The sequence below is a fragment of the Quercus robur genome, chromosome 2 (assembly GCF_932294415.1).
Source record: "Quercus robur chromosome 2, dhQueRobu3.1, whole genome shotgun sequence".
Classification (NCBI taxonomy): Eukaryota; Viridiplantae; Streptophyta; class Magnoliopsida; order Fagales; family Fagaceae; genus Quercus; species Quercus robur.
The window spans coordinates 90822031-90894119 of NC_065535.1; the positions used below are offsets into that span (position 1 = coordinate 90822031).

The following is a 72089-nucleotide window of genomic DNA, read 5'->3' on the forward strand; positions in this document are numbered from 1 at the left end:
ATATTTATATTTGGGAAAGTGGTCTCTCTCTCTCTCTCTCTCTCTCTCTCTCTCTCTCTCTCTCTCTCTCCAATGACAATCAGCCATTATTACTAAGGCTGTCCAAGCAACCAGGAGACCCGGCCAAACCGACCACACTGACTGGAACCGACTCGTCACGGCCAAATCCGACACCTCCGACGATCGGTGACGGGTCTTAATCTCTGAAACCCGACTCTAGCGAGTCAAGTGGCGGGTTTCGGTCTCTAAAACTCGAGCCACCCACTCCGACCAACAAATGCTAAAAAAATGCCAAAATTACCTAGATCCGACGACGTTCTGGTGTTCCTCAACTCCGATCCAACCACCCTTGGTCTTCCTTCACTAAGATCCGGTGCTATTTACTCAGATTCACTAAAATCCGACCAAGATCTACTCTCCTCCTTCATCAGATTTGCTCAAATCCGGCGATATTTGGTTAAATCTGAATTTAGATCTACTGGCCATTCTTAGTTAGATTAGGCTCCAATCTACTCAACTCCGGCAATATTCCGTTAGATTTGACGCCTTCAACTCAGATCTATGAAGATAAAACTTCTCCTCCGCCCGCTATCGCTCATCATCGGACTCAACCGAACCGACTGTTCGCTCCCCTTAGCTTGGCCGACTCGACTCGTGGTGGTCAGTAGTCGATTGCAGGTCTGTTTTTGTTACACCCGACCTGAGCGGTCGAGTCTAAGTTAAGGCCAAAACTAACCCAGACCAACCCATGGACAATCCAAATTATTACACTACTTTTTTTCTCTATTATCCTTGGCTTTATTCTCAAGGGTTGCTAGAGAAATAAGTTTACTTACTTTATGAGCAAGACTTAGGTACAGTACTTAGGTGTTGTTCCTTAGATTCCCTTTTTAAGATTCTGCCATGTGCATTTTTTTCTCATGGAATGGAAGTGTATTTTTTTAGTTAAGTAGTCACATGGCTGAATCTTAAAAGGTTGAGGCCAAAACTAACCCAGACCAACCCATGGACAATCCTAATTATTACACTACTCTTTTTCTCTATTATCCTTGGCTTTATTCTCAAGGGTTGCTAGAGAAATAAGTTTACTTACTTTATGAGCAAGACTTAGGTACAGTACTTAGGTGTTGTTCCTTAGATTCCCTTTTTAAGATTCTGCCATGTGCGTTTTTTTCTCATGGAATGGAAGTGTATTTTTTTAGTTCAGTAGTCACATGGCTGAATCTTAAAAGGGGAATCTAAGGAACAATACCTAAGATACTGTACCTAAGTTTTGTCCTTACTTTATATACTATTTTTTTTTTGAGAGAGAGAGTTTCAACCTGTGGCATCTACTTTTAATGATAGCTCTTTATCATCAGACCAAGACACCAATCAGTTTTTGGTGTAGGCGGGGATTGAACCTCAGATCTCTTATTCAACCATCAGAGACTTTACCACTTGAGCTAGTTGGAACCCACTACATACTATATTTTATATATGTACAATAAATACGAAAATTGTATTATTAGTCTAACTTTAGTTAATCTACTATTGCATGTGAAGATTAAGGTTATTGATGTTTTTATTTTTAAGTGAAACAGGAATAGTGAATTTGATAAATCATGTTATATCAAAGCATTGGAATTTATTTTACTCTATCAAATTATTATTTATATTGTAAATAGTATTTGTTTGTTTTTTTTTTTTTTGGAAAATATTTTTAACTATAAATGCGACTAGAAATAGTTAATATGGATGTGAAATATTGGAAAAAGGAAAATAAAATTTTAAAAAACAAATAGAATCTCTTGAAAATTTTGTTACTAGCAATAAACAAAAAAAAAAAAAAAAAAAATCTAATAAACATATTGATGATTTAGATTTTTTTTTTTACAAAAAATTTTAAGAATATTTTTTATAAATTTAAGAAGATACTATAATTGGCAAACTAAATTATTAAAAAAATTTGATTGTGTTTCAAATACGTGTATTGCATATAGATTTTTTTTTTTTTATTAACAACACATGCTACAGTTGTTTCTATTAAAATATACTTTCAATTAAAATTGATAAAATTCTACCTAATTTCTCATGCAATAAAAAAATTAAGTGAATTAATCATATTATCAATTAAAAAGAATATGTTAACAAAAATAATACAACAATGTGAGGAGAATATGTTAAAATTACACTTGCTAACAATTTTGCATCTTATGAAGAGAGAAGTATTTTTTTTAAATAGATAAATTCATAATATATATATATATATTAAATATATTTCTTAATTAAATATAAGGTGAAAAAAAAACCTCTTTAAAAATGTCACCTTAAAATTCAGATCCTAGAGTTTATGAAGGTGAAAATACCATTTGTCTCTACATTTTAGGGTCACTACTAATTTGGCTCATACAGTTTGTGTTAGGACATATGTGATTCAATGTTAGGAACATATGTCACTATTTTATGTAATTGGCTAATCCTTTGACAAAATGCACTTTACTTGTATTTGGGTAGATTTAGGATGTGTTTAATGCTTCAAGAAACAAGGTTTCAAGTTCAAGTGATAAAGCCATGCAAATCTGTCCAAGAATCAAGTGAAGAAGTGTTGTTCATTAAAACTCAACAGCTAGCATCTATCAAGGTTTAAGAGAGCTGTTTTAGCCCTAGGCTCGACAACTGCTTAATAGATAGGGTATCTGTCGAGATTTATGAAGCTCAATTTTTCAGAGCTGTTTTTATCCAATCCGTTAATGTATGTTTGGGCTTTCTTTTCTCACAACCCTAAACATATATAAGTATTATTTTAAGAGCCGTAAAAGGTTACACGCAAAGTTGCACAAGAGCACAATTCCTCAAGTGAAGAAAAGTGTGATCGAAAACCTAGTTTGTCCTAGTTCTTCTTTCTCTTGAAGAAGCCACTGTGTTTGTACACCATAGGATTTTGTGACCAAACAACTTCATGATCTTTATCGTGTAATGAACTGAATAACTTTGCAGCCAACATTCTTCTCAAGTTGGTGACTAAGTCACGTACTGGGATCCGTGCAATTGGTTAGTCACGTACTGGAAGCCGTGCATTGAAAATGAGAGATTGTCACTACAAAACAAGTCCAATTGGATATTGGAGTAAGGATTTAACTGTTGGTTGGTATAAGGTACTAGGATTCCTTTACTTGTAACCGCTTGTTTTGATAATAGTGAATTTTCGGGAGTGGTGACCTTAAAATCACCCGGTGGGGTTTTTGCCGTATAGGTTTTCCCCATTCGTAAACAAATCACCGTGTCTATTTAATTTCCGCTACATACTTAGTTTAATTGGTGATTTGTTTATGCTACCACGCATATTGTATGTTAATCTAATTAATTAATCAACTTGGCTAATTAATTGGTTAACTCATCACAAAGGGTCAATACATTCTTGACCTATCAGTTTGGTACTTTGGTAATAATCAATTTGGTCCATATTATTTTCAACTTGTAATAATTTGGTTTCTATCATCAACTCACTAACAAAAATTAATTGTAAGTTGAAAATAACATTAACCAAATTAATTACTACCAGATTTTCAATACCCAAAATGTAAGAATTTCGCCTTTTTGGAATTTGTTTTTTAAGGCATGCAAATCACGTTTATCATTACAAAAAAAGTCAAAAGCACTCCAAAAGAAATGTTCCAAATGAAAGAGATAGCTTCATCAAAATAAAAATAAAAACGAAAGAGATAGATAGTGACCAAGAGACAGCAAATAATAGCGATTGAGAAAGGAGAAGGAATTATGGTACCACTATAACTACCAAGAATGAGACTTGCCATTGTCTCGTGGAATAGTAAAATAAAAATTTACAAAATAAATTTTACCATTTTTTATAAATGTTTTTATATATATGATGACTAACATTATTAATTTTTTATTATACATCAACAACAATATATTATCCTAATAATTGTAAGAAAAATACAAAATGATTTGTAATTAGACCTATCAATTGACAACACCCATCAAGATTGAATTTTGTTCCGTGTATTCTAAGATAATGATTTATGAGAAAATGGTATATTTTTATTTTTTTGTTGTGATTCAAAAATATTATTTTAGTGTTCAATTGTATTGAAAATTCTCCATAATTCTCCGTATTTTAGTGTTCAATTGTGTTTAATTGCATGTTACCCTTGATAATAATTATTTCATTTATACGAAATTTATATAATTTTTATAGTAAAATATAAAATTTATGCACATAATACATTCTCTTGGTGACCATAATAATCTCTGGAGGCCAAGAAAACGAGGTTCTTGTCCCATTGTTCAGAAATTCCAATTCTGTAGTTAAGATGTGTGCAACACATATATTACACTGAATTCAACACATACTAATTTAAAGACACAAAAAACTAATTTTACTATTTCTTTATCTTTAATCAAAGGATTTACTGTTTTACTTTAGGTGATTAAAATTAGAAATTATAAGCTAAATTCAGTTGTTTATACAAAAATTTGTTTATGAAAAAGAAAAAAAAAACATTGGATAAAGAAGAGGTTTTAAGATTTTGCAAGGTAAATGAAAGGCTATTTTATTTTGTTTATTTTTTATTTGATTAAAAGTATTGCTTCCTTTTTTTTTCTTTTTCGTTTCTTCCATTTCCTTACATATTTTGAAGCCTAAAAAACATTTTTAAAATAGTAAATACTTCCTTTTTATTTTCTTTTTTGCTTACAACAAGTGAGAGTAGTCAAAGAACCTGATAGTGTTATTAAACCACCAGACTTTTTGACAATTTTCTTTCAAATGTCTTAATGAAATTTGAGTATTTGACGCATAAAACAGATGATAGTCGATTACTTATGTTGTAAAATATATTAACAAGAGATATAAATAAGGTAAAATTAATACAGTATAAAAATAAACAGAATAAAGAAATCAAATAAAATCATTGCTAAGAAATAAGAAGACTTAAACAAGATATAAAATAAGAAATCAACTTTTAGCACTGGAGGTAAAATTCTTCTCTCTTTTGCCCAAGAACGCGGAAGCTTTAATTTGCACTTGAAGTTGGTTATATGGGTTTGAGGATAATATTTAATACATTTATAGAAGAGATGGGTTCAAGTTACACCTAGTGTAACTCCTACACCTTTTTTGTACCATAGATTTCTAATAAATCCAATAGTTGAAAAAATAGCATTAAATGATTATTGCTCTTCACTTTATTTTCCTAATTAATAATAGTTTTTCTCTATCCTCATTTATTACTTTCCATAGACCTCATTGAATGTTTTTTAACTGTGTCCCTTCTTCCTAAAATTGCTGGATATATATGAATCTAGGCAAAAAACAAAGACTGAAAAAGTTTAAATTTTTCTTCTCTCAAAATCCTTGGGTGCCGGCCTACTGCATATGAGGTTCTCAGCAATGAAGAAAAACGAACGAGATATGATAGAGGAGAAGACGTTGAAGACATGGGAGGACAAGATATGGATTTGGTGGAGGATTTCCAAGTGGGTATGAATTCCACTTTAGATTTCAGTGAAGAATGGACTCCTCTTCCCCTCAGGTTCACAAAGAAAAAGTGTGGTTATATTGATGAGGAGCCCAAAACACCAATGTGACTAATTACTGACTGGTACATGGCAGTAAATATTTAGGCAACCCAGAGAGGCTTGTTACGTGAAAAGTGTATCCCTTGAGAAAGATTTAAAGATATATAATTTGTGATTTTATAAGTACACTATGTCTACAGAACTGCCCCTAAACAATTCACAGAATGACTGAATGAGCAAGAGCCTTGTGGTTTCCAGTTTCAACACATTATAGCAAAAACACATGACAAAACTCAAATCTATTGAAGAGAGGGCGAATCTGAGATCAAAAAATAAAATAACAAAGGGAGCAGGACAAGAAGAGTGTTCATGTAAAGAAAGCATCAGATTTTGTGGAGTGTAAGTCAATGAGAGAAGGTGGCAGAATGTCAAAACTGTGTTCTATAATAAAAATAATTTTCGTTACTAAGCTTGCAAAAGTTTTTTTTTTTTTTTTAAGGAAGAAAGGGACACAGTTAAACAACATCCAATGAGGTCTATGGAAAGTAATAAATGAGGATAGAGAAAATCAGTTATTAATTAGGTAAATAAGGTGGAAATCCTTAATCATTAAATGCTTTTGTTTCAACTGTTGGATCTATTAAAAATCTACGGTACAAAAAAGGTGTAACTTTTAAGGAGTTACACCAGGTGTAACTTGAACCCATCTCTTTATAGAATAGTCAGTGTTATAAAATTTTAGTTCTTTATTGACTTCTTTCCATTGTATGATAAAGTTATCTTAAAATTTTGTATTGTACATAAAAGTACTAAAATTACTTGCCAACTTGAGATGTAATCTCAAGTATGAATATTTCACTCTAGGATCTACTATTAACATTAAGTTGATTGAGGTGTAAGTGTAATGCATGTTAAATATCTACTTATTTACCTAATGTGTTATGCTTTATTCTTAGAGCTTTATCTGTTTAGATATCTTTCTAAATAATTTAACATTATTATTATTTTATATGCAACAAGCCTAAAAAGTTGATAACTTGGTATAGTCCACATCATCTCTCTTTTTTCTTTTTTTCTTTTTTCTTTTTTTTTTTTTTTTTGCGGTGATTATAAAATTTGTGAACTTTGGATTGTATAAAGTTAAGAACAGATTCTATCACATAAGTATTGCAAATTGATATGTCATCAATAATAAAATAATAATTCAAAAATTCATTATAAGTTGTTAAAGTTCATTAATTGCATTTATTGTCACACCACTCATATTCATTGTTATATCACTTTATAAGTTTTTTTTTTTTTTTTTTGAGAAGAATATCACTTTATAAGTTTCATAATTTATATAGTAAAACTTGTTGTATTTTTACCATTTTTCAATTTAATAATACATTTTTTTGAAAAAAAGAAAAAGAACACCGATTTAATAATACCTATAACATTTTTCACATAATTATTAGTTTTAGTCTTTTAGAGAGGCCAGGGTTGGGTGGGTACGAGTACTGTCTCGTTGTCCAGTGCGTAAAAGACATGGAAACACAAACATCAATTTTTTTCTCTATTTTTTGAGGAACACAAACATCATTTTCTCAAACTAAAGGACACAATAATTTTGGAGACATATACCATTCAACCATACGAGGTCCTGGTTGAAACCGTACAAAACAAAGGGGACAAGAACATGTGAGACCAATATGTTTCTGTGGCACTGGATAACTTAATCAAAATGCAAAGATATTTTGGAACAATCCTTCTCATTTTGGTTTTGGCCGAGCCATGCATGTGAACAACATTTTTTTTCTTTGTTGATTAATTTTGATTCATATACTGACCAACTTTTTATCTCATTTTTAGTGAATCAGACCTCAATTAAGAGATTGTAACTTACCACTTGGTCATAAAATATATTGATATATTCAATTAAAAATTTAGTCTACTGTTTTTGCTAAATAATTTTTACCTTTTGTACCTTTCTTTATTAAATACTAGTTTTTTTTTTTTTTTTTAAAGAGAGACAAATAAATGGAATCTAGTTTTCTAAATCTTTTTAAGAAATGAATAATATATATATCTTGTAAATATATTAATGCCAATCCTTGTATATGACAAATTGCGAGTTCCCTACAACGTATTACATAGAAGTGATACTCTGACTCTGTACATGTATATGAAATATTTCTTCCTTTTTAGCCAGAAAAAAGAAATGTTTCTTCCTAATAAGAAGTAAATTGTGCATCTTCATAAAAGTATAATAAATTCTAATTTTAGTCCTTTCTATTGTTAGAGTAATGCTACAGTTATAAACTATTTTACAACATTTTTACAAAATGTTGATGTGGTCAACCTCTTATTGGTTTTTATTTAGACCCACAATTAATATCACTTTTTCATTTACCAATAACCACTTACCACATCAGCAGTTTGTAAAAAATTTTGTAAAATAGTTTATATCTCTAGCATTATTCCTATTTTTAATGTGTTAGATACATGAATTTACATGTAGAAGCACCTAACACAAAATCAAAGTATAATTAAAACAATTGTCAGAAAATCATAGTGCATTTAGAATTTAAAGTCAATCAAGTGTGTAGTTAGAAAGACACTTAACAAAAAATTAAAAGGCAATTAAAATCATATTTGGATTCTTGATTGAACTTCCTCTTTCCATTATATTAATCTCCGAACAATGCTATTTTAAAGCAACTCTGTTACAATTGTCCACAAATTTGAATTTTATTTATCCATTCACATTGAGAAAGCCTCTGTTTATTTATATATTTATGGAGTAATTCGAGAGCTTTATTTAGGGGTGTATATGGGTCGGGTTAAGGGGATTTTTTGACCCAACCCACCATAATAGGTTAAAAAAAATTCGACCCAACCCAACCCAACCCACATGGGTTGGGTTGGGTTGGGTTGAACCCATGGGTTGAAATTTTTTATTTATTTCTATTATTATTAAATTAAGTAAAAAAAATAAATAAATAAATATATATATTTTAAAAACAAACCCAAAGATTAGTATCAATGTAACTCCTTAAAGGTAAACAACACTAATGACTAAACAATAATAGTAAAAACAATAGGAAGACTGGGAAAGGGCTAGACAGAGACAAACCTGCAAAGCAAGATAGAGAGAAAGGGACACAGCAAGTTGGCAAGAGAAAATATTGTAGAGTAAGAAATAGACCTATAAGCTGAGACAAAACAAAAACATTTACAAATCAGCCAAAAGAAAACTAAGAAATCAGCAAAACAAAAGTTAAACATTGATCCACCATGGCAAGAGAGATAAGCAGATAGAGCAAGAGAGAGTAGAGAGAGAAGCCAGAAAAGGAGAAATAGAGCAAGAGAAAGAAACTCAAGTACATGCACTGGAAGAGAGAGCTACCACTGGAAAGATAGAATTGCCACCAAGGCAGTGATGATAGCTGATGGACAGCAGTGGCTCAATAGAGGGAGAGAGGGTTAGGGTTCAAAAGAGAGTGAAGTGGGAGAGGGGAGTGAGAGGCGGCACATTAAGAGAAAAGGTTTTAGGATTTGTGTGAACTAATTGGCTTTTATATAGGATAGGAAGAGCTGGTTATTTAAAAAATTTATTAATTATATAATATATTTTAAATATATATTAAATATATGGATGGGTCAGATCGGGTCAGGGTTGGAATTTTATGACTTGAACCCAACCCGACACGTTATCAAAAAAAAAATTTGTAACACAACCCAATCCACCAAGTGTAACACCCACCTCACTTAAATTTTATTTTATTACTTCTAAAGTGAAATTGATGAATTATTTAATTTTGAAGGTGATATTATTTTATATCATGATATGTACAAAGAAAATAAATAAAAGATGTAATGTGAGAGTTATTTTGTGGTTTATTCTTATTAAACTTTTAGTCTCCTTATTAGTTAAGGAAAAGGATGAGAAATTAAAACCTATTTAGATTAGGAGTTTAAGTGTTATTAGAATTCTTTTGAGTTTTTGCCTATCTAAACAACCTTGATTTTTGAGTTCAATTGGAGTGGGATTTATCTTCCTAGACTGAATTGGAGTGTTATTTTAGAGGTATATGAAGGGGTAAAAAATAGTATGACGTTAGACCTGACGGATCCGAGCCCATGGGCCGACAATAAGGGAGAGCCCAGGGCCTGGCATAACTTAAAATACTTGTGGCGCACGTTTGAAATCCGAATGAATCCTAAAGGAAATCAGAATACTAGTGCAAGGGTAATTCTAGAAGATATGCGCTTAATGAAAAACCACTCTACAAGGAAATGTTTGCCCATCACGTTTGGGATTGCTCAAGTAGAGTTCTACAAGGAAAAGACTTCTAGGTCAAGGAAGAGAGGCCAACCTCCTACTACTATAAAAGCCCCAATACCCTCACAAATCAAGGTACACATGATTTATCCTCTCTAGCACTCTAGAGTTGAGAACAATTCTAACCTGACTGTTGGAAGGTATTTGGCCGACACCACACCGGTGCCCTCGGTGAGATCACTTCTTCTTCTTGTAGGTTGTTAGTTTAAGCGAGCGTGGATCGTGTAGCTCACTGGTGATTTTATGGCATCATCAGTATACATACTGGATATTTTTAAGTCAGCCACATGAAAGGAATTTTTCTTTTATTTATTTTGAGAGTGGCGGCTTGCTATTTCCCTAATCGCTGAGCTTCACGAGGACGATATTGTAGAGGTAATCCTTTATACGTTGAGCTTGATCATTCAGTCTATTATAGCATGTTAAAATGGATAGATAATATACTTAATCGGCTAAGGTGGATGATTGTTAGGGAATATCATAATGGGTCCATGTCCCATAGAATTAATTCGATTGAATAGTACATTGAACTTTCCTTGGGTTTCTATATACATGTTTAGCTAAGGGTTGTATCATATTGGTCACCTGTTGGATTTGCAGACCTTTGGTCTAACAAGGGTTGATATATATATATATATATATATTAGATTAAATTTCTAATAGTCAGTACATGCTATAGATTGCTATACATGTAGAGATTTTTATGGATGCTATACATATATTTGGATCTGATAGAGTATTTCATGGTGGTGTTGAAGTGTTATATGAAATCCTAAAGAAAATATGAATCTGACACTTAAACTAGACAATGGTTGTATTGATATTAACCTATTAGGACTTGATGAAAATCTTGGTGAACCGCCAACATGCATATTCTCATTAGATGATATCCTTATGTGTGGTAATACCTCTATTAGCCTCAAAGACACAATAGTAGTAAGGAAAAGTAATATATAAAATGGAGGATTGTAGTGGTGTTTAAAGACTAGTAAATTATTAGGAATTATCCCTTACATCCTTATGGTATACGTCAAGGTGGATTAATTATATAATTGTGTTACTCCTTTACTTTTAGGTGTGGAGGAAGAGCCCATTTGATTTTGGATTTAAACTACAAGTATTAGCAACTAAAGGTAAGTGGACTTCATAACATGACATCTCTCAAGACGTGTATATTTTTATATATTTTGGTAAAAATATATTTATATATACATAATTACAAAAGTGAAGTTTCAAAAACTTATACCATTGTCAATGCTTTACACATACTTGAATTTTATTATTTCTTGTATATTACTTTGAAGCTATATATGTTAAGAATAACTCAAAACTATATTTTTGAGAAAGTATTTGTTATATGATATATGATTGGTATTGATAATATTGTAATAAAGTAAGAATGTTTTTAAACAATCAGCTAGACAGTCTGCAACATTTGCCAACACAGGGTTAAGTGTTGGTCTTCGGCCGATGTAGTGTTATTCTGGTGTGATGCAGTGTTATCGTTTGCTCTTCGGAGCCAATGTTATTGTTTACTCTTTAGAGCCAGTGTTGTCTCTTTGAGGTTAGTGTTATTGTTCCCTATGGGAATCACCCACCAAGTGTTTAGCAGCTTATGTCTTTGTCTGACTAATGTTTAATGTTTTCCATATCGAACTATGTTTTATTGTTATTAACCTTTATAAGTGGAAAAATTTTTTATTACTATAATATATTGTTTCTACCTATTTAGTGTATTTCGGCTAATAAAAGCGGTTACTATTTTATTTACTGATTATGGTGTTATAGTAAATGTTTTCTTCCTGACAGTTTTATAGAATATATTATATTATTGCTAAAACTATTTGTTAAAGTTTTGTAAATATTATTTTTTGTCAATGATACTATTATTTTGTTTTGAAAGACATCCTCATGTTGTGTAGTCTCTTATTGAGCTTCTAGCTCCCCCCCCCCCCCCCCCCCCCCCTTTTTCCACCCTTTCAGATTAGAGCAGTCTAATATCTTTTAGTGGTAGATCATTGGAGACATAGATTGAAGACTTCTTTTGGAGCTATGTTAGTTGATGGACTGTTTTAGTATATTTTCTTAGGATAGTGAGTTTGGTATTTATGGAACTCTTTGAGATTGTATTTGGAAACTTTATTGTTAAAGTTTTTGTTTTATGGATTTCATAGGAAAGATTTTGATGGTTTGAAGTATATTTTTGGATATTTAATTACGCTCTATTCCATTATATTATTGTTGATTATTTATAAGACAGGTCGTGCATCTAAATCTGGTATGGGTTTGGGGTGTTACACCAAGCTCTAAAAACCGACCCAACCCGCGTGGGTTGGGTTGGGTCGGGTCTGTTTTGGTGGGTTGGCTAACTTTATTGCACAAAAAAGTATGGAAGCAAGAATTTAATCTGAGTTTAATTACTTGCTTATAATTACAATTAATTTCTATTATGGGCTCAATATAATGCACAATGGGAAATTTAAATAAGAACTAAACAACTCTCTGCTCTTAAAATGGTGTCAAGAATTTTATTCATATATTTTTGCTATTACATTCCTCAGTATGTGTTTCACTCCTCTCTTTTTTTTCTCTTTTTGCTCTTTGAATACCTTTCAAAAAACCACCTGCTTATTTATCTATCTCTTTCCTTCCCTTCTCCTCCTTCTTCCTTTCCAGCATGTGCTATAGCAGGTGCTATCCTAATATAGTTGGGCAAGTTTCTGTCCCATCAGACTCTTCTTTTCCTAAGGTTATAATGAACAAGGACTTTTGAGGCTTCTTGTCTTATTCTAATCAGTTACCTATTGCATTAAATGCAACCATGTCAAATGGGTTGTTGTGGATTTATCAAGAAGATCCAAAAAGCATCTTTGGATACTCATGCATACCTCGGTAATATTCTTTGGTAGCTTGGTACGTAGATTGACATGGGCAGTATGGTCAATATGACTCATCTTGGATGACTTTTGTGGTTATTCATGATTGGATCTAAAGTGGTGGGTTATGTTGGGTCAGAGTTCGAGGTTAAGGGACCTTGGAGAGGTTTCTGCTGATTTATCATTTACCTTTGGTCCGTATTCTAAGGTATGTGTCCATAAAAGGGCTTTTTACCTCGGAAGGATACATTCTAGGCCCGTTTTAATCCAAAGCCCAATGCTTATTTGGGCTTTATGAGCCACCTCCCTACAATTGCCCCCCAGGATCTCATGCCCATCTACTTCGTGGGATGAGATCATGGTGGGAATCTTTAGGGATCAATTCAAAATTTATTAGCTAACATGGATGGGAGCATGATTATTAGTTTATTAACTAAAATTTGGCGTGACTCTTCGATTTCTGAACCGTTATGACATTTGTCAATATTTGAGTGTGAGATGTTAAATGGTGGCGCGAGAGGGGAGGAACCCTAGGTGATGGGGTTTTCTTTTCCCACCCAAGCCTTTGATATTTAAGGTGAAATTTTCACCTCTTTCCTCATTTTTGCTCCATTTCATTATTTTTCTTGAAGTTCTTCATCTCTCTGAAGCTTTCCTCTTAGTGTTTCGTTCTTCATCTACCTGTAAGTTTTCTTATTTTTGTTTAGCTCTCTTCTTTTATTTTACCTTTTCTTCTTTTGTTCATCTAGCTATCAGGCACCATGAGCAAACTTTCCCATTTAGTTAGTTTTGATGATTGTATGGTCGCTTTTAAGGCCAAATAAAGCATTCCTCGAGATGTAGAGGTCAAACCTTGTACAAATGGTGAAGTAGCTGAGAATAGGGGTTATGGTAGAGTAGTTATCCCATTAATAGCTTTTGTAGAAGGGGGGAGTTCGAATACTCAAGAGTGATTTACTTGTTAGATTTCTTAGGCATTTTAAATTGTGTCCAGACCAGTACGCTCCAAATGTTTTTAGGATAGTTAGTTGTATAGATCAATTAAATAAAAGGTTAGGTTTGTAATTGAGAGATAATAACCATAGATTTAGAGTGAATAATGTTAAGGAAATAATATTTTCACAACTTTTTTTACACTTATTGATAGGAGCCACCGCATACGTTTACTTTTGAATTGATTCATGAGATTTGCGATCGCTCATTCCCCCACCTCGCTGGTCCTCAAAATTTCCTTGAGTATTTAAAGAAAATTTTTCTGATCATTCTATTGTGATTGAAGTAATATCAATTCCACTCGAATCTAACATCTTAGGGTTACTCTTAAGCGATTCCTTTCTGTAATAACCTTTGTGTGTGGAATCAAAGTATATACACAAAGGAATAATCAGATACTCAAAGAGGTATGGATATTCTCGTTTCTTAAAATAAATAAATTAATAAATAATTTGAGACTATCCATGTGCGGTTTTAGTTAAATAAATTTTTTAATGAGTCATATAACTTATTTAAATAATACATATATATATATATATATATATATATATAGAGAGAGAGAGAGAGAGAGAGAGAGAGAGAGAGAGAGAGAGAGAGAGAGAGAGATGGGTTCAAGTTACACCTGGTGTAACTTGACAAGAGTTACACCATTTGTAGACCGTAGATTTGCAATTGATTTAATGATTAAAAAAAATAGCATTAAATGCTAATTGACTTACACCTCATTCACTTAATTAATAGCAATTTTGTTTATAGATGGTTTTATAAATCGTCACGTAAATGTGTTTAGAGCATTCATAACAAGATTGCTAAAAAATATAGCTTTTAGTAACTCAAAATATTACTTTATTTATTTTAACAACACACTTTATAATACACCCAACATCAAATGTTTTATTTTAACATTCAACACATTAAAATAATATAAAAAACACAATAAAATAATATATCCAACATAATAAATAACAATCACAACCCTCAACAAATTAAATACTTTTTTTTAACACCACACATGAAAAAATTAGTTTTTATTTTGAGTTTCAAGCTACAGTGAGCTACTATCTCTAGCAGCTCATGGAGCTCAGAACATCTGCAATAAGGTTGCTAAATTGACTAAAAAGTCAATTTATCAACCAATACCCTCAAAAAGTGCTCTATAGCAAAGAAGGGAAACTCAAAATCATTTGAATATAAGTTACTAGAGATAGCAGCTCACTGTAGCTTAAAACTCAAAACAAAACAAAACAAAAAAATTCAAAAATGTGTGGTGTTAAAAAAAATAGTATTTTAATGTGTTGATAGTTGTAATTGTTATTTATTGTGTTGTGTTAGGACATATGTGTTATTGTTAGAAACATATGTGATGTAAATTGGCTAATCCTTTGATAAAACACACTTTACTTGTAATTAGGTAGATCTAGGATGGGTTTAATACTTTAAGAAACAAGTGTTCAAGTTTAGTATTGAAATCATGCAAGTCTAAATGAAAAACAAGTGAAGAAGTGATGTTTATTAAATCTCGACAGAATAATATCTATCAAGGATTAATGTTGAAGCTCGACAGAAGTTGTATCTGTCGAGAATTACAAAATTAGAATTTCCAAAACTGATTTCACGCATATCCATGAGTATTTGTGTAGGGTTTCTTTTCTCACAACTCTAAACATATATACGAATTATTTTAAGGGTCGTCACAAGAGATGCAACTTGATGCAAAGTGATTATATATGCATATTGTGACCAGAGACAATTCGCTCTAGTTCATCATATTCTCTCTAGAAACTACTGCGTCTTTGCGCAAAGGGTTTTGTAACTAAGGAGTTTCTTTATCTTCATTGTTGGATGAATTGAAGAACTTTGCAGCCAATATCTTCCTCAAGTTAGTGTGTTAGTCACGTACTGGGATCCGTGCATCATTAGTTAGTCATGTATAGTGATTCGTGCATTGAAATGAGAGATTGTCACTACATCACAAGTCCAATTGGGTATTGGGGTAAGGTTTCAACTGTAGGTTGGTATTAGATATTATGATTCATTTTATTTGTAACCGCTTGTTTTGATAATAGTGGATTCTTGAGAGTGGTGACCTTAAATTCACTCGGTGGGGTTTTGCCTCAATGATTTTCCCCCATTCGTAAACAAATCACCTGTTTTAAATTTATTTTCCGCTGCATTTAAATTAGTTGGTGATTTATTTGTGCTACCACATTTATTACATGTAATTGAATTTAATTAATTCACTTGGATAATTAATTTACCAAAAGAGGTCAATACATTCTTAGCTTATCATGTTGGATATATTATTTTATTGTATTGTTTATATTATTTTAATATATTGAATATTAAAATAAAACTTTTGATATTAAATATATTATAAAATGATTTGTTAAAATAAATAAAATAATATTTTGAGTGACTAGAAGTTATATTTTTTAACTTTTTTTTTTTTTTTTTTTTTTTTTTTTTGGTAAACATATTTTTTAACATTCTTGTTACGAGCTCCTTCTCAAATTTTTGGAAGTTTCCTTTATTTGCAGTAGAACCCATTTTTTGGTTACCAAAAAGAGTACAAGACAAACGGGTCAGGGGACAACGTGTCTCGTAATCAAGCATGTGATACACATGGTTCATGTCATGTCTCCCAAGCCCAATAAAACCTTCTTTTACAAGAGGCCCCATCTGATTTGTACCTATTTGAATGCCACGTGGAAGATACTGTGAACCGCGAGCCCACGGTTTTCAAGATTCGTACTCCTTCCTAGCGTGCAACACATTTTTTTCTCCTAGTGCTTTTAATCTAGGAAAAATCTATTCTAATCAATATTTTACAACTTTCTTATCACAATTACGATGCAATAAGAGATGATTGATAAAAAAATAAAAATGGCAACAGAAGGCTTGACTCAACTAGTAAGGTTCGATCGCTTTATCTAACTAACCTAGGATCGAATCTTGCTGTCAATAGGAGTTCGTTGGTAGGCATCCTTAGTGGGAGTTGACCCTCCCACACAGATTGGCTTGCAAGGACGAGCCTTGGAGTTCACCTAGCGCCCTGCCCAAGGGGAGTAACCTATCTAACCCCATTTTCTTTAACCAAAATAAAAAAATAAAAAATAAAAAAGGTCACTTTTTTTTTATCAGATAATTAGGAATCTCATGTGTGACTCTAAAAAAAGAGGCTATCAAATATAATAAAAAATTTAACCTTAACTAATGTAATAAGATATTCATTAATTAGACTCTTAATTTATTTAGTAGTGCAATAAAACTTTCATTATGTAGATTATATGGGTTTTAGTTAGTTCAATTGGTAAAATATTTGATATTTGAATAAGAGATTTGGAGTTCAATCCCCGCCTACGCCAAAAGTTAATTGATGTTTTGGTATGATGATAAAAAATGCAATTATCATTAGCAAATATCATACGTTGAAACTCTATATAACAAAAAAATTAAATAAAAAAAAAATCAAACCCTTAATTTATTAGCAAAAAATCTGGATGCACATAGGAAAAACACCAAGTGTGCGTTTGGCGTTTGAACAATGGGGCGAACTGCACTGTGCACGTTTCAACCATTCACGTAGTTTGTCCATCCTAACTGGGACCCACATGTACTTTTTGTGGTATTAATACCACGTTTCAGCCACTGTACACTGTGCATGTCTCAACATTTATTTGCGTAACAGTTTGTCCATCCTTGCTAGGACGCACGTTTGCACTATTTAGTCTAGTTTTAAAATTATTTACTACAGTATTTTCAATTTTCAATTTTCAGCAAAATAAGCGATATCTAAACATACCCTAAATGTCTCTTTTATTGTTGTCTTATGGTGGCCGGGATCTAAATTATAACATGTTGAAATTATTGGCCGTGAGGCGTGAGTAGTCAGCACTTTTTAGTTTTTAGTCAAACTTTAACGTGAACTTTTTTTTTTTTTCTATAATTTACAATCGGCCAATTTTATGATGTGAAATTGATGTAAAATTAGACATCAATTAGACATTCTTAATATCAATATAGAACGAACTTGATGCTGATGTACTTGGACATTTACTTACTAACCCATCCTCTCTCTCAATCTCATGTTAGAACCTCTTTTGAATCTCTTTTGGATGATTGCAGAACCTGATCAAAGCCTTCCCCAACTGCACAGTGACTCACATATTTAGGGAAGCTAATAGATGTACTGATAAGTTAGCTAACTTGGGAGCACTTCAAACTTCTGATTTCCCTTTGTTGTATGAACCACTGCCTGTGGTGAATAATTTGTTAGCTTTTGATAAAATTGAACTTTTTTGTAATAGATTGTTTGTTGCTTAGTTTATGCTATCTGCTTGGTTAACCAAAAAAAAGAAATTGATGTAAAATTCAGTTTGTCAGTAATATGGTTGTAATTATAAAGGAAATTGAACTTTCGGTGGCTTTTTTTTGTCTGTCTTTCAAAGGTCTTTTGATACGTATTATCACAACAGGTCGTATAATAATTAATTAAGAGAAATGTAGTGTTAAATCACAACAATCATACCATCACTTGAGAAATATTATTGTGAAATATGTTATTATAGCAGCCGAGTAGAGATTGGCAAACCTTGACTTTGAAGAACCCTGACTGGCCTTTGAATTCTTTTCTTTCTTTTTTTTTGTTTTCGTAAATAAAATAACCTTTAATCCAACGAAACCAAATGTCTCTGGGAAGCGAAATAACATCAGGCTAAATATTATCAACCAATATCTAAGATATAAATAAATAAATAAATAAAATTGATTGCGTTAAAGAAGCATAAAATGCCATTTAGGGATTTTAGTTTAGTCATACGACTGAATTTTAAAAGAGAAATCTAAGTAACAGCATTTAAAGGCATGTGCCTAAGTTTTGCCCAAATAAGAAAATCACATAACACTAATAATATTACTATTTCTTCTCTCTTTCTTTTTTTCCAAATTTTTAACATATAGGAAAGAATAATTTGTTCACACCTACAAGTATTCTCACCTTTTTTTCTTTTTCTTTTTCTTTTTTTATAATTCTTTAGTCACAATGAGGGTGAGGGATTTGAACTCTAGATGTCTCATTTGCAACCAATTGAGCTACAAAGCACACATTTAAAAGAAGGAAAAGAAGAGTTGGACACTTCCACCCACTTTGTAATAAATTATTTTTTTTAATCTAATGGAAGGTAGAGTAGAGAGAAGATTGTAATTTAATACCCACCTACTCTAATTTCATGATAAATTATCTCTTATTCTAAAATTGTTAAACTAATGGAAAATATTGAATTTAATCATTTGATAATTATTCTAACTACTTAGTATTTCCACCAAATCATAGCTTCCTACCAACATTTGATTTTCGTTACACTACAAGTTACAATCTTAGTTTTAAAAACCGAACTGGCCTGGCCGATTCAACCGAGAACTTGTACAAATCCAGTTCGGTAAAATCGCCCAAAACAGGTTAAAAACCGAATGTAAAAATGGTTCATTAACCGGTTCAATTTTTAAAACCACAGTTACAATGCTCTAATGGAGTGTTACGATATTATTTACAGAATATATATATATATATATATAATTATTTATTTATTTAAAGGTCTTGTACAAATATTTAAAACTATTCCTCCAAATACATTCCTCCAATTTAAAATTAGTACAAATGTTTAAGGTCTACTGCGAATGTTCAAATTTCATTTTTCTTTCCTCTAAAATTTCTGTAACAGATTTCTCCACCAGCTATTGCCTATCGTTAGCCCCGAGCTCCAAGTATAAACATCTTAATCGACTATCATAACTAATACTCAAACTTTGGTGCCTATTAAAGACCGTAGCATCAGCAGATTCAAGAATACAATATGTATGTATCATGAGAGGAAGCCAGAATAATCTCAATGGAAGGGGAGTAAGAACAATAGACAGTTACGACGCCTGAAGTTTAACCGTGTCAGCTTCAAGTAGATGCAAATGCATGTGGTGATTTGCTAATTGAGGTGTAAATTTTCTCCTGCCAATAAAATGGCATTTGATTGAACTACTAAATTAACAAGTCTTAAAATCACGACAGAATGAACCAGTTAGCATCAATTGGTTAAATGGCAGAAATCACTGATGTCCATAGGTATGCAAAACATACAACAAACCACCAATCCAGAGAAGCTTAATTACATAAACCAAAGAATTACAATAAGTAATTTAGGGGACCTTAAAAGGAGTGTGATAAAGGAAGTAGTGTACGGAAATAAGTCAAATAAAGTCACTGTGCATCCCAGCCAACATAGAAATTACCACATCACAATTAGAAAGAAAATTTTGAAAATTGCCCCAGAAGCAGAAAGCAATCAGAGAAAAAATGTAAGCGATTAACATAGAAAATACAGAGAAGTGACACAACAAATAATAAGAGCCAAGTTGTCATATATCTATGATGATAAATTTTACATGTATACTAGTCGTTTACTCCCAAATTAATCAGAAAAGTTCAAGTGACATAACTGCACCGATAAAATCTCTACCATGAAGTCGTTACGAATTGAATGCTGTCACCCCTTCTTAGTTCTGTTCTGGTCATGCAGCAGCAAGCTTCTAATTCTTTTCTGGAACTGAGAGAGTTAGCCACCTCCAGACTTGAGCGTGTTACTCAACCTACATCAAGAAGTTATTTATTTTCACTAAGCTTTCACAGAAATTTAAAATTTTTAATCATATATTTCACAAGTGTTGCAGCTTGTGCTACTCTGGATTTAATTAGAGACTGCCATAGAGTAGAGATGAAACAAAAAACAAACTTCATTGAAAGATTTTCGGGGGAAATAAACACTATAAAAACAAACAAAAAAGAAGCATTGGAAAAGAAAGAAAGAATTGCAGGACCAACTACAATGAGTATCAAGTTGACTTCAACCTTAAAGCTTTTACAATAAGTGGGAGATGGGGGGCTTTGAACCTAGGCTCTCCTCATTGGGAGAATCGGGAAATGTCATTGAGCTAAAACGCTCTTGGCAAGTTGACTTTAACCTTAAAAGTTCGAGTCAAAAATATTATAAAGTGGAAAAGATCAAGAGTTTTTGGCGATGAAATATGCTCTTAAAAAACTAATTGTATAACGGGACATTCAATAATCATAGTGACTCTATCTTTCATTAAGTAATGAGATTTCTCTCAATCCAAACCACCATCAGACATAATAGTGCACTTTTCCAAGCCAGAAGTCTCACCAAAGCTCCCAAATCCATCTTTTATTGGATGCAGGACTAAATTCTTCTATCCTGAACAGAAGATTGGGATGGCACAAAAGCTATCTAAACATTGAAGAACAAAGGGACAAGTGATCCACATTATAAATAGTTTTGTTTGCAATTTTTAATTCAGTCCCATCATTTGTTATAAGGAAAATTTTGGAGGAGTGCCATACCTTGCATAATAAGGATGGCAATGTATACATTTTGTTAGAACGAAACTCTTTTGGGCCTTCAAATATTAACAGCCAGAAAAAGGAACCAGTATCATACACATATAAATGAATGTGTTCCACCACCCCCCCCCCCCCCCCCCCCCCCCCCCCACCCCCCCAACCCTCAGAAGAATGATGGCATTGTCCCCAATCTTACAAAAGTCAAAATGCCTCCCATACTCTTTCTTTCCACATAATATGAAGTGGGTGCCACTGATAATTAGATCTCCTCATCCCAGCCCTTGTACCAGATTAATGTGAGAATTTCCCTTGCTCTCGATGACTGCCTTCATAATCTACCCAAGCCAACACTTTTCACCAATAATCTCCATCACCATCACAGCAAACCACAATTTAAAATCATCTTTGCCTCCACTTACCTCTAGCCACCTACCACTGTCACTGCCAACCTTGTCCTAACTTCAGTCATCACCATTGATGACTCAATAAGCCAATAGAAATTGTAAACACATCACCAACAAGCTCACCAAACCATGCACAAAAGCAAAACTGAAACAAAGAAAAAGCCAATGATCGGAACCTACCCCCACCTTTTGAACTTGATTACTCATCAATATACAGCTCCATATCTTAAAAAATCAAATCAGGAAAGCAAAGAAAGCCCGAACAGGTTCTGTCTCATAATTTCTGACAGTATTTTGTTGGCACTTTTACCATCTGATTGAATGAGCTTATTTTCATGGGTTTATTTGTTTAAAAAATAAGTTGCATAAAAGCACAGCTATATCTTAAAAAATGAGGCTTTAAAAAGTTGTACCTAGCCAAATAAACAAAATAAGCAAAAACAAAAGAGACCCTTGAATTGCAAAACAACCCTGAAATAGTGCTTTTTACATAATTCCCAAATTGGTGCCTATGTGCAAAGCACTGTTGTCTAATGAGGCCCAAAAGTGATTTTGGGAAAAGGTTATCAAATGCATGCCTGCACTGGCAGGTCTGTGCACTTAAGTGCGCTTCACACTTCTACCAACACTGGGATGAAGGTGGAAAGAGTAGCAAGCCAAGCGACTATGATAGGGGGATAAGGTGGAAAAAGAAACGAGTCAAGAAAGGTAGTAAGAACTACTATATTTTCCTAAACCAACTTTTTTACTTCCCTTTTTTTTTTGGATAGGTAACCTTTTTGCTCCCCTTCTGTCCTTCACCTTAACAAATTTAAAATTAAATCAGAAAAAGCGGGGAGAGATTGTTGGTCGCCGGGGGGGTGGGGGGGGGGGGGGGGGGGGGGAGAGGATAGGACCGCTTCCTTTTCCTTCTCTTCTATCCTTTCCTTTCACCCTCTTTCAGTTTGCACTAACAAAACAGAGTGTAAACATAGCAATTTTAGATCTCATTGCAACTTGGGGTACTTCAATTTGCAGGATATACTACAAACTACAACAAAGACTAGCAAACAGTAGGAAGGTAAAAACAATGAACACAACTACTTTCATTCTTGTTCTTGTCAAAGCAAATTTACTAATTGCACTAAGCTTTCTATCTAAATTGTTCACCCAACTTTGAATAGCCCACCTAATCTGATTAGTTCTGGCCTTCCAATTATCATAGTTGGAGATGAAATTCAGACTAAGACATCACAAATTCAGGTGGACAACCAGCACAGCACTATAAAGGTCACGCATTTTATAACTTTATTATAGCCCAATCACCTCCATTTAAGCATGGATTTAATGAAATATTCCTTTCAACTGTAAATCTTTAAGGACATTTCATCACTAAAAGTACCTATCCTTCAAACCGATAGAAAACTAATAATACTGTCAATATCATATAACCTAGGGTCAGACTCATTGGAGGGATTTTAGGCAACTTATCTGATTCCCACTCATATTAGTCTCTGAAATGCATTCCTACTCATATCAAAACAAGTGCACTAAACATGGACTGAAGTAAAAGAAAATGAAGTAATTAATTTGTTCCCAGTTATAAGAGCCACAGAGGACTACTGCAGGCCTAGTATGATGCAAATATGTGAAAATTTGAAGTCTGACGAAGGAAGCAATAATTTGTGGTAACTTCTAGCCCAAAACCGAAATACCACTTGACCATTACTAAACTTACCAGTCCAAGCCCTCAAAGAGACCTTCACCCTTTATAGCAGAAGTTTTAAAAATAGCCCATTGGCGGTTTTTTATCTTGTGCAACTCTAAAGCCTCAGTAACAGCAGCATCATCAAGTGCACCAGGAAGATCCTGCAAAAACCAAGATACATCAAACAAAACAAAAAGGAAAGAGAAAGAACATAGAATTTAATTTGTTTTTATTTTTATTTTTTAAAATTTATAATAAAAAAAATGCATATAGAGACAAAGATGTAATAAAGGGATCTTAATTCCTTGACCAACATATTTTAAAAAAAATCCCCCACCCTTTTTTAAAACAAGCAATAATGGCTTATAAGTTATACTAGGGCTGTCCACACCCACCAGTGACCTGCAAAACCCGTCCGACCCAGAGCTACCCGAACCGAAACCGTCCGACCCGAGGAGAGAGGTGGTCGGTGGCGGGTCTCAGAGGTTCAAAACCGATGCCGACGGGTCGGATGGCGGATCTCCTTCTCCAAAAACCGAGCCACCCGATCCGACCGGCTAAAGGCCAAATCTACCTCCAATCCGGCGAAAACATACTGATTTTCGCTCAGATCTCCTCATTTTTGCTCATATCCAGCTATGGTTTACTGGGTTTTGCTCAAATACAACACAAATCTGGTGCGTTTTTCTCAAATCCAACGAAAATCTGGTAATTTTTTGCTAAGATCCGGTGGGTTTTCCTCAAATCCGGCGAAGATATGGTGTTATTTTGCTCAGATCGAGTGGTTTTGCTCAAATCCGGTGAAGATCCGGCTAAAAAACAAGTAGTTGCCGCCGATTTGAACCTCTGGCAGCATATTTTCAACTTCGACCGACCCGACCGCCGACCAACCGGGTCCGATCCGACTTGATCCGTGGGTTTTCGGGGTCGGCGGCGGGTCTTCTCGTCGGAAACCCGATGTCATCGGGTCGGTCGCGGGTTGGGCATAAACCCGACCCGGACCGACCCGTGGACACCCCTAAGTTATAGAATAAGTTAAGGTTATAACACCTGTCAGCTTTCATCTTTATTTACAAACTCAATTAAATGTGAAATCTTTTATTGTACAGACATATCTTAAGGAATAAATAATATGGCAGTAGTACTAACCTGCTTGTTTGCAAAAATGAGAACAACAGCACCTCTTAATTCTTCTTCCTGCCAAAAAGGTTAAAAATGGAGATTAGATTATAACATGTCCAATATATGCATGAAAAATGCTTCACTAAGCAAGCCAACCAACAAAGAAAAGGAAGGGGAGATATATATTCATTACAAAACCATTTGAATTCCCCAAAAAAAAAAATCTCTTAGAAAACACAATCAAGGGGAGGGGGGGAATTCTTCAGGTACAGTATCACTACCTTCTAATGTCAAATTTCAAGGTTAAAAGACTTAGAAAATCTCACAGTACATAACATGTGACAAGCTTATGATGAAACTATAGAACTGCCAAAAAAAATCCTTTTTTTTTAATTTTTCAATGTCACTGAGATTACTTGTGTTAGGAATCCGTTAGTGTGCTGACTTGTAACAGTTTGTTTGAGGATATTAAGGTTGCATGCATGTGTGCATAGAGATTAGACATGCTTGTAACAGATTAGATATCAGCCATGTGTATGCCCGACCTGGGTGCCTCGAGAAATCTTTGGTTCAACTCCTAGCCAAGGCATTTCGAGATTTACCCGATGCCTGCTCAATGAGGGTGTGTAGGCATCCGGGGTTTGCCCCTCAGGGTGGTCCCACTGGTCCATACCTTGAGGGGGATCCTTGTCACAAAAAAAATAATAACAATAATAATTTTAAAAAAAGAAAGATATCAGTCACGTGTAATTGATAAGGCATGTGACTAATTAGTAGAAGGCTGTTGGGCTGTTAGAGTTGTTAAGTGCCATATGGCAAGTTTAGTTAGAGAGTTAAGCCAATCTTAGCCTTTGTACTTGAGCAGCCTTATACCTTAGTAATAGGCTGCCACTCATTGTATACAATTCATTCAGAAACCTAATGCTAATACAGTCTCTTTTAAGTCTTAAACCTCTCAATTATCACTAATTTCTCCCTCTCTTTCTGATGGAGGCCTAGCTTCCTCAAATTAGCCATTTCAAGAACCAACCTATGCAAAAAAGAACCTTGACAACTTGACTAACAGTTGTTCAACATGAGATATATATATGTGTATGTATATAATATAAATAAGCAAAGCATGAACTATATAAATGGTAGGGTGGTCATAGAGCACTAAAAAGTTTCCCCCATTAACTTTTTCAGTCCAATAGTCTAGTATGTAAAGTGTACCTCCAAAATTGCATGAAACTCATCTTTGGCTATGACCAGCCTATCAGTGTCACTTGAATCAACAACATAAATTATGGCTTGAGTATTTGGAAAATAGCATCTCCAATATGGCCTGAGGCATAAAAACATGTAAACAGTTGGTGAGCATGTAACATTAATGTCACTTGAATCAAAGACATAAATTATGGCTTAAGTATTTGGAACATAGCATCTCCAATATGGAGGCATGAAAACATATAAACAATTGCTGACCATGTAGCCAAGAGCCATGTACCTCAACTGGTTGGCACCTCTTGGTGTTTCTAACAAAGACATCTAGGGTTCAAATCCCCTCACCCCCAGATATTGATGTATAAAAAAAAAACTAAATAAATAAACAATTACTGAGCATGTAACATTAATGAGAAATTAATGATTTGACAATCAATCAGAGGAATATTATACATGTCACAAGTACCAAATGGCAGAAAGTGAAACTTAAAGTCTAGAGGAAAAGAAAAATCCCTGCATTTTTTTTCCCAAACTGCAAACAGATGAACAAGCATTAAGTTAAGGACAATGTATGGCACAGATATATTACATATTCCAGCCAATCCCCTGAAATTTGGGCAGGAGATGCATTCAAAAGTTTAAGTCCCATTGAAACAAGCATAAATTCAATTATATTTTTCAATCGACCATACAAGTCATCAATCTTTCAAACAAGGTATAAAAGTGACTGTCATTTTATTTATCATGCATCAATTGAACATACTGTCCATGTAAATGCATCACAAATATTTGAACACCACTTTATCTTAACATCAACAAAAATATTTCATCTACTTTCCTTCACCATTCGGATTTCCATTTTTTTTCCTATAGGGTAATGCATTACATTACACCCAGTTTCTTATACTTGCAAAACTTCCAAATTTATGACAAAATGATTTTACTTCCCTTGAGAACAGGAAAATATACTAATTTCAAGTTCATTGTTGTATTCCTATTCTTATTGTAATTTTTTACTATTTTTTTAATGGGGTCATAACTGAACCTCTGACCTATATCCCAAAATTAATTGAAAACAATTATCAACACTATTCTCAATTTGTTAGAAATTAAGATATTTAACTGCAATACTACTCCAAATTTAATTAACCATAACCTTTCAATTTTGATACATTAATCTCATGTCAGTCGTGAAAATTGAAGATCAGTCAAGTTACGAGAAAATACATATTGGCCTATGAGGGCGGAAAATTTTGTTGACAGAGTGAAGGTTTGGTGGGCATCTTATTTGTTCCAAGGAACACCTAGTTTTATACTATGATGCACGGACGCGGCAAAATGGGCGCCGCACCCACATCCGACGCAGCAACACGTGAGCGATGCCGCTGCCCATGCGTCGGTGCTGCATCTGATTTTTTTTTTTTTTTTTTACGGATTCGCGCCGACTCGGCTCCGATTTGCGCCAACTCAGCTTCGATTCGCACCGATTCGGGCCGATTCCCGCCAATTCGGCCAAAATCAGGTCGTATCGGCTGAATCAGACCGTATCAGCCGGTGGCCAAAACTGACCAAAACAGGCCAAAATCGGCCTTGAATCATGCCGGAACAGCCAAAATCGGCTTTGAATGAGGCCCAAACATCCTAAATTTGTCCTTCCTTAATTTTATTTTGAATATTTGTTACTTCTTTTGTATTTTCTTTTTTGTTTTGTGTTTTATTTTGTGTTTCTTGCCTTCTTCTTTCTTTGTTTTGTGAACCAAGGACATATAATGTGTTTTTTAAGAATATTTTAATAGTAAAAATATATAAATAATATAAATAAAAAAAATTTTAATAATTTTTTAATCACCGCACCCGCACCCTACTTTTTCAAAAATTGCCGAGTCCTGCACCTGCACTCGAATTCAAAAACGCACCCGTACTTCATAGGTTTTATATTGGCTAAGAAGTTGGCAGCTTTGAAGTTGGATCTTAAAAAGTGGAATGGAACGGAGTTTGGCAATGTTACTCTTAAGAAACAACAGCTTTGTAGTAGTTTGAATGCTTTGGATGCTAGAGAGGAGACTCATCCTTTAACAGCTGAGGAGAAATTAGAACAAGTTAAACTCCGTACAGAGATTGAGAAGTTGGCTTTATTAGAAGAGATTAATTGGAGACAAAAGTCTAGGGTGTTGCACTTGAGGGAGGGGGATTCTAATACTAGACTTTTTCACAGGATGGCTAATTCTAACAGAAGAAAAAACGGTATTGAGAGCCTTATGGTTAATGGTAGTTTGTCTTCTAATGAGGGTATGATTGCATATTGTATTACTCAATTTTTCATGAATTTATACTCTGAGCAGCAAGTAGATCGACCATTTCTAGATGTGTTGGATTTTCCAATGATATCCGGCAATAACGCGGATTGGTTAGAGAGACCCTTTGAGGAGGCAGAGATATACGACGTCCTTTAGACTTTTAATGGTGATAAATCTCTTGGACCAGATGGTTTTCCAATGGCATTTTTCCAAGCTTGCTGGGGGATTCTCAAACCTGATCTTATGGTTGTGTTTCATCATTTTTTTGCTAAAGGTCAGTTTGAGAAAAGTTTGAATGCAACCTTCATTACTCTCATACCCAAAAAAAAAAAATGCAGCAAATGAAGTCAGGGATTTTCACCCCATCAATCTTGTTGGGGGGTTTATAAAATTATTGCTAAAGTCTTGGCCACTCGACTACGCACGGTCATTGAAGAGATAATTTCAACTTCACAGAATGCTTTTGTGAGGAACAGGCAGATCCTCGACCCTGTTCTAATTGCCAATGAATGCCTTGACAGTAGGTTGAAGACTGGTTCGCCAGGGTTACTTTGCAAACTAGATGTTTAGAAGGCTTTTGATCATGTAAATTGGGGATTTCTTATGCAGTTGCTAGAACGGAGTGGGTTCTCTGCTAAAAGGAGGCGATGGCCAATGGATTTTCTTTTGTCTATCTACAGTTTGGTTTTTTGAAAGTTCCAGAGGGTTGAGACAAGGTGATCCTCTATCTCCTTTGTTGTTTGTCTTGGTCATGGAAGCCCTTGGAAGGATGTTAGATAAAGCTGTCCATGAAGGTCGCATGTCAGGCTTTCATATGGCAAATTTAGAGGGAAGATCCTTGGTGGTGTCTCATCTCCTCTTTGCGGATGACACCTTGATTTTTTGTGATGCAGATCGAGATCAGATTTTGATTCTCCGTATGGTGCTTATTTGGTTTGAGGCGGTTTCTGGTCTAAAAATAAGTTTGGGCAAGTCAAAATTGGTTCCTGTTAGGGGGGTGTAGAATATTGAGTTATTGCTGAATGTCCTTGGCTCTAAGCAAGGTACTTTTCCAATGAAATATTTGGGTCTTCCTTTGGGTACTAAATTCAAGGGTAAGACAATATGGAACCCGATTTTGGAGAAGATGGAGAGGAGATTAGCAGGATGGAAACATTTGTACTTATCCAAGGGAGGTAGAGTCACTTTAATCAAAAGCACTCTTTCTAATTTACCAACTTATTTTCTATCCTTATTTCCTATACCTGCTGCTGTGGTTAATCGTATCGAGAAACTTCAATGGAATTTCCTATGGGGTGGGCTAGGTGATGAGCCCAAATTTCACCTGGTTAGATGGGCTACTATTTGTACTCCTTCGTTGGGTGGCTTGGGGATAAGGAAGGTAAGACTTTTTAATGATGCTTTGCTTGAGAAGTGGCTATGGAGATTTGGGATTGAGAGGGATGCCCTTTGGAGGCGAGTGATAGAGGTGAAATATGGATGTGAATGGGGTGGCTAGTGTACCAAATCTATTTATGGTCCATATGGTGTTGGTTTGTAGAAAAATATTAGTAGGGGATGGCCTTCTTTTTCACGTTATATTTTGAATGATATTGGCAATGGGTCAAGGGTGAAGTTTGGCAAGACCGTTGGTGTGGGGAGACATCTCTTGCAGTCACCTACCCTGAATTGTTTAAATTTCACCGAAATAAGGAAGCAAGTGTGGCGGAGCTTATGAAGTCCACTAATGGAGTCCTTTTCTAGGATGTAAGTTTCTTTAGGGGTGTTCATGTTCAGGAATTAGAGGCTGTATCAAGCTTCATGGATACCATATATGGTGCTACAGTAAAGGAGTTTGGTGAGGATAAGATGTGTTGGAAACCAGATAGAAATAAGGGATTCATGGTTAATAATTATTAGTCTTCTAGTGGGCTCTAATGATTGTTGTTTTTCATGGGAAAGTATTTGGAAGCAGAAGATTCCTCGTCAAGTGGCATTCTTTGTTTGGATTGTTGCTTTTGGGAAATGCTTAACGATTGACAATTTACGTAAAAGGAAGGTTTGGATATTGGATTGGTGTTATATGTGCAAGTGTAACAGTGAATCAGTTGACCATCTATTTCTTCACTGTCCAGTTGTTATGGATTTGTGGTCAATGGTTTTGGGTTTATTTGGAGTAAGCTCGGTTATGCCGCAATCTGTTGTGGGGCTTTTAGCTTGCTGGCAAGGCAAATTTGGTCGTCATAGAAATGGTCATATATGGTTAATTGTTCCCCATTGCTTGATGTGGTGTCTTTGGAGGAAAAGGAATAGTAGGTGTTTTGAAGATAATGAGAGATCCATACCAGACCTCAAGCTTTTTTTCTTTAGGACTTTATTAGATTGGTTGGCTACTTTGCAAAACCAATTATTCTCTTCCTTTCTTGATTTTCTTGATTCTTGTAATTTTTGTTGACCCCTTGTACGCTCCCTGTGTACTAGGGTGTCCCCTTTTTTATATCAATAAAATTTATTACTTATCAAAAAAGAATTTACCATGCAAATAGCCAAATAATCAATGAAGACTGTGAAATGATAGCAAGAATGAGATGCAGAAGGATTACGCGGAAGAAAATGAATAAACTCCAATAAGAAGGGTCTAGCTATTCCTTTAAGCTTACATAAACCCAAGTACCATAGAGGAGAAGCAGTCCAAACAAGACAAACCAACCCGAGAGCACCTCAAAGTTGAAAAAGGTGATACACAACACCCCAAATAAAGAATATAACAAAAACCAAAGTTCCCAGGCCTCTAGGACGATGCAATAAGTAGTGATTCAAGCCACCAGGACAATGCAATAGTAGGGTGATTCAAAGACTTTTCTCATTGTTTGCAAAATCAACACCAGTTGAAAGAATGTGCTTGTGTGACCCCAGGGGGGTTGGGGGCAAAAAAAAATAAGGTTGTATAGGAGGGAAGACCAAGAGCATCAAATTACTTTCCAAAGAGAAAACCCAACTAAATTTGATTAGGAAAAACAGGTAAATATAATCAAACTTCAAATTTTCAACAATCAATTTACAAGAATAACCTCAAAGAAAATCTAAAGATTTAACAGTAAATCTATAGTATTTGAATAATTCTAACAAAGCAATCCTCCACAAGTCTTGGTGCATATTACATTGTCTATTGAGCTATAGATATTATTTTTGTATAATTGGCTCAGGGCAAGGCTTAAGTGAGGTTAAACTCTTACACTGTTGAATTACCTGCTAATAAAGTTTAAGGCCAAACAAGCCCAATAAATTTGGAGAGAGGGGGGGGGGGGGGGGGGGGGGGGGGGGGGGGGAAGGGAAGAGAAACAATAGATAGGTCAAGCTGTGAGTGTCATGTTTATGAGGTATCATAAATGTTCTCTTCATGGAACTGATGTTGAAAGAATGTTTGAGAAAATTGGAGAAAGCTTATACGTGCTTGAATCAGAGAAAACAAAAAAAAAAAAAAAAAAAAAAAAAAAGCCTATCAAATTACAATAATAGTAACTCTTTTTAGAAAATGTATATACTTTACAACATCATGTAGTCAATATTTTGACACACTTGACTTGAATTGAGTTCAGAAATTACATTGTGAGCTAGAATTCTCTTAATTCCCACAACCAGCCATGTTTTGAATTTATTGTATCATTTATCAAGTACAATTGCAATATACAGCAGAAATGTGAGCATGTTATTGTTAAAATTGTTTTTCACAAGAGTCACAGAACCTCTCCAAAGTCCCAACTACTCTATAAGCTAAATTTAATAATTTACCAGAGCCTAATCATTTTCTTGCAAATCATATTTCATTTTAATAATTAAGAATAAACAATAAAAGCAACTGTACCTGATACTTGTCTGTCCACCTGTATAAACAAAGAGCAGAAATGGCATCAGAACAAGCAATTCAAATGACCTATAATTCGTAAAAAATTCAATAATAAAATCCTACTTTTTGGTGCTAACTACTAAACCATAAAACTTAACGCAATGCATATACACATAATACTTCAAACACAAAGTTTTTAAATTAGGCATCCAAATGATAAGGCTCCAGAAAGCTCAAATCAGCTGCTCCTTTACATATAATGCCATGAACACAACAATTTCACAACCTTTTTCACAACTACAGAAATGAAATATTGTGAATGTAACAACTTCACTTTCACCTGGATCCACACCTAACACAAATTTTATTATGCATGAATCACGGCAAGCCATATCAACTGTTGTGAAAAATGTTGTGTCCCTAGACTTAATATCAACAATTCAATTCATGATCCCATCACCTCATCCACCAAAAACTTAAAACCTATCGTTTAAAAGAGAGAGAGAGAGAGAGAGAGAGATCAATATGGCTAGAAGTCAAGTCACAAGTTCATCTATATTCAATGTTGGTCAAAGAAAGAGCCGTTGCTTCAAACTCATACTGTTTTTTTTTTTTAATTGGTAAACTCATACTGTTTTTTATAATGTTAAGCAATCAAAATTTAGTAAACCTCACTTGTCAGTCCTAGTATAGACAAATGTGATATGATGACTATAAAATTGAAGATGCAGATCAAAGAGAATAGATTGGCATACCCAGATCCCATACTTGGAATTTGATGTTATTATACTGGACCGTCTCCACATTAAATCCAATTGCTGCACCCAAAAAACAACAAGAAGATTTAAGTTTGGAAACACTCTAGCATACTTAAAAACAGTATCAATAATGAGTAAACTCAAAATTTAAGAAACGGGAAAGAACACCAACTTGGAATAGTGGACACAACCTCTCCCATCTGAAGCCGATCTGCACAAAACACAAATGCAAAAACCATCGAATTATCGAAATTGGACAAAGACCCATTACTCAAAATTGAAAACAAGAAATGGGTAAGCGTGAAATGAGAGAAACTCACAGAGGATGGTTGTCTTTCCGGCATTGTCGAGGCCGAGAACGAGGATCCGAGCTTCTCTGTTTCCGAAGAGAGTAGAGAACATTTTCGTAAACACGATACCCATCTTGAGAGATTGACTCTCAGTGCATGAAAATTCAGAACAGATCAGAAAGGTTTTTGATTTGATTTTGGTTTGGTTCTTCTTTGAGATTTAAGATCTCAAAGCAGAACCCTGTTCCTAATGGAAAAGGGTCTGTGCTTGGGAATAGTTTAGAGAATATGGGCACTGTGAATGAGAAGCACAGTTGTTCTCTCTCTTTTTCTTTCTTTCTTTCTTTCCTTTGAGTTTCTCTCAGAAACGGAATCGCAATGGAAGATGCAGAGCATGGATGAGGGAACCTGAGGTGACCACTCTCTCCGGTGCTATAGATACAGTAGCCGCTTCTTTTTCTTTTTCTTTTTCTTTTTTGTTTGATGCCTGTGGGCCCTACCTGTTTGCTAATTAGTCCGATTCAATTTATGGATTTCGATTTTACCTAATAACTTTGAAAAAATGCTAGGAATACAACTTTGCTACGACTTATTCCATGACAAGTTGTAAATGATGGAATATAAGTAATGAGTACATAACTCCACCACTCACTACTTGGATATTTTGCAAAATAACACTATTTTAGGAACAATTTTGTTAGTTAGCAAGTTTTCAAAACATATTAACAAACTAACATCTCAAGTCTCTTAGAATCGATTTCATTGTAGTAACTCCAGTTCAAAAGACTCGAGTTCTATGACTTAACTCGAGGTTAACACACTCAATTTCATTTTCTTGTTCACAACCCCAAGAACAAGCCCATAAAGACCCACAACAGAAGAAGAAGAACCACGACAAAAGAAGGAGAAGAAGACCCACCTTAGGAACAAACCCATAAACACCCATGGCAGAAACCACATTAGGAACAAACCCACAAATCACAAAAATGGTTTTGGTTCGGATTCAAAGAGAAGAGCTTGAGAACGGACCACTGCCGATGGTCGCAATGATGGTCAGAGGAAAAGCCAAGGAGGATCAGCTGTGTATGTTCAAAGAACAAAGGCGATGATGCTTCATTGCTTCGTTGTTGCGATGATGGTCGGAGAGATGAGCTTCAAATCGGACCACCGCAGATAGTGGCGATGATGGTTGGAGGAAGAGGCGATGATGCTTCGTTGTTGCTTCTTTGGGTTTGTTGGTTCGTTAGCTGCTTCGTTGCTTTTTTATTTTTGCTAATTTTTAGACCAAAATCGAGTGTCTTAGACTTGAGATGTTAGTTTCCTAAATAGTTTGGAAACGTTGCTAACTAACGAAATTGTTTGCAGCATGGTGTTATTTTCCAAAAAAAAATCCCTCACTACTTGCCATGAGTAGTGAAGTAAAAGTTGTGGGTTCACAACTCCACCACTTATGACTTGCCAAGTGAGCAAGTTGTGGCAAAATTTGTGGTCCTAACATTACTTATTAACTTTCAGTTATTTTGATGCTCTATTTGTTTTAAAGTAAAATATTTTAAAACTATGTAAACTATTTTTAGTATAATATTTTTAGGTATCTAGTAAGACATGTAAAAATTTTTCAAGCAAATCACAAAGACTGATGGCTCAATACCAAAGCCGCTGGTGCTGGAGGTCCGGTGATCAAACCGCTAGAACCGACAGTTAGAGCGGTGGCTCCAATGACCAGACTACCAATGATCACAGTAAAAAACGGTATCTCTGATGACCAGACCGCCAACACCAATTGATAAAACGACATTTTGGTTACTAGACCTCTAGTACCAATTGCGGTGTAGCATCTTTGGCCACCAATTGTCGGTGTGGTGTCTCCGACCATTTAGTTGACATCACCTATCGCCTATGAGGTGTATCCTGCCATCGAACCACCGACACTAGTCATAGAGCGAAGTCACCGACCATCGGACCGACGACACCAGTTGACGAAGTAAAGTCTCAGGCTACTAGACTGCCATCACCAGTTGTTGGCCACAAGATTGGTGACCAAATGACTAGATGGGGGATGGTAACCCACGGTGTTTTTTTGGAAAATGTTTTACCAAACTTTCAAAGGAAAAACATTTCACAACTTTTTATAAAGGATTTTATGGTCAACAGAAAATATTTTACAAGTTTAACACTATATTCTTTACAAATAAACACTTAAAAATGGAAAAACATTTTTCAAAAAATATTTTATATAGAAGCAAACAGAGCGAAAGACCACAACATTTTTTGTGTCAAATGGTTGAATGTGTTGGATTTTCATAAGGGTATTCAAAAGATGTAGAACAAAAGCACTTTGAGTCAGGGCCAGTCCTGGGCCTAGGCCATTTAGGCCATGGCCTAAGGCCCCTGACATAAAAAGGCCCCAAATATTGGGCGGTAAGTTTTTTTTTTTTTTTAATTAAATAAAAAGTGTGAGTTAGGGGTATATTTTATCCCAATCTTAAGAAGGCCTTAAATATCAGAGTTATGCTAGTATATTACAAGTTTTATTACATAGGTCCTACAAATTGATATGTCACTACCGATGAAGTAATCCAATACTCATTTATTATTTTGTTGAAGTGCCACCTCATAGTCATATTAGTTTGTAAACTTTTTGTAGTAAAATTTATAATAAGTTTAGCATTTTCTCCACACAAAAAAAAAAAAACTGTGTATGAAAAATGCTAAAAGCCAATACAAATTTTAGGAAAAAAAAATTACAAACTGATATGACAGGAATATGATCGGTGTTACTTAAATAATATAATAAAATGAATGTTTGAATAACTTTTCTTTTATTGGTGATATGCCAGTTTGTAAAACCTATATAGTAATTATCATTAGCTCACTTTGGGTGAATTAGTCATATTAATAAGTAAGAATTAATAATGGATTTGAAATTAAATAAAAATAAATAAATATTATTTAAGTGATATTTAGATGTAAAAAGGCCCTTATAAAATTCTCGCCTTAGGCCTCAAACAATCTTGGGCCGGCCCTGCTTTGAGTCTTTGAGTTTTTAAAAGACATTGGCAAAGGAAAGGACCATGGGAGCCATAAGACATTGCTAGAGGACACATCATGATGAGATGCATGAGTGAGTTAATGGTCTTTGGAGAACCACACAAGGGCTTGAGTCTAATATCATGTTGTAATTATTATTGATGTTAGGGGAGAGATTAAGTGGAAGTAAAATTAATGTGGTTTCGCATGATGATCTACATTCACAATGAATACTGAATAGCATTTAATAGCTACATCTAGGGCTAGTCAAGGCCACTTTAGCCATTGCCTAGGGCACTCTATTAGGAAGAAGGCCCTAAAATTTAGATTAACATTTAGTTTGACTGCAATAAAAAGAAATGGGTTGCATGCTCTCTTCCCCACACTAATAAGGTCTCAAAATGGTAAGCCAATAGAAATCTAATCTAATTGAAATATAAGTGTAACAAATCATTGTTCATGATCAATTTTTCATAAAACTTGAGACATCAATTTTTGTAAGTAAATTACATGCATGGTAGATTGTCAATTTTAGTAGTCTCCCATATGGTCATGCGCCAAATACTCTCTCTCTCTCTCAACACAAAAATCAAAATTGGAAGTCAATTCATTAGAAGAAAGGAATAATTTTGCATCTCAAAAAGCAACAAAAATGAATGGCTTTTAAATATTTCAAAAAAAAAAAAAAAGTCCCACTTAAGATTGGTGCCTTAATATCGAACTGAACTTGGTTACATCTATTGTATATTATAATGAACCAAATTTGAGGTATATATAGGAAGATAGTAGACCTATATAATCCTAAACCATGGTAACTCGTTATATCGCAAATCCATGATTTACTTATTTATGGCATAGCTTATTGCATATTCTAACATTGAGCCTTGAAGATAGAAGTCGATCGAGTAAATTACCATTGCCTCTCTGCACTAATTTCTTTCTTTCATCTAACTTTGACAGAAGAAGAAGAGACTCTGCAGTAACTTCTTGCTTTCTTTAATTTATCCAACTTTGACAACAGAAGAAGAAGACTTCCAATTCTAATGATCCGAACGTATAGATGTAAAGTTCCGATGAAACCCTCGACCGGTTAGAATGCTCGACTTTCTTTGCTGTAATACAGAATTATAGATATCTATCAGTCTCTTCTGCATCATGTTACTTCTTTACATAAGGTACTTCGAAGCATTAAAGCTAATACAGAGTAAAGGCAAATACAAATGCCTTTCTTTCATATCTAGATTCTGCTGATTTCTACAATTTCTCACTTTCCTGACTGAAACAATAAGCAGGTGCTTGTGACAATGAGTCTTGCAGTACTGCGCCAACCTCAAATGTAATCACGTGTGTAGATATTCCTACAGAATGGTGACAATAAAAATTAGTGTCAAATAGTTTGAAGAAGCATGCAAGTTTTTTTAGGGCAACTATATATATTTATATATTATTCATTCACCAGCACAAAAAATTTTCCTCTCATATAGTTTGGGAAACTGTGGTTTCCCAATAGATCTCTCTTTTATGAATTTGAAGAGCCCCATAAAAAAATAAAATTTGAGTTTGAACAAGAGAGAGAGAGAAGAATTTGTTTCACAATCACCTTCGGGGCCTTTTGTCCTTTTATTCCTTAATCTTGTAGGACTCATATTAGTCACCACATACAACGAAGTGATCATAATCATATTCACAGTTCTATATATGGTTTTGCGGGGTCATACTTATTTAGTATAATTTTCTCTTTTATTTTTGTAGGATTATATTATCAAGTATAGCCATTTCTTATATTATCAGTTTATTTTTGTACTCCATGCTGATTTAGTCGGCTTATCTAAGTAAAAACTTCAATGTCTTTCTTTGCAAATTTTTTTTTTTCTCATCTTCAAAATTAATAAATATATATTGGTTCCTAATTATATTTGTAAAAAACCTCGTGAGCTGATCCCAGAATACTTGAAGATAATCATATTCAATTCAATAACAATCCTAATAGATGAATTTCAAAAATAAATAGGTTTTCTTAATGTGGGTTAGGGATCTTTATCATTTTTATAACAACAACATGACCCAAGAAAACATGAGAAAAATGTAATCAGTAGTCATTCATAAATTACTAAATGTAGTAATACTTTAATTACCAAGAAAAACAACATAAACAATATATAATTAGCCAAACATTCACATTTCATTATCAAAGTAGAAAAGTTTGAAACAAAATTTAACCACATACCATCATAGAAATCCCACCGAACTGGCCTCCTAGTTTGGACATCTTCATAGTACCAAATGAAATCTACCTTTTCCCACACGTTGCAATAAAACCCATCCGTGACCGTAGTTCCAAGGTAATTGGCATCATCAAGAAAATCAGGCCTAGGAATACCCACCTCAAACTCTGTAACCCTACATGTCCCTTGTGCCCCAAGTGTATAATAAAACGAAGTGCCATTGTTCCACTCAATATCATATAAAAGCTCACCTAGTTGCTTCTGAAATATGTTCACGTTTCTGCCTCTTGGCCAGTCATACCATAGGTCACTCATTTGGAGACGAGATGAGCTCAAATTCATGTAAAGAAGTGCATGGAATTGCTCTGGCCATGGTAATGGAGTTGGGGTTGAAGTTGAACCAACCCATTCAATTGAAGGACTCACAAAAAGCAGGATTAGAGAGGCTAAGGAGAGTAGATTGAGTTTCATATTTGTGTTCTTGTTTTTTGAGATTTTTGTTTTTTCTTTATAGAAGGGGATAACGTGCATATATGCCTCATTTGAGTGGCTAAAAACAAATGGAGTAAATGTGACTTTTATCTTGATGAAGTACTTGCTTTTTTCTTTTTTGTTTTTCTTTTTGGCTTAAGGACTAAAGAACTTTCATGTGCATACGTCCAGGTCTGAAGTGAACCGGCCAGCAATGAATGTTGTTTATCATGTTGTTAATAAATCACACCATTTTATATTTGAAAAGAAGAAAAGATCAGCAAGGCAAGGCAGTGAGGACTAGGGAGTGCTTTTTCTATTGATCTCTTTTGGATTTTCATTTTCTATAGAAGAAACTATGTTTCAATTTAGATTATGTTTGGTGGGGTAAACAAGTGAGATGATAGGCCAGAATAAAATGAAAGGTCATCAATTCACACACACACACATATACATATAGGGTTGGGTTCAAATTATACATGATATAACTCTAAGCAATATTACACCATCTAATAACAATAACTTGTTATAGAATTTATATTTTGAAAATCTTACTATTGAATTACATGTTCTATATGTGCTTAACATTCATGCCAATTTTCATGTCAATTGGATGTTATATACTTATTTACCATTCAATCCATAAACTCCTATTTTATACATTATTTTAAACCACAAATACTTGAATTTAAAACAATAGATTGATGACATTGCTATTAATCTTTAATTATCTTAAAATTTTGCAAGCATGGAAAATATATGAAGATAATGTAATTTAATGGTGGATTTGTCAAAATTCGCATCCAATTACAAAAATACTGAGTGGTATAATATTATTTAGAATTACACTAGGTGTAACTTAAACTCAACCCATATATATATAAAATTAGATATGATCAAGAGCAGAGGAAGAAATTTTTGTTTGGGAAGCCAAGGTAAAACTATCCTATTGGTCTGTGATTCAAGAAAAACGCAAACCACGACATACTATATAAATACATACATGTCTACATGCACTAGTTTTAAAATAATAATAATAATAATCTTTAATCCAAAGTATAAGTCATAACTCATATATAATACTGCAATATTATTATATCAAAATTTTTTAGTAGTGTTATTTTTACTAACACTCAAAATTAATAACAAGCTAAACACCCCATTGAGCATCTAAAGGTCATTTTTTATCTTGCGTTTTTCTTTTTCTTTTATGAAAAATCATAAGTCCATAACATTCATAGAAATTAAATATCAATACATAACAAAACTAGACTATATATACAATTACAAGAAATGATATTCATAGAAATTAAATATAATAAAATCACTATAAGAAACCATAAAATAAATAGAATTTAAATTCAACTAGATTAGACAACTATAGTAAATAAATTCAAAATTAGTTTCATAGCTCTCAGTAGAAATTGAACTAAAAAAGAAAATAATAAAATAAATAGAAATTATACTTAAATAGCACAAAAGAAGATAAAGAAGAAGAAGAAGAAGAAGAATTTTGTAATATAGAATGCACTGTGGAAGAGAAGGAATGGTATGAGAATTAAGAATGGGAAAAGAAAAAGAATTTTTTTTTAAAAAGAGGACTTTTATTGGTTTGCATTGTACTTACATTGTAAACATATAAAATGTAGTACATATTTGTAAAATGTGTAAAATATATAGTAGAACTATAAAGTGTCAAGTGAGAGGGAAGACTTTGGCAAAAAAGAACTTTTTTGAGAGTTGTCTATCTTATAAATGCTATCACACTTTTTTATTTATTTACAAGAATACCTCTTTTATTTTTAGGTGAAAAGTTGGGATTTTTTAAGGCAAATTTGGCTTTTTTTTTTTTTTTTTTTTTTTGGGCGCGGGGGGGGGGGGGGGGGGGGGGGGGAATCTTTGCTTTTGGAGGGCCGGATTTTAAAGAAAATGGAATGGCTGTACTTTTCACCTATTGTTATAAGATTTTAATAAATAAAATAAAATAAAAATTGGAGGGTCATGGTCCCTTACGTATAACGCAGCTCCACTCCTAGATATGATAGAATTTTAACTTATGGAGAGATGAAAGATTAACTAGAGTTTAACTTATCAACAACATTTACAACAAAGAACTTTTTTCTTGATAATTAACTTTATTTGTGCATAATCATGTTGTACAATTGGGAAGAGAAAAGATGAACATTTTTCAAATAAACAATGTCTTCTCTTTTTCTTATGTAGCACTAGTAAGCGCTAAGTAGCTCTAATATATCGCAAAGACACACCAACAAAAAAAATGAATGAAATCTTTCACAAATTAGAATAATATTTTGAAGTATTCTCATGACCAAGCGAACTTTAAACGGTTACATCTTTACCATTGAGTTTTATGTATTACAATTTACCCATTTTGAAAGAAATTGTATAATAAACTAACCTGTGCTAACCCTGGATTGGACATGATTAGGATTAAATTACCAATATAATTTGGACTAAAATAGTACGATAGACTTGGCTCTAAACCCGTATCTCTTAACATGTTCTATTAGCAAAATAAACTTTCTTTATTATACTACTCATGCAATCACTCGATACAACATATAACGACAGTAGAAAAAAGTTTAACCCAAACTTGAACCAGTCTCAATATAGTGTTCTACCATTCAAGTTTAAATAGCAAAATCATTCAACTTAGTGTTCTTAAGGAGACTACTCATATGAAAATCAAGATGGGAAGTAAATAGATGCACTGGTGATACCAGACTACTTTGGAGAGAACACTTAGTGAGAATTTTATTTTGTTTTCATCCTTTCCCTATACCATTGCATTATGAGTGCTATTGCTTTTTATAATTCGGTAGACATCAGTCTTCAACTTATACCTTTTTTTTTTTTAATTTATCTACTACCCTTCCACCTAATTTCACGCCAATTTTCACTACTTGTTGAAGTAATCGATTCTGAGTTGTAGAAAAAAATTGGTGACTTTATGAAGAAAGTGTCAACTACTTCAGCATGTTGTAAAATTAGGTGTCAAAAATAAATGAGCTCGTCCCCGGATTTATTCTTAAATTTTAGGCTTATTTAGAGCAATACCCACAGGTTGCATCTAACTCAAGCTTAGGTAGGTAGTTCCGCAGGCTGATGCATTGGCTTCCCGGGATGAAAATGGCAACAATCCACTAAGGCATTCAATGAATGAAAACTATACCCTTCGCAGATAATTTTGGGATTGTATCGTGCTGTTGTTAACCAGTGCAGTTAATTGATTATGACTATATGTAGTGGGTGCTGTTCATACTATATTTCCTGTTTGAATGATTCTTATCACCCATTATTATGTCTTTCGTGAGCTTATGGTACAAACTAGCTCTCCCATTATACAAAATAGTGGATCCCCATTTAACATACTACTTTTTCCAATATATTCCCCAGCAAGAAATGGACATAAATACGAGGCTAGCAATGAACCAGGGACCTAAAAGTCCAAAGTGTGCCTAAAGATTACAACATATTCGGACATGCCCTTAACATGACTGACAGGAAATCTTAGTTTGGAGATTTTAAAATGCTTTAAGACCATGAGCTTAGATCATCAAAACGTTCATGTCAATTTATGCTTCATTTCACGAGTTAGATTGTACTCAATTATTGTTGTCAAGGTCTTTCACAGATCACAGCAATTTACCTAAAAGATATAATGTATCCCAAAGCTCCATACATACAAAGCTGCTTTCTGGAAATGGCCTAGTTCAGGAAAGCATAATATCCGATCCTAATTTAAGGCAAACAAACCCCACCAAAAATTATGAGTGCAGGACAAAGATCAACTCTTCCCATGTGACTTTCCATGATGAGATGAGAAGACGGCCTACATGATTAACTTTGGTGATAATGTGTGCCTTATTGGTAAACCTCTATTTTGTATTATTCCCCAAAAAAAGATAAGCAAAATCTAGTAGCCCAGTGGCACCTGCTGTTTTTTACAGTGCAGACTGGAAAATCATCTCCGCAAGTTCCTGTGACATTGCACAAAATCCCTCTATTAGATTTATTATCAAGGCCTAATGAGATAGTAAATTGGTAACAATGTAATAATAAATAATCGGCATACTCCAAGCTTAATTACCTGCTTGGCAGAAGCAACTTTTGGTTCTCCCAATTCAAAGGCTTTCTTCTCAAGCATATCAAAATCTGCCTTACCAGCCTGGTGGAGAATGCAACCATGCATTAGCCAGAGATGACATTTGAAAGACGGGAAAAAGAGAGAGGGGGGGGGGGGGGGGGGGTGGGGTGGTGGTGGTGGTGGTGGTGGTGGTGGTGGTGTTGTGTATAGAATACTTTACCTCAATTTGAGCCCCAAGTTCTGAGTCAAAACTCTGATATCGCTTGCGGACAAGCTCAGCTAAAGAACCATCCTTTGTTTTATGATAAGAAAAGTCATTTGGTGTCATTAGTAGGAGAAAGAAAAGAAACATTAAAATAACGTTTATACATGCAGCAGGTCCATAACGAAAGAGAAGAAGCATAAATTTTTCACCTCAATCAGCTTGGCAACATTACGAAGCCCACGGGCCAAGGTATCCATTCCAGAAATATGAGCAATGAACAAATCTTCAACATCTGTACTCTCTCTTCGTCTAAATATTCAACAAGTGAAGAAATGGATCAAAACAATGTATAATGAAATTCATATATTCATCATGAAAACATATAAGATGCATGTAACCATAAGCATGTTTAAGAAAATCAAAAGAAAATTAGGGACTGACAGTTTTGCATCAAAGTTGAATCCTCCTGGTGCTAGTCCGCCCTGTGATCGGAACAAATAACAGTTCAATAAATTCCTTTTTTATCACAACATTTGAATCTTGCAATGAAAAATTGAAGAGATACAATTATCACATACATTTCTGACCACACTGAGCATAACCAGAGTTGCCTCTCCAATATCTGTGAGAAACTGATCTGTATCCCAACCTGTAGCAAACGAAAACAGCTCCAAAATAAACTTCCAGTGTTGGAACATTTTTTATGTCAAGTATATAAATTACCCAAAAAAGTAAAGAATTGAGGAAAATATTTTATGTTTATAACTATTGCATACCAATCTGAGGATCGCCAGTGTTTGCATCAATATTTCCCAGCATACCATTGAGTCTTGCAGTTTCAAGCTCATGGTGACAGCTGCAACGTACAGAGGCATTACAAGGTTGCAGGAGTTACACTTTAGTTCGTGCTTGTTTAATTCAATGGAAAAGTTAAAATTCAGAACTTAGCACTTGCTCAACAAAAAAAATATATCATACCTGTGACCAGATAGGGTGGCATGATTGCACTCAATGTTCAGTTTAAATTCTCCTACAAAAGAGAACAGGACACAATAAGGTCTTGAATTTGTTACAGTTAATCAATCAATGTTCTATGCAAAACAATTTGGACATCCATCTCAAGATTCTAAAGTTAGTCAAGGACTGCAAATCATGCAAGTTAACTACATTTAAAATCATGAATTATGGAAACACTTATCTGATTAGAAATAGTATGGTATTATTAACAGCAAGGTGAGAGATCAAAATGAGAAGAATATGAATGTAGTAAACTTCTGCTTACCTTCAAGGCCATATTTTCGCAGGAAATTGGCTGCTGTTGCAGCATCCCAGTCATACCTGGCAAGAGATTTACCATATGTAAGCATGAAGGAGAGTGCAATCCAGATTATTAATTAAACAGAAAAGTTAAGAAGCATACTGGTGTTTGGTAGGTTCTTGAGGCTTGGGTTCAATCAGCAGTGTCCCTGAAAAGAGCAACAAGAAGAAGAAAAACAAGTTCATTATCGCATAATGGCAGAGTGACATATACTATCTGCTCTAAAGATGATAATAATTCTATTAAATTCTTTACTGGTTTATTCTTTGTACATCATACTATCACACAAATGCTCTAGTATGAGGGATTGGTAATAAATTAAACACAATGTTACCATTGAATCCAATCTTCTTCTTGTAAGCAGCAGCAGACTCAAAGAACCTGGCCTGTATGAAGATTAATAATAACTTAGTAAAAGAAGAATCATCACAATGAAAATTATGTTAAAATAGTAAAGACTAAAGACCCTTGGTGGCTTGGACTGGGAAAGAATTAGCCGAAAAGAATATAAAATCAAGACAAAGGTTAAGTCAATGTATCATTGAACACAATTGTAAAGTTGATGTGCACTAAACACACCATATGATCAAGCTCTCGTCCCATATCCGTGTTCAAGAGAGTCTGGTAACCCTCACGGCCACCCCAAAACACATAATTCTCTCCGCCTAAATAATGTGTGACCTGTAAAATGTATCAACAAGCAGACTTAAAATGTGATGGAAAAACATTGCAAGCATAGGTTACGCACACAAAAATAACATTTCACGCGCACACATATACCCACCTCCATGGCTTTCTTGACTTGAGCTGCAGAATATACATATACACCTAATTCAGAGCTGTAAACCAAGTGCATCTGAAGCATAAGTCCATGAATGACAGAGCACAAACACACAAACAGTCATTTCAGGAAAAATTACCTAGTTGCACCACCATGCATATAGCGAGGATGCATAAACAGCTGAGCTGTACCCCACAAAGGGCGGATTTTAGTTCCCTGAACAGTCACATTAAAGAGGCGTTTAAACAAGGCAGGCTTATCATGTGCAATAGATAAATCAAAAAGAAATTTTTTGTTATATAACATGGATAGAAGCCTATGCACCATTAAGTTAATTGCTCTTGCCCAAACAGGTCCAGGAAATTAAAGGGTTGACAATAACAAAAATGTTTACATGAATGTATGCATCATAAAATTTAATTTTCCACCTTAACATGCTTCTACTTGGCAGAAAAACACAGGATTAAGCTTCACAGGTCATTGAAGATTGGGTGTGCTTGGTTTAATGCCGCAATTCATATGCTTAAATTATTAAGGTTTTTAGTTGGTCAATGAGTACATGTACTCAAATTGATAAAATCAAGAAAAAGGAAATATGTGTGGATATTTGAGCCTCAAGAGAGTCAGGGCGTTCTTGATCCTCATGGAGACACTGATAACTATGTGGATCTGAAAGGGTACATATATGTTTTGCTTATATATGGTGTGATTTACATTACAGCTATTGACATGACCATTTACCAATTCATTCATATAAAATTACCTGAAGCTCCTTGGCAAGGGCCACTACTTCATCCAAGTTTGCGTTACTTTCCTGTTACAAAGATAACAATGCCAAATGACTGGTTTTGTGGGAGATTCTTAAATTCTATAGAAAAAACAGTTGAATATTATTTAAAAAAATTAGAAACAACAAAAACTCAAAATTTTCACATCTGCTTCTGATTCCATAGATTAAATTGAGTAAGCAACAGGAATTTCACCTCCTATTAGCACAATGACCTAAGAGATGACTCACCTCCAGGGTTTTGCCATCAGGGGCTATATCCCTGTCATGGAAGCACCACCAATCAACTCCAAGCTTGTTTATGAATTCAAAGTTGGCTTTCACTGTTATATGCATTAAGAATTTTGTGGGGAAACAAAGTTCATATCATTTCCACTGGTAAATTATCAGTACCAAGTATACAAAATTGGACAAAAAAAGATCAATCTTACTTCTTCTCTTGGCCATAGCCACTGAATTTGTACCATCTTCCCATGGCCAATACTTTGTAGGTGCACCAAATGGGTCGGAACCACTCCCACGAAATGTATGCCAAAATGCAACACTAAATCTCATCCAATCCTGTTTCCATAAAAATCTTTTGTTAGAAACCATTAGCTTCTTGAAAGCCTAAATCATATTACAAATTCAAACTAACCTTCATTTTCTTCCCGAGAATCTCCTCCTCTTTATTGTACCATTTATATGCAAGTGGATTCTTGCTAGAAGGACCCTGCATAGACAAAAGTTAAATTCACATATTTGTGCTGTCACAGTCATGAAGACTCCCATTATTATTTTTATTTTTTTAAGAAATAGAGTTGTATACAAAACACAAAGTTCCACAATTTAAAAATCTAAATAGATTTTAGGAAAAACTAAGTCTTTACTTTATAATTCAGAGAGATTTAAAACTGATAACTTGACAGTCATTGAGAAAATAAAATTTTCCTAAACCTATATTTTAATAGAAACACAAGAAAAAACATGGTAAAAAGAAAAATGAATAATCTTTACACACCACAAATGGACCATAAGGTCCATAACTCACCCTACCTCATACTTAATTTTGGGAATCCCAGGAAAGAATTCCCCTTGCCATTCACTCGAATCACTGCAAGCCTCAACAAGATTAGCATCGCATGTTGGTGGATTAGCAATCTGCAAGCAAGATGAACCAACCCCAAAATAAGATAATAAATTTAGTAAAATACAAGTACAAAGCTGTAATATCTATCCAAAAAAAAAAACCAAGATGTAAGGAACAAAACACAAAAGGGAGCTTCTTTACCACTCCAATGGTAATCACATTCAAACAAAGAAGAAGCAAGAAAATCTTCCCAGCCTTCATCTTCATACTCTCATGCAAACTCCTCTGCAACATATAGTAACAAAGGAATTTTAGAATAACCAATCATCAGAACAAAGAGTCACACACCCATGTAAATTCAGGAAATACCCAGATCAAATTTAACGCATAAAACGTCACACACACACGATCAAACTCACATAATTATTAGAAATAGACCAATTTGGGGAATACCCATTTACCAAATCAGCACATAAAAACATGGGTTGTTGTCACAATGTTAGAATACTCACTTCACTTGTACAAGAAATTTCACAAAAGAATCATTCTAACCAAACAAAAAGACCAACAAAAGACAAACAAAACTATTGAGAGAGAAACTCACAGATTGAAACTGGCTTTTGGGTTCAGCTTCGATTGGAATAGGAACACGTAAGTCTATTTTAGTAATGTCAGTTAAATAGATATGCTGTAAGGACTGAGAAGAAGCAGTAGTAGATAATATCAAGATTATTCAGCTTAAAAAAAAATTGTAAAAAATTAATAATATTATCTGAGATTAATTAAATATAGATTTTTTTTTTTGATGTGCTGATTAGTTTGCACTGCACACGACTCGGACTGAGTCTGTATGGATATGACCCTTTTCACCTTCACCTGTTTGCCAGTGTCTTTAGTCTTTACTTATTCCCTAGTTTTAGATAATTTATTTACTAAATATGAAATAAAAAGATAAAATTAGATTTTTTTTTTTTGGGAAACGATAAAAATTAGTTTATTTACTTAAAAAGTTCATCACTAACTCAATGATCAGATTTGGATTCCCTTTAATATCAATATTAAAAATTACTATATTTACAATATTTTCACCAAAAAAAAAAAAGTGGAAAGTTTTAATCTGTTTAAATTTACAATTTAATTTAGTTTTTTATCCACTCGTAACAGTCAATAACAGTTTATTATTTAAGATTTTTTGTGAAAGTGTTGTGAAAATATTATGAACATAAATTTTTTTTTAATGTTATTATGCATGAATTTTACTTATTTGACTATTTCATCTTAGCTGTTTTCAATGATACATTTTCATTATCCCTATATTTCCAAATAACTTATTTGTTATATAAAAACTAGTTTATATTTGCTAAAAAGTTTGTTTTGTTTTTGCCGAATAACTACTAAAGGGACTTTTTAGTCTTTTTATTTTTTGAGAAGATTATTTTATATTATTTGTTGGTCAACTATAAGGATTTTTTGGTCATTTAATGTACCTTAACCTCCTCGAAGAATCAGGAAAATAAAATCTTTCAGATTGATGTTTGATGAAGTGGTTTATTAATTTTTCTGATTGTGAACTGAGTCAGCTATGACAATGAGATAATCTATTATCTACCTTCCCATAAGTCCAAAATGCAATCAACATAATCAAAGCTTCTCTTGTAAACCATGCCAATTTTCTAGGTAAGTCATTTCATTTTGTGAGATGGCGTGTTCTGTTAATCAAAAAAAGTATCCTAATCCTGTTCTTCATTTGTGGGCAGTTGTTTCTTCTTGATGCTTAGGGACTCATGCACATACCATATTAGCAGTTACCATGTTGCTTTTCCTGATGCTCACTTGACTCGGATGCACTATCTTGTGCATAATGGAGCAATGCACATTGGCGAGGCATGTCATCTAAGACTGTTTTTAATCCATTCTGGCATTGTACTTGACTCACATATTGGATTTTTTGTGCGCTAGCAATTGCTTGTTGCTCTTCCTGATACTCACTTGATTGAAATACCCACTCTTCAAGTTCAACCCCAATCTATTCCACGAGAATATGTTCAACACCCATTCCAAATTCATATCCATTTGTTGCAAAATACTATTCCTTTTCTCCTCAAATTTATGTGCCATTTGTTTCAGAAAATTCTTTTTGAATCTCCTCATGAGATAAACCGAATGTTTCAATCGTGTCCAATCATCATCAATGGACATTCATTCTCTCCCACTTTAAACTGCTCAGAAATTTGTGTAAAAAAATTTATCTTCCTTATTGTCTTAATATCTTCTCCTAGTACTTGTGCTTCGAATGCAATTAGGAAATCATTTAACATATAGTCATGGAAAACTAGGGCAGTGGCATCAACCCTCAAAAACAAAAGTTGTGTTGATTATGTTTTCCATTTTTATTGTAATAATCTATGTCAAATTTGGCATGTCTTATACTCAAGAAAGTATATAGTGCTTCTAAAACTCCAACTCATCACACATGTGGAGTTTCTAAGACCAATGAAAAATTGACAAATGGATTAAAAATTACAACTCACCAACTCAGGTTACATAAAACAAAAAGACACAAATGCCCCCTAATTTTCCCCCATCCTGTCACTCTGCCTTTCCCCTTCTCCAAAATAAAAAATTTCATCTTTCTCTCTCACTCTCTCTCTGTTTCTCTCGCAGCACTATACCACATTAGTCACCACTCACTAGCACCTCTATGCCACATCAGTCACCACTCACTAGCACCTCCATCTTCCCTCTCTCAACTCCAAACCTTGACAGCCGTTGCCTAGTATCGTTAGTCATTATCAGTTCCGACAAGACCGACCTTTGTCTCGTCGGAAAATGCCCTCCCTCTCTGTTTCATGTTAAAGATGATTTCTTTTAGATGCATTTAAGTTTGCAATGTGTTGGCTTACTTGGAATTTTCACAATTTTTTTCATTCCTTGTAGTAGTTTTTTTTTTTTCATGGTGCAGGGATGGATGCAATGCTTTTGTACTGTTGTTTTTGCTGAAGGAATTGATTTTAATAAATAGTTTCGCCCTAAGAGTCTCCTTTGAGGTATTCAATCTATCTTTTTGTCATTTTCTTAGTTTAAGTCTTTGGTTGATTTATTATAGAAAATTATGATATTTTGATAATTGGTATGAAGCCTACTTGAGTTTCAATGTGTTTATGGTTGAGGATCAGTAGGTGGCTGGCAACAATTCTTTTTTATGAATTTATGGCGATTTATGTATATTTATAATCATTTTTTCATTATGTTCATTCAATATATCTTTTTTTCCATGATTAGGTTCGACTGGTCATGGATTTTTCAAAAAATGCTTTTGTTGCTATTGGGGACAATGATAAAAGGGAAAAGTTTGAAAATGTAACTTTGGGTGAATGTGATGAAATTAAAATTGGAATGCAAGTGAGGTCTAAAGAAGAAGCATATAACCTTTATAATGAGTATGCTTTAAAAAGGGAATTTAGCATTCGAAAAGCGGTTAAACGAGAGTATAATGGTGTTATTAGGCAACAAGTATTTGTGTGTTCAAAACAAGGTTTTAAAGAGTTTGAAGACCCTTCTAATATTAAAAAGTATCATAATTTAGATGCAAGAATGGGTTTTCGTGCTAGGATTCGGTTTGATGTAAAAAATGATATTTTGAGTGTTTCACACTTTAATGACACACACAATCATGAATTTGCAACTTCAGAAGAAAGATGTAACTTGAGATCAGAAAGAAAGGTGCTACCTGCTCATGGGAATATAATTAGCACAATGGTTAGTTCGGGTATAAAAGCAACAAAGTCTTACTCATTTTTGTCAAAAGAACTTGGTGGTGTAAATAATGTTGGGTTCTCTAGGCGAGATTGTCATAATTTTGTGCAAACAAAAAGAAAAGAAATTATGGAAGCTGGTGATGGGCAAAGTATTATTAATCATTTCAAAGAAAAACAAAATGAAGATCCAATGTTTTTTTATTTGGTGCAAGTAGACCAAGATAATAGAATTGCGAATTTCTTTTGGACAAATGGTAGATCAAAATTAGATTATGACTCTTTTGGAGATGTTGTTATATTTGACACCACTTATCAAACCAATAAGTACAACTTAATCTATGCACCATTTGTGGGAATGAATCATCATTGGAATAATGTTTTGTTTGGTTGTGCTTTTTTATTAGATGAGATAACTCAGTCATTTATTTAGTTGTTTGAGACTTTTTTTTACTGCAATGGGAGGTCGACAACCAAAATCTATTTTTACATATCAAGACTAAGTGATGGCAAATGCTATTAATATGGTTTTCAGTGAGTCTCGTCATCGACTTTGTTTATGGCATATTAGTAAAAATGCTCAAAACAATCTTATTGGAATCTATGGTGTTCCAGATTTCAATTAAAGATTTAATCATTGCTTATATGGTGGGTGTTCAAATGAATGGAGTTTGAGTCAACTTGGAGCAAAATGATTGAGATGCATAATTTAAAGGACAATACATGGCTAGACAGGTTTGACCAAATTTGAGAAAAGTGGTGCCCAACTTTCAATTTCAATTTCTTTTTTGCAAAGATGAAGTCTACCCAAAGAAGTGAGAGTACAAATAGTATTTTTCATCAAATTATGAAAACATCTATGTCTCTTATTGAAGTTATTAAATTTTATGAGGAAAAGGCAACACAAATGCAACAAGATGAAATAAATGAAGATTTTCGTTGTAAGAATGGTGCACCTGGGAAAGTTCATAAGCATGGGGGCATTTTAAGTCATGCTGCTAAAGTTTATACTCTTGATTTGTTTGGAATGTTTGAAGAAGAATTTAATTCTGGTATGAGATTGAATTGTGTTGAAATTAATCATTATGAGGATAACTTTACATATTCACTAGGTAATGGGGAGAGTAGAAGGATGCATATTGTGCATTTTAACCGGACTGAATTAAGTATTTGTTGTGATTGCAAATTATTTGAGACTTTGGGGTTATTATGTTGCCATGCTTTAAGGATTTTTCTTGTGAATAATATACCCGACAAATATATATCAAGTAGATGGACAAAAGATGCCAAGAAAAGATTGTGTTGCTCTGTTGATTCATTTAAATCAAATGAGAAATCGACTCATGTATTGTGTATGAGCAACTTAAGTCTTTTGTGGTATAAATTTTGTGATAAGGCTGCATTGATTGATCATGAGACCAAAATAGCAATGGATAGTCTAAGTGAGCTATTATGCAAGCTTGAAAAGAGTTTAGCAGATACAAATAAGGTGGAAGATGTTGGTAAAAAATGTCCCCAAGATCTCATATATGATGATGATGTGTAACCTTGCTTAGATGGTAAGAGATCAATCCTTGATCTGCCACATGTGAGAAAAAAAGGGATAACCAATTTTAGAATAAAAAGTCAATTGGAAAAGAAGCAAAGAAAAAAGAAAGTAAAAGATGCAACCACTTCAAGAGCTCCAAAAACTATTTCTATGGTACATGGTAAGTACAAAACTAATACTCAAACTTTCTTTTTCTCATTTTTTACTTGTTGAGTTTAACTGTATGTTCTTACTTCGTCTTTTTTTTTTCTTTTTTTTTTTAAAGAAAATGTTCAATCATCATTTCTTCCCCTGAAGATGTCTTGCTAATCTCGTGGTTAGCTCTACAACAATGCTTCAAGAAAATCATTTGAAAAAAAAGAACATAAAAAAAGTGAAAGATACAACCACTTCACAAGCTTCAGAAGCTATTTTTGTGGTACATGGTAAGTACAAAATTAGTATTTCAATTTTTATTTTTCATATTTTTGCTTGTTGAGCTTAATCATTTGTTACTTTTTTTTTTTTAATATAGAAGATGTTCATACATCATTCTTTCCCCCGGAAATGTTTGTTGCTTATCTCATGATTAACTCTACAAGAATGTTTCAAGAAAGTATCTCAATGTCACACTTGAATCAAGTGCATTCTATAACCTTAAACTTTTTATGTTAGAGGGGGAGAAGCTTTAATATGTGCTTTTGTTTATTTTTTTTACCCTAATATTGATCTCTCTTTTTTAGGGCCCTACTAAAAATTTATGAAGTACGAAGAACAACTCTTTTGGATAGTATTTTGGACAATATATTGCACAGCTCATGGACAACATCTTTGGACAGTTTTTTAGACAACATTTTGGTCATTATTGCACAGTGGAGGAACCTTTTAGATAGTATATTTGACTTGAAAATTTTATAGATAACATAGTTGAAATTTTGGACAAGTAATTGCATAGTCAAACAGTAATTACAACTATCATTTTGTAAAGCTTTTGTAATGAATGAATTTACTCAAACATGATAGATTTTGTATATGTTTGGGTAACTTCTAGTTAAAGACTAATTAAATGCAAATGATAAAAGTTTTAAATGCAAGAGTACTTTTTATTCGTATATTTTAGTTTCTATATGTGCATAGTGGTGGAATTGCAATGCTAGATTGTTGCAAGTGTTATATTGTTCCAATTAAGGGAATGATAATATTTTGGTGCTACAATTTTTTTTTTTTTTTTTTTTTTGTTATTTTGATAATATAGTGAATGGTAGGTGTTGACTTTTTTTTTTTTTTTTTTTGTTTTCTTACAGGTGGGGGGAAAGGGGATTTGTTTTTCATTATTCCAGGGGAGAATTGTACAAGTGTGTGTTTACAAGAAATATATTGATGGTGAAAAATGAGGATAATTTAGATGGTGGAGAGATATAGGCATGTTGAACATTTTTGTGGTGAAAACTTAAATGTTCATTATTTATTTGAGATTGTTTTGTATATAAAAATGAGAGTTTGGCATTATGTAATGTTCAAAAACAGGAAAATAGTTTTTGATTTAGATAAGGTATGGAAATTTTTTTTTTTTTTTTTTTTAAGAATTGCAGTTTTCAATAGATGTATTGTTAATATAATTTTGTACTCTATAAACAAATAGAACTTTATTGAAATAAAACCATATACGTAATATCTGTTTTCATAAAAGCAATGACCAACATATATTGTTACCCTCTCAAAGTATGAAATGGCCAATACATTTTGGCTTATTCTTCTTTTGCAAAGGTGTAGCCATTTTTGTCAAGTTGCTGAACAAATAATTTATTGATAAATTTCATCTAGTATATACTTTACAAGAAAATTTGGAAGGTCCTTCATCTATATTTTTAAACTATCCTAACTTTATATCTTTTGTAAAACATAAGTATTTGTATTATACATCACACTTGTCTTACATTTCTTTGGTACAAGTTTTAAACTCAACACAACAAAAAGATTGCCTCGTCTTTAGATAAACAAAGTTGGAACTATTAAAGTTGGTTGAGATTCAGATCTCATAGACCAAGTTTCTTCAAAAAGTCCAAAGTCTGTTCACTGCAATGGCCTTATGTCATGGAGAATAAAGCCAAAGTTTGATGAGCATCCCAAACAACGCTGCTATGCATTACCCTTGAAGCTTCCCAAACCAAAGATTGATGAGCTTATCAAACTAATGAAATTCCAGTACTGCTCACAAGCAACTAGACCACCACCTAAAAAAGTTTTGAAAAAAAAAGCCTCATTCAATTGCATATAAAGAAACAATGATTCTGTCAAAATGCATATCTGAGCACATTTAATATGACTAATTCTGTCAAAATGCAAATCTAACAAAATCTCCAAGTTGCATAGTTAGCAAGAATATATCTCAATGAAAATATTCCAAAGTGAGCATAGTATAATTATAGTAGGAATCCATCCTTCAAATTCACTCAATATAATCTATCATTACCTATTACCATCAAAACCAAGTGCAAAGCACATCTTAGCAATTCCACAAGCTGGAGTAATCCTCCACAGAGCTTTGTTTGAAAACTCAAGCAAAGAATTTAAAACACAGTCCCCTTATTTTCTCAAACTTTCTTAGCGATCAATTCCAAACTTATACACAATTTGATTTAGTAACAGAAATAAGCAACATACCAAAAACAATTAGCAAGGTTCCATAACAACAATTGGCGCCACATGGTGCCATGATGCAAAACAAAAAAAGCAAGGTATATAAAGCCAATAATAAACATGACTGATGTTAATATAATCCAAAGGTATCTAACAAAATGTACCAAATTCCTCTTTATTTAAATCTAAGGCAATATAGACTTAGACTATATGCAAGTAACAAAGTACACTGCAAGCAATATATGAACTGACTTCATCTTAGTGACTAGCACGGAGTTTGACTATAGTAGCATCATATATTACCTGGAAGGAACCATCAATGTTAATCTAGGCAGCCCAATTTTATTTTGTCCCTTTCTTTATTACTACAATATAAATATAAAGATGAGAAATATGTACAACCCCAAAACAAGATTGTACATACAGCTTCAATATTGGAAGAAGAAAAAATAACAATTTAATCTAACCTAAAAGAACAATTTTTTGAAAAAAAAAAAAAAAAAAAAAAACCCTTTTACTGTATGTTAGTGCATCTATACTCATTGAAGCATTTTATCAAACAGTACAAGTTTCTTTTCTACATAACAAGTTCTGGTTTCCTAGGATTTCTGCATAAAAGTCACAACATAAAAATGACTAAAAGAGGAAGAAATATCATCTTACCATGTATTCAAAAATGAAGAACAGTTCATTGTCTTCCTTGACAACCTTGTTCAGTTTTATGATATTGGGATGATTCAATTTATGAAGAGCCTACCAAAGGCAAGGTTATCAGTAAATTTTTTTGGAAAAAAAAAAAAAAATCAAGACACATATGTAAACAGAAAATTCATAAAATAAAATGAAAAAAATGAGGAGAAAACCTTCTTGCAAAGTCAGAAGTTGAAAGCAGTGAAGAAAACTTTGTGGTTGAAGACAACGGAGAGACAATTTTAGGCGTTTTCCGATGAGACAAAGGTCAATCTCGTCGGAACTGGTGATGATCGGCGATGCTAGGCAGCGGCTGTCAAGGTTTGGAGTTGAGAGAGAGAAGATGGAGGTGCCAGTGTGGTATGGTGGTGCGAGAGATACAGAGAGAGATGAGATTTGCTATTTTGGAGAATGGGAAACGGAAGAGTGGCGAGATAGTGAAATTTGGTATTTTCGAAACTATTTATGTCCAACAATGTAGCTCCATCAACGATGCTAGGCAGTGGGCAATGGCTATGGAGGTTTGGAAGAGAGAGCGGTAAGAGAGCAGAGATAGAGAGAAAATTTTGATTTTCAAAAAAAGGGGAAGTTGTTTTGATGGCGGGCTTTGAAAATTTAGAGAGTATTTGTGTGTGTGTGTGTGTGTGTTTTTTTTTTTTTTAATTTTTTTTAATTTTTTTATTTTATTATAAATAACCTTTGGTGAGTTGTAATTTTTAATCTATTTGTCAATTTTTCAGTGGTCTTAGAAACTCCACATGTGTGCTGAGTTGGAGTTTTAAAAACACTATATACTTTCTCCTTATACTCACGTCCTTTTGGGTATAGTGTATACCCAAAAACATGAGCGCCACTATAGCTACAATTCAAATAATATTCCGGTATCTCTCTAACTTGAAGAGGTCTACTGTATATTGCTTTCAAAAATCTTGCGGCTTTCCTCATCAACTTTGTGAGTCAACAAGCAATTCATCTTTCCTTTGATGAAAGACATGTTTGTAAAAAGCTCAAATACTAATTGTGAAAATATTTTGAGACCTAGGAAGATCTCCAAAACAAATAATATGAACGAAGGAAACTAACTCAAAAGAAAAATAAACACAAACACACTAAGAATTATGTGGTTCAGCAGTAGCCTAACTCCACAAATGACAAAGAAAGAAATTTTGTTAACAAATTTGGAAGAATATAGATATGGTGTAGAGGCACTCTCACACAATCCAAATCTTAAATATACCCAAATAGCTCTCTCTCACAAATACAAAGGTTAGGGGTTGCACCTTGGCCAACACTCCCAATTAAACTTTATTATCAAAATATTAAGTGACTTATTATTAATTATTATGATAATTTATTCTAGGTAAAACTCCATTACTTAAATTTCAAGAAATTTAAATATCTTCTTTAGTAAAATTCTATTAACAAAGTGTTCAAGTAATTTAAAATAAAATTCATATTTATTTGGTATTTTGATTATATATCACAAATTTGTATTTTAATATAGGTATGTCTTATATGTCATAAAATTAATGAATTTTTATCGTGGCTCATTAATTATTAAGATAGTCGATTCATTCTCGGTAAATAATATTTTGATATCATATAAACTTATTTACAAACTTATACAATCCAACTTCAAGTCTATATAATAATATTTTTAGACAAGCATACATTGAAATATAATATTATATATAATTAAATCAAGCCTCATATTCAAAAGTTTGTTTACGAACATATTATTATGTTTAGCTTGACTTGTTTAATAATCGAGTCTAAACTTGGACTTTACTTTGGCTTGTTTGCCAAACAAGTAAAAAAAAAAAAAAAAAAAAAAAAAAAAGCTTTTTCATGATCCGAGTTTGAACTATTCATAAACAACTTCTCTTTTATCACCTTAATTATTTTAAGGCAGTGGGCCTTTATTAAACCTTGGTCCAACCTTAGTTTTCAAAATAAAACCACTTCGTTTATCTGGTTCTATTTGATCATGGCCCAAATGAAGGCCTTTTTGTTGTTGAACCCTATGACCCAAAGCTTAAAGCATTAAATAAGTATTTAACACCGATTGAACATCAGTAATCATTGCAACACAGATTCCTTAAAAATAATTGGTGATGAAGAAGCAAATCAAAGCACTACACGTTGTACTAGCGTTTGCTATGAGCCCACATGGTCTCTGTGAATGTGCCAACCTCACATGGTGGCACCCCGTGAACTCATTGATGGGTTGCTGAATCACAATCACGCGTTTCAAACCACAAATCCCATATTATTCCAAATTTCCAATGAACAAAATATATGAGCTTGGGTCCCTGCTTTTATGTCGAAGACTTATAAATTGCTTGGTTTTTTGTGACTGCTGAATTTCCTTATGAAATTAGCTTGCTTTGTGTTCCTCTGCATGTACTTCTAAGCTCGGCCGAGACTTTATGCACTTCACCAATCAATAAATACTTAATTTTTGTATTATTATTAGTTATGTAGACCAGGCCCGTATGTGAAAGGAAGAACCGACAAAAGGGATAATTAAAATGAATGTGGATTGGATGGCAAAACAGTCATTCGGCTTCATTTTGGGCCCAAAAAAATGTATTTCTACTAAATTTAGAACATTTGAAAAGTCATATACTCTTAAGGTATCTAACTATTTCCTCAAGTACATGCAGTTCCCGTTCCACACACATCAAATTATTACAGGGAGGAATCCAATAAGAGGTGGCCCCAAGATGCTGGGAAGAAGTTTCAATCCTAGGATCTCATGAATATCATGAGTCTTTAGAAACCACTAAACTAACCCCTTGGAGTTCTAGATACTTATAAAATAACCAAATACTTGTTGAATTGAAACATATCAGTGATATCATCCAAACACACAATTTCGGGAGTTTAGCTAGCTGACTACCTAGAATTTGAGAAAAACCAGCAGTTTGCTAAGGAATTTCGTGACTTTTAACCAGCTGATTACCTAGAATTTGAGAAAAACCAGTAGCAATATGCTACTTTTGAGGGTTCACTGCTTGAAGCAAACAGATGCTAATATCCGACAAATACAACAACTTTTCCTCTCATCAAATTACTTTTTATTGGCGGCAACAAATCTATAAAAGATAGGAGGACTTGAAAGTGATAAACATCAGACTTGAGGAGATTTGGAGTAACACGGAAAATTAAATTTTCTTTTAGGTGCTTTCTTACACTCCTATAAACCTTCAAACCTTCGAACACATTCAGCAGATTGTTCAAAACTCTTCCATGAGTTCCTGAGTGCCCTAAGCATAAGTGACACTTTCTCCTTCATCCCATTAATCCCAATTATCCCTATTACAAAGCTAACACCATGATTTATCTAAGTTTTGTGAGCTAACCATAACATTTGCCCTCATTTCACTTAATATCTCACAAGGAGCATTTGGTGTATATTGTCTTTTTTTGTATTTTTATTTATTTATTTATTTTGTTATGTTTTGTTTTTGTACACAACTAACATGATAGGGACTAAGATCCATTCATAGTTGTTGGCGCTGCCATCTCATATTTGCTAGTGTGAATCCTTGAGACTTGACTTATCATACGTATCTCATAACTTGTTTCGACCAAGAGAGGAATATCAATTGCTTATAAGTTTATAACTAAGATAAGTTTCTATATATCTTATTCTCCTTGCATATTTATACATATCTTCATATGGTGTTGCTTGATACATTTATTGGCATGAGTTTAATGCTACATATATTAACTTGGGCATAGACAAATATATTCATTTAATATTGGCAAATATACTTGCTTAGCTTTGTTTACGTACGATAGCCTAATATATTTATTCATATTTATTTGTACATGCTTCATATTAAAATTACTTACACATGAAAAACTATTTATCTCACTAATTTTTTATTCTCATAATTTATTATATTATCTTCTTGTTTAGGAGAAATGCGAAGGTACGTGGTGGCCAACTAGCAATCCATTGACATGAGTATCAAACTCAAATACCTCAAAGAACCCGAGTTTAGTAGCTAACTTATCAAAACACGACCAGGTGACGTTATGTTCAAGCCAGGGGGTTCAAATGAACCCCCTGACCAGTCCAAATTTTTATATATATAAAAATATATTTAAATTTTTTTTTATCCCCTAAAATAAAATTTTGAACAACCTGACTCTAAATTTTATTTAAACCCAACTAAAATAAATTTAAATATGATCATTTTAATACTACTTTCACAATAAATGTTATGTGGCAAGTTGTAACTAGTTTTTATTTAGATCACAATTGACATCACTTTTTACCTACCTTTAACAACTTGCCATTTAGATTTTGTCATAAATTTTTTGTAAAAGTATTGTGTATTGAATTTTATAAAAAAAAAGTTTCAAATTTTTGCTCATTTGTTATATTTATATATATCTTCTCTCCGGAACTCTGACTTACTTTACTGTTGACAGCAGAATAAAGCTATTTTTTCTTGCACTTTTCTTCTTCATAAGCAAATTTTTTTACTACTATTACAATCAATAGATCTCTAACTACATATGAGATTCTTTCCCCATTCTCCTTATCTCTTTTCTCTCTTCTATATTTTCTTAATTTTTCTCTTTGTTTGATCAAATAGTTGGATAAGTGCTCTATAAATTTTCAAATCAAGAAGTCTTTTAATGCTTGCTCAAATTCCAAGAAGAATAGTCTTTTAATGCTTGATTAAAAAACCATACACTTTAAAAGCAAAAACTTATATTAGGTGTGTTACTATTCTTCTTTATCATATATTTTTATTTAATTGATATTACATATAAATATAATAAGTTATTATTAATTTGACAAAAATGTATGATTAATTATTTAATTATATTTGTTTATGCATTTAACGATTGTTGTCTTACTAATCTTTAAACTATTAATAATTTTTTTAGACTATTATACAATATAGTTGTATTGTATACTAAATTGTATTTAGAATACTATTTTAGATTATTATACATAATATGAAAGTTATATGTACAGAAAAAAAAAAAATATATATATATATATATATATATCATTTTATTTTTTACTTGCCCTCCATGACAAATTTCTAACTCTGTTACCCTTCTTAAAAGAATCTTGAAGCTGCCACTGAACATGACACATGTTACGGTCATTTATTCGTGGGCTGAGTGAAAGGTAATTGGCTGCATATCCATTTATTTTGTTTGCAAAATGTCATGGGCTTGGGTGTTCTTTCAGCAAACAACCCAGTTTAGTATGATAAGTGGCCATGTGTCATAAAGCCTGAAATGATTGAAAAGTCAGAAGCCTGAAACGTTCTGAGAGATTGTATGGGTCTAAAGTCCATTTCGTGTAGAAAAATATTATGGATCTTAAAAGTACAAATCATTTAGAGTAGTTATCATGGATCATAAAGACAATTTTACGTAGATAATATTGGGCCCTAGACTTGTTTTGCAGAATTAAAATGTGATCACAATTGCAAAATGTACCGTGTGGATACGTAATCGGACATCGCTCAAGTCTAGTACTCATTTAGGAGAAAGGCCAACTCTTATACGATGCTGATGTGACCTGCAAGTGCCCCACCAATTAGAGGCCACATGTTTGCATGTCATAAATTTTTCTTACTGATATCATGTTATAATAATTATAAAAGAATTGAAAAAAATTATAAAAACAGCTAATTACTTTTTCATAATTAAAAAAAAAAAATTATGAATATATATTCTAAGAGCACATATTAGTAAAACTTAAAAAAAATTCCATAATTCTTTTCACAACTTGCCACGTGGTAATCTAGGAATGGTTAAGGTCAAATGGTAGATCCACACATTCACTATTCATGACTTACTATGTGGTGAATTGTGAGATTTTAAATGTCCCTATTATTGATTTTAAAAAAGAGGCTCAACCAAACATATTCGAGAAAATCTAGAGGCATAAAAAGTTTGATACTTGCTAATGTGACAAATTGTTAGCAATAGACAAAAATGTGATTTTATTGTTAAGTATAGATGAGAATTAGTGAAAGTTTATTGCATGTGTTAAAAATTTGTCAATTTTTTTTTTAATTTTTAATTTTTAATAAATATAGCATTTCTCAACATATTAATAGGACTTTACTTACCAAAATGCCGATATCAATATCACCAACTGACCAGAAATGAGATCATTAATACCTCCTTGAACAGATTTAGGTGCGCTGCATGCACTCTTGCCAAAGTGGCAAAGCTTTCATGTGACCAACTAAAAAAAAAATAATAATAATCTATAAACACAACTTTTGTATTACAATTTTTGCCATGTGCAACAATAGAACAAACATTTGTGTATTTTGTTGCCATGTTGGTGAGTTGTAGTAAAATTTGTGTATATATTGTCGTGGTATTTTTTGCAGCAATAAATAGTAGAGAAAAAGTGATAGGTCTGTGTAAAAGTGATAGTTCACCGATCACAGTTGTACACATTATCATATTGTGATGAATTCGGTAATCCTAGAAGCACTGGACCAAACAATTAATGGGTGCTTTTGTCTACTGTTGGAGATGTTGATGAGGTTCCCTCCCAGATTTTGTTTCTCCTCTTTGAAGTATTAGTCCACGAAGAAAAACAAACAAACAATGCAACGAGGGATCGATCTTTAATTTCTTCACCAAGAATTCTCTTTTGTCATCATCAGTTTGGTCAGCCCAATTTTGATTGATCTCTGAATGAACCAACTTTATTAGACAGATTAACTACCACCTCCTACTGTTTCTTTTTCAATGAGAATCTCGTCCTATCTCTCTCTCATTCCCAGGTTAACAAGCTGAATATGATATTGGGGGCCTACAGATATTTCTTGCAAATATATGTTTCAGATTTATGTCTAATAAAGATGCCCCACACTTGATAAAGTACAGAATTTGTAACTGCAGTTGTGCTAGGGGCATTGAAAATTTTATAGAAGTTTTTACATCCTCTCTCACAATCTCACATAGAATTACAACTCACTTCAGCCCACCATGCCACAAAGGAAGGAGGGAGGGTGAAAATTTATGCCTATAGACTTATTATCATGACTAAAGAATAATGATAGCTTTTAAATATTTGTTGGACTGTAAGCTACGTCATTCCATCTTAAAATCAATTGCTGACGAGGAAGACACATTCAAATCTTTTATGACATTCGAAATTATAGAAGTTTTTATATCCTCCCTCCCTCACCAATCTCACGTAGAATTACAACTCACTTCAGCCCACCATGCCACAAAGAAAGGGAGGGTGAAAATTTATGCCTATAGACTTCTTATCATGACTAAAGAATAAGGATAGCTTTTAAATATTTGTTGGACGTAATCATTCTACCTTAGAACCAATTGTTGATAAGAAAGACACTCAAATTTTTTATGACATTCAAAATTACACCCTAAATACCTATTTTTGGAGTGGCTATAGGAAGCTGAATTGTGGTCCCCAAACAATTCCCCCTCACAATGGTGCTTTTATGACTCAAACCCATAACCTTGGCTCTAATACCACTTGTTAGACCGTAAGTTTATGCCATTTCACCTTAAAACAAATTAATAATGAAAAAGACACACTCAAGTCTTTTATGATCTTTGACATTGTGTTCCGCGTGCTTGTTTCTTAAGCAGTTGTAGAAAGTTAAATCGTGGTCGCAACAATTTTGTCTAAGGACATAGGCACATGTCTTCAATTTTTACGCACAAAACAGATACATTATTGCATAAATTATTATAACTGTATAAGTTAATACTCTTCGTAAATGCTGCTGGCAATGTTGATCACCAACCATCCACGATCGAAAGTGTATGTTCAGCTTTTGTAGGTTTGACAGGTTCAGTTATGGGACTCTCATAATTCATATGCCAAAAAAAAAGGCACACCAACTCTTACCATTATTATTTTTTCCACCCATCCTTCAATCTTATTGTTATAATTATCTCCCCTATTTAGAGGCTCCTTTATCACATACTTTTACAATCTTAATTTTATTATTTCTTAAATTTTCACCACAAATCCTTCATATCTTTTTTATTTTCGTCTTATGACGGTTTTGATGTTTTTTTTTTTTTTTTACATACTCTTGCTCAGTAACAATTGGAATCATGAGAAATGGACATGGTAACATATTTTGTCATTTTATAATAATAATTGAAAAGGAAATAAAATTGCTATAGCCAAATATTTCAATGTCTAATACATTCCAAAAGAAACAATTCTTCGGTGATAAAAGTTGAACGTGATTGAAACTTTTTGGTGCGACAACGCCGACAAGTAATAATAAGGCAGAAATCTCAATCATGCCTTTAAAGTATAGGTGACACGTTATTTTCGTTGCTAATTAAAGTTTTTTGTGTGTGTGGTTATTTTGCTACTTAAACTTTAACATTTTATCAAGTTGTTTGTTCAATCCTTTGTTGTCCATAAATCTGTCGCTAAGTATTGTAAAATGATGTTGAATAACATATTGGCTAATATTGCATTTAATAGCAATTTTAGATATTACAATAGACCAAGTGGGACACTAAAGTGGTTAGATTTATATGTGAATTGTCAAGGTAGAATCTTTGGTCCATGAGTTTAATGGGCCAACCCCACCTTACATGGGTGGGTAGCAAACATAAATAATTTTTAAAAAAAAATTAGTAATACTTATTAAAATACATAAAAATAGTAATAATAGTGTTTTAAATCTGGTTTATAATACATTACATAATTAAAGTACAACTACAAAATGACTTAACATTTGTAGTTGTGAACTGAAGTTATAAACAACGGATACTAAACACACACAATCAGTATGAAAGAAATATCCCTATTGAATATATCACAATAGACCAATGTGGCAAAGATGTTACAATTTAAGAAATAAAATCATTAAAAATAAATTATTAGAATAAAAATGACAATTCACCCAAACATTAAAAGGTGTAAAGTCTCAACTAGTAAAGTCTTTCTTGTGGTCAAACAAAAGATATGAGGTTCAAACCCTATCAACACAAAATACTGGTTAATGTCTTAATAGACTTGGCCTAATGTTGAATAGCATTCTTCATGAAATAGGTGTCATAGGTTGAAATCTTATCATATATATAAAAGAAAATGTGTAATTTACATTTTAGCCTAATCATATCATATATTAAAGTAGAACTTAATTAAAATTCTAATTTTTTTTTTTGAAATAGTTAGAAATACATACATGATAAATATATATGCTTCAACCCTAGCAACTCAAATCCAATCCCCCCATGTACTTATTGCTTGGGGAAGTACCAACTTGCCCAACTAGATGGTAGTCTAAATTAAATTCTAATTGTGTGTTAAATTTCCTTACAATTGAATTGTAATTTAATGCAAAGTTCCTTTATATTTTTAATGTACTCTCTAATTTCATACCAAGTATCATTCCAATTAAATAATTGTACTTCCTCAAAAAAAAAATTAAATAATTGTAGATATTTTTCATTGCACCCATGGTTTTAAAAACCGAACCGGACATAGAACTGTTTTTTTTGGAATTTTCGGTTCAACCCCGGTTTTTGACCGGTTTTTGGCCGGTTTTCCGGTTGTTGACCGGTTTTGGGGGTTTTAACTGGACCGGATTGGCTTCCGGTTCCCGGTTGAACCGGTCGGACCGGCCGGTCCGGTCCGGTTTTTAAAACATTGATTGCACCTTATGTATACAAGGGTTATTAGCTAGTAAATAATAATAAAAACATTTAAAAAAAAATCATAATAACAACATAATAAGCCACAATAATATCATATAATTAAATATTAAGAATTAATATAAAGTTCACTTTCATTGTCCATGCCTTCTTTAAGGAGCCTTAAAATGGCCCATGAGATACATTATCTTCCCCAGGAAGATTAAATTTGGCTAAATTATAATTTTAGACTCTAAATTTTGGGGAAAGTTTGATTTTAGTCCTTCAAATTAAAAAAATTTGGATTTAATCATTGAAATTTTAAAAACAAAACAATTTCCTTCCTCCCATCTATATGGTTGGTTCGATTTTGATCATTTAATATTTGGTTGGTTTAAGATTCAAGTGATAGTCCAAAGATAATGACATTCTTTGTGCTACTCCATGCTTGTAAAACAATTTCCGACTCTTTCTACACCATCTACCTATCCCTAAAATAAGTAATTGGTTCAATTTTGCTCCCTTAAAAATGGGATGTCATTAATAAGTAAATGAAAAAAAAAAAAAAAAGATTTAAGGACCAAATTATTTGTTGTTGATATTTTAGGAACTAAATAACCTAAAAAAAAAAAATTTAGTCTAGTATTATTTATCCTATAAATCTATTCAAATGATATGATTTGACAACCATAAAGTGCTGGACAAGGTTGTGAACATTGGATTAAGCTGGCCGGATACGATTGAATGTTGAATTGGATAAGGCTGTATATATAGTAAAGAATGGGAAGGATTCAAAATTAAGACGCAATTCCTAATTAAAGATGATAAAAAAGAATCTGTCAATAGAAAGAGACAATGATTAACTCTCTTTTTTTTCTTTGGGATTTTACCTTCAGACTTGCATAAACATAGCAATTTTGACTTCTTCTACGATTTTAGAGTACATAAAGACTAAAGAGTGTAATACTTACAAAATGATCACCAACTTGAAATGCATCTATATATGTATTGACTAGTCTTGTTAGGTGTGTTTGAGTTGGATTATGATGATGATTTTTTTGCTGAATGGATTATGATGATGATGATGATGATGACGATAACCTCCTTGTGTATGTTACGGATTTGCTTAATCTTCAACAACTAATGTGAACTTAACATTCACTCACACCCAATTCCATTTAAAGTGCAAACACATACACGCCATGCATGACGTATGAATTACTAGAAGAAAAAAAAGAAAGAAAAAGACAACAATCCCACCCATTCAGTGAACAAATGCTATTTTAATTTCTTGTCAATTCCACATTTAATATTTAGATAATCTAGCACCACTTACTACGAGACTTTGAATTGAAGTACATATATAATTTTCCATTAAGATGTTCTTAAGTTATTGACGTTAATTAAATAATCGATTTTTTTATTAAAAAACTCAAGAAATTAAGTATGAATGTCTTAAATCAGCAAATAATTGCTATTAAAAATAATTGTGTTGCATTCTATTGTCCTTTTCAGCTTTTCCCCCTTTTTTTTTTTTTTTAAATATAGAAAAAACAGTTTCATACTCGTTGATTTAGCAGGAAAATTCATTTTACCGGGTCAAATTAGCTTTTTCAAAAGTATTTTTGATTTTTCAATTACCTATCAAATCCTAAATCATTGGAAGACAAACAATTTTGCCGGTACCCCCACGAGGCCACGATTAAAGTGATATTATCATTACAAAAAGAGTGTGGTCCATATTACAAGTCCAATTGGCAATTTGGCATAGCTAGCTAGTGGAACAGCGCCGAAACTTAATTATATCACATGGCAATAATTAATCTTGGTCTAGCTAAAATATCCACTCAATCTCAAATATTATAAAAATGTCTTTTTTGTTGTGCTGGTGGATAAGATTGAAGAGCCCATTCCAGGCCAATCTTCTATGTTAATAAGGTACATCTGGGCAGTAGTGAACTGGGACTTATTTAAAGGGAGCCACAAAATTGGATACGATCCTATGAAATAATTATACGAATATTCAACAATTTTATTTGTATTTAGTCCAATTTTGGGCATGCGTTTAATTGACATGACACTATCAGAATCTTTTTTTTTTTTTTTGTTTTTTGGTAATGTTACACTATCAGAATCATCACTGGGTAGGTCATACTTGGCTGGTCTTTATCATAACATAACACGTGTATGTAACTATCCGAGTTTGCTTGTCTAGGCACAGCCAATAATTGTGTTCTACAAATATTTTTTTATAACCCATTTCATTTTCTTGTAAAAAAAAAATCATTACACGGCTAAATTAATAAAAGAAACACAATTGGCTCACGTTATCTCTGGATATAAAATCTTCTATCAATCATTGAGAATGAAAAAAATTATAGGCTGAAAAGAAAATTCATACTCTAAATTTCTTGATAAATCATTTCAGTTCTCTAAGTTTTATATTTATTCAGTTAAGGCTTTTTCCGTCAATTTTTATTAAATATTTTTTAAAAAAATATTAGAAAATACTTTTCAATTGTTAATTGAATATTTTCAATTTAAAAAATTTGAAGAAATTGAAAAATTAACCACAATATATAACAAAAGTTGATAGAAAAACTTTAATAGAATAAACTTGAAAGTTAGAAGACTAAAATAAATTTTGATAAAACGTAGACAATGAGTTTTGCATTTCATCCAAAATTATTAAAATGATAATCAGAAAGCAACAAAAAAAAAAGTAAGCAATAAAAGCTCTTCTATTTTTGTTTGTTTTGTTTTGCTTAGTTTTGTTTTGGATTAATAAAGATAGCTATATATTCTAATTACATTTACATAAACGGGAAAAGATTACTTATGCCAAAAACCTTACCTGAACGTATACTTATCCGATTATCCAAAAGTGTTTTCGAGGACACCTAAAATTAAAGTTTTGATTACTTTGCAAATGATTTCTAAAAGAATGTTGCATTTGTTTTTAGCAAAGAACTGAAGCAGTTCTCAATTAAATAGTCGCACACGTTCCGTACAAGAAATAGAAGGGCTGTCCACATGTCCCCATAAAATAAGCCTGAGCTAATCTTCAAAATTCAAGGCTATATTTGAGGATATGATACTGTTTCCTTTCGAAGAACTTAAAGTTCACAACAATATATTTCGGGTTTGACTTACAGTTAATATATATGCATATGTACCATATATGAGTAACAAAATCATCACATTTGTTAATGAAAATTAATAAAGGTTAAATTTAGAAATTGTAGTTGTGCCAAATGGCTACATCAAATTGCAATTTTTTAGATAAGGATAAACCATTTATTTTGTTATGATAAACTACCATTAGGGTCTATTTGGATACCTCTTATTACTGAAAACTGAAAACATTGTAGCAAAATAATTTTTAAATGTGTGAATAGTGCCGTGTAATCCAGTTTGAAAGAAAAATATGTTAAAATTCGTACTTGCGGGTCCCGTAAATGGTGCATGGGACCCACACAAAAAAATGCAAACACGCACGTCTCTTGTTTTTAGTGCAATCCAAACATACACTTAATGTTTTAACAAAACATGCATCGTTTTGTTCATATCAACTTCTTCATGTAGTCTACTTATTTTATTTCTTTAGATAAACACCAAAACTTTTTTTTTTAAATAGAGAAGATCATGGTTTTAAAAACCGGTACGGTGAAAGAACCGAAAAAAGAGCTAAATACCGGTTTTATGATCGGATCGAGGTCCGACCGATGGTCGAACCGGTGAACGTCATAAATAATTTAATTATTATTTATATAATTATATAAATAATTAATAAATTTTTAATATACTAAAACTAACAAACCAATAGTAATAAATATATTTCCTTTAAAAAAAATACAAGTATATAAGTATATAACATCTTTTTAAAGAATTTAACATAATAACATTACAAAACAATCATCCTTAACAAAATAAACTTTCATAAACTTTCAACAAAACCAAATAAATAAGTTAATTAGTTATTACATTTACATCCAAATGGCAAATAACAAATAAGTTTATTACATCCAAATAGCAAAAAAGTTTTAAAGTTTCAAACAAACAACTACTAAGTTTTAAGACCCAAGCCTTATTTGTTATGAAGACAATTGAAATCAATATCATCATGTGAACTAAATGCTCCACCACTAGCATCATTATCATCATCCTCAACCTCATCTTCTTCATCTTCAACATGAAAAGGATGATTTTATCTCTAAATCCGGGAGGAGCATCATCTTCATCACCAAATGATTCCAAATTGATGTCATCATCATCCTCAATCACTTCATTGTCCATATCTATACAAATTCCAAAACCAAAGAACAATAAAAGAAATAACAATTCTAATAATCATTTCTCATAAATCATAAATAGTCTAATTAAAATATGCAACTAGGCAAAAAATTGTTATAAGCTAACCTCTTTGTACATGGCTAGAAGACACTTCTTCGATTGGATAAGCTCCCTCTTCATATAATGCATTCTCTATCTCATCAGGATCCAGAAATAGAGGTTCCTCATCTTCCACTACCCAAAATTCAGTTTTATCGATACTTGCATAATCAATAAGATCAAAATTGAACTTCTTCCTTTTGACTCTATATCATAAGATGAACATAATGAATAATTTAATTAGTAACCAAATCACTTAAATTTCACAATCACAAAGAACCCACTTGACCAAATCAGTGAATCACTCATATTTCCCCACAAAAACATTGAAACAAAGAGAATATATAATTTATACCTTTCTTTCAATTGGTAGTTATAATGAACAAACACAAGATCATTAAGTCATTGATGCTTCAATCTATTTCTTCTTTTGGTATGTATTTATTCAAAAACACTCCAATTCTACTCACATCCCGAAGAGGTAGCTGTTTGGCTAAGGATCCAAATTGCAAAATTTTGTAAGGTTGGAGTATAAGATCCAAACAACTTCCACCACTCATCTAAGTTTCATACACAACACAAAACAAAGATACAATGAATCAATAAACACAGCTATACTTATCCCAAAAATATAAAAAAAAAAAGTTATGATCTTTAAAACATATTTTCATTTTATTATTAGCTAAAGTAAACAATATCTTACCCGGCTGAGATGTCTTGGTTGATTCTTGAGCAAGTTGGGTTCCAAAAGTTTGTTCACGCTCTCGAAATAGCCTTAATTCCTTCACCAACTTCAATCGACCAACTGAAACTTTTGATTCAATAACATCTGTCACAGCAGATTGTGTCTCTAGCCTCTTATTAAAAGTGGATGAGTTATATTGGAATGCAGGATTCAACCAGTAAGCAGCAGTATGAATATCTCTATAAAATTGATTATCCCAACGATCCTTGATAATATTAACATAAGGCTCTCATAGTCTCTTCTTGTCTTTGAAATTTTTTTTGATTCCATCAATTACTCTATACATGCCATCATATACATAACCCATAGTTGGTTTTTCATCAGAATCAACAATGCGTAATAAACGAATCAATGGTGACATAATATGCACAATTACATGACAATCATTCCAAAATCGATTGTCAAGAATGATTTTCGCCACTGCCTTTGCTTTCTTATCTTTTACATATCTTGATTCAACATAAAATTTTCTAGTCACCAATGCTTGTAAGTCATGTTTATGTTCCTTAAGACTCCCTACGGCAATGAAAGTAGTAGCAAACCTAGTTGGTCCTGGACGCACAATTTCCGTCCAATTTTTTATAGTCTTCAACCAAGCTTGCAAAGCCACATGGTTATAGATGAACACTGTGATCTTGGATGCACGCTTTGCAAGTTTAGCTACATGATCCATCTTCTCAATCTCCTTAAAAATTAGGTTTAGACAATGTGCTGCACAAGGTGACCAACTAATGTTCCTATATTTTCCACACAAAATTCTTCCAGCAGCTACATAATTTGCAGCATTGTCAGTGACCAGATGTACTATATTTGTAGGACCAACCCAACTAACAATTTCATCAAACAAGTTACTCAAATTAATAGCATCCTTAACCAAGTTAGAAGCATCAACAGAACATATAAAAATAATTCCCTTAGGACAATAGATAAGGAAATTAATCAATGTTCTATGCCTAGTATCAATTCACCCATCAGCCATTATTATACAACCAATGTCAGTCTAATATGAACGATGAGAATCAACAATCAATTGGACTTCTCTTTTTGTGTCTCTCAACAAAGGCACTCGAAGGGCATGATAATTTGGGCCTCTATATCCAGGACCATAAGAAGCTACAGCATTGAACATAGGTTGATAATAACTAGAATTCACAGCATTAATTGGAATGCAAGCATCATACATCCATCTTGCTATAGCCATATCAACCCTCCACTTCTTTTCTTTGCCAGCAAGCACACTTTTAATAGAAGGTTGAGCTCGCGGTGTTGTTCTAGGAGCAAAGTAATTACCAATGTCACCAACCTTTCTCTTACCAAGATTGGATCTTGGTGGAAAACTACTAGACCACTTCTATTTCCCCTACCTAACCCCCTACCTTTAGGAGTAATTTCTTGGACATCTTCAAATTCTGGTGAGTTCTCTAATGGTGAATAATTAGATGCTTCTTGATCCTTTTTTGTTTGTTCTTTAGATTTTGAAATTTCCTTCAAATTCTCAACCATTTGAAACCTAACATCATAAGGTACACCTATACATGCAGCCACATCACCTTTAATTCCAGCTAGATGTCTTTTCATCCTATTGATGCCCCCTCCTTTATAAGTTTTCCCACAATGTATACATCTATAACTACTTTTTCCGTCTTTCAACTCTTCAGTTACATGATCCCATGCGGGATCACATTTCGCTCTCACAGATGAAGAATTAGCATTAGACCCAGTTGTAGAAGCATGTTCATTAGATGGTACAGAGGCAGACTCCATTTCACTCAACAATTTCAGACTGGCAGCAACCATTTTATCAATAAATAAATTCATCAACACAACATACACAATCAATAGTATAATACTCTGTAAACTATATTTCACAAACAATAATGCTCTGTGGATCAAACCCACAACATACACAAAATCACAAATAAACTAAAATGCAATTGTAAACTAATAATTGAAGTTACAACTTACTAGTGAAGTCATGGAAGGAGAACCTAA

General features: G+C 33.1%; 4 protein-coding genes across 5 annotated transcripts; 1 reads left to right on the top strand and 3 right to left on the bottom strand.

Moving 5' to 3' along the window:
- Positions 1–19850: 19850 nt before the first annotated feature.
- LOC126715759 (ADP-ribosylation factor 1) lies at positions 19851–33179 on the bottom strand. Of its 2 annotated transcripts, XM_050416535.1 has the most exons (9): positions 32742–33179; positions 32594–32632; positions 32419–32481; positions 31682–31700; positions 25550–25661; positions 24883–25023; positions 24365–24412; positions 23246–23376; positions 19851–20355 (listed from the first exon to the last, which is right to left on the bottom strand). In XM_050416535.1, exons 1-9 carry the CDS (start codon positions 32842–32844, stop codon positions 20322–20324), a joined length of 690 nt encoding a protein of 229 aa, XP_050272492.1. In that variant the 5' UTR covers positions 32845–33179; the 3' UTR covers positions 19851–20321. The 2 variants fall into 2 exon arrangements, with proteins under 2 accessions (XP_050272492.1, XP_050272494.1); XM_050416537.1 differs by lacking the exon at positions 24883–25023 and having other exon boundaries at positions 32742–33168.
- Positions 33180–36431: 3252 nt separating this feature from the next.
- On the bottom strand, positions 36432–38524 carry LOC126715760 (uncharacterized protein At4g14100-like). Its single transcript, XM_050416538.1, has 2 exons — positions 37969–38524; positions 36432–37099 (listed from the first exon to the last, which is right to left on the bottom strand). The coding sequence occupies exons 1-2, from the start codon at positions 38495–38497 to the stop codon at positions 36996–36998; spliced, it is 633 nt and encodes a 210-aa protein (XP_050272495.1). The 5' UTR covers positions 38498–38524; the 3' UTR covers positions 36432–36995.
- A 3482-nt stretch (positions 38525–42006) lies between these two features.
- Positions 42007–47470, bottom strand: LOC126715761 (xylose isomerase). The gene is made up of 21 exons (XM_050416539.1): positions 47310–47470; positions 46907–46990; positions 46672–46776; positions 46274–46348; positions 46068–46197; positions 45868–45959; positions 45613–45663; positions 44989–45065; positions 44853–44907; positions 44648–44749; positions 44403–44454; positions 44171–44216; positions 44033–44088; positions 43729–43780; positions 43527–43606; positions 43329–43399; positions 43192–43232; positions 42960–43059; positions 42766–42837; positions 42549–42626; positions 42007–42438 (listed from the first exon to the last, which is right to left on the bottom strand). The coding sequence occupies exons 2-21, from the start codon at positions 46970–46972 to the stop codon at positions 42403–42405; spliced, it is 1437 nt and encodes a 478-aa protein (XP_050272496.1). The 5' UTR covers positions 46973–46990; positions 47310–47470; the 3' UTR covers positions 42007–42402.
- Positions 47471–49999: 2529 nt separating this feature from the next.
- On the top strand, positions 50000–52006 carry LOC126705356 (protein FAR1-RELATED SEQUENCE 5-like). Its single transcript, XM_050404310.1, has 2 exons — positions 50000–50612; positions 51336–52006. The coding sequence occupies exons 1-2, from the start codon at positions 50000–50002 to the stop codon at positions 52004–52006; spliced, it is 1284 nt and encodes a 427-aa protein (XP_050260267.1).
- Positions 52007–72089: the final 20083 nt, after the last annotated feature.

Coding starts and splice junctions, on each gene's coding strand:
- LOC126715759 (XM_050416535.1), bottom strand. CDS start 32,844: ATGGGTATCGTGTTTACGAAAATGTTCTCTACTCTCTTCGGAAACAGA. Junction 32,633..32,741: donor CGGAAAGACAACCATCCTCT/GTGAGTTTCTCT, acceptor TGTTTTGTGCAG/ATCGGCTTCAGATGGGAGAG. Junction 20,356..23,245: donor CTCTTTGAGGGCTTGGACTG/GTAAGTTTAGTA, acceptor TTCTTGATGTAG/GTTGAGTAACACGCTCAAGT.
- LOC126715760 (XM_050416538.1), bottom strand. CDS start 38,497: ATGCACGTTATCCCCTTCTATAAAGAAAAAACAAAAATCTCAAAAAAC. Junction 37,100..37,968: donor TCGGTGGGATTTCTATGATG/GTATGTGGTTAA, acceptor ACCATTCTGTAG/GAATATCTACACACGTGATT.
- LOC126715761 (XM_050416539.1), bottom strand. CDS start 46,972: ATGAAGATGAAGGCTGGGAAGATTTTCTTGCTTCTTCTTTGTTTGAAT. Junction 44,908..44,988: donor ATGCATGGTGGTGCAACTAG/GTAATTTTTCCT, acceptor CTTGGTTTACAG/CTCTGAATTAGGTGTATATG. Junction 43,607..43,728: donor GCCACCCTATCTGGTCACAG/GTATGATATATT, acceptor TGTACGTTGCAG/CTGTCACCATGAGCTTGAAA.
- LOC126705356 (XM_050404310.1), top strand. CDS start 50,000: ATGGATTTTTCAAAAAATGCTTTTGTTGCTATTGGGGACAATGATAAA. Junction 50,613..51,335: donor GGAAGCTGGTGATGGGCAAA/GTATTATTAATC, acceptor CTCTTATTGAAG/TTATTAAATTTTATGAGGAA.